The following is a 72,089-nucleotide window of genomic DNA, read 5'->3' on the forward strand; positions in this document are numbered from 1 at the left end:
AGCCGAGCTAAGCCGGAGTTTCAGACACCTTGTCCTCTTGAGCTGTCTTTCTTTCGCGTTTCGCTGCTTCCTTGTGACCATTCCGTGGCCTTTCTTTCGGCTTCGCACGGCTTTCTACTTCAGTGCCCGTCCCTACCTGCGAAAACGTGTTTTCTTCCTCAGAGCCTTCATCCGCGGGACTCTTCCGTTCTTCATGCTTGACTGTCTGCTTCACTGCTCCTTTGCTTGGGCTAGCACGCTCGCGCTTCCTTCGCCACTTATTTTTCGCTTGGCGTTCCCTGCGCCGTTCCGAAGAGCAGGATTCGGACTTCTTTGTCTCGTGGCTACTTTCTGGGCCCTTTGAAAATTTTGCCCCCTTTACGTTGCCCAATATGAGGTCGTATATGGGCCGCTCTGTGCACAGTGCAGTTAGTTTCCCGCTGTCGTCGGGTGTCTGCACATATACTTCAGCTTCCGGCAAGCGCAGAAACAAGCCGTCCACTAGCCGCACAAGGTTCATCGTTCCAGTGAGATCCTTATCTCTCACTGTTCTTCGTTTTATGATTACAGCGCTGCTGCCCGTGTCTTGCAACACTGTAATTGTTTTCTCTCCTACCTTCCTTTTCAGGACAGGCATTCTGTTCATTTCGGATCCCGGTAGCGCGTTCACTACGGCGTTCACGACTGCTATCTTCTTGCCGTTCTTCAGTTCTACAAAGCCATTTTCATCTTCTTCCTCCAGGTGGTGACTTGAGGAGGCCCGTACGCACGATACCTAGGGAATGAACTTGCTTGGGTTCGGATAAGCCGCAGCTGTGTGCCCCTTCTGACAGCACTTAAAACAAGCTGTTGAGCTACTGTTCGTAGCGCTGTTGCGGCAATTAGACGCGTAGTGGCCTGACTTGTTACACAGGTAGCACTTTGGTGGAGCCTTTGGGCTAACTCGGGAATCGCGGCTGTCGGGTTTCCCCGCGCTCCCCGAATTCGTATTCTTAATCGTTTGCAGTCACTGCCGGAAGAAGTTTATCTTTTTGTTTTCTTAACATGCGCTTCGAGTCTTTCTACCTCATTCCATCCTCACGCTTGTATTCAGTTCGACATAGTGTGAGAGTGCTGAATAAGAACCCTCAGAAGAATTCCTACTTGGAACACGCGAGTGAAACTCGCCCCTCATGTGGTTTATACTATTTATTTAGTAAATTCATTAACCTTGCCGAAATTGAGCGCTTCCTCCAGGACGATGATTTGCGCCTAGAATTGAAGCAGCATGCATCTTAATCGACGGACACGCACTATCGTCTAACCTCTGGTCGTCAGAAATGTAGATCTCGCTCTGCTTGTGCATCGTTATCTTTTATAAGTGAAATTTGTGTATTATTATCATAACAGCTTTCTTATTGATTATAGTTTTTCGTCTGAAAAAGAACTGTAAGCACACGTGGCCGGTTGTAACGCCCTCGTAATTCGTGCACTGTGAATTTCACCCCAAGAAAATGATCTGAACAGTGGTAATTCGGATCTGCATCAGCGAGCTTTGTCCCTGCCCACTGTTGATAAATGATTAGCGGAAGACTCTTAGGAGGTTGCTCATCTGCATTTAAGTTGAATTATGCACACATTTTTTATTAGATCTCTTCGCTTACATTTTAAAACTAATTTGTATAACACCACTTCGGAGAAAGGTAAAAAAACTTAACCTGTTAGCTTTCTCCTGAGATCAACCCGCCGCCTGTCTGAGATTTTAAAATCTCCACAAAGTCAGTACCTCGGAGATATTAACAATGAAAAACGAGAGCCTCAATAAAATTCGCACAAAATCCGACGTTTCAGTGATTTACAGCAGTGCGCCCAACAGACTGCTTTTGTTATGAGATGTAGACAGGAATTTTCACACGCTAGACCCAAAATGCGTCCTTTCATCACAACGCCTACAATTTTGTGTGCACGGCATGAAAAACCTGGCTAGGGCGCGATTTTTAATAATATTCAACTCCCCGCAGGAGGCGTCTGCAGCTTGCAGGCGTTGGTGATTGGCGACACCACGGGTTCCCGAGCATCCGCAGGGACATCCCCGCATGGGGATTATGGTGAACAATTCATCACCACAGACCCGAGCACCCGCGCTTCGCCGTGCGTGGCCTCGCCGTGTTCGGGGAAAAGGGATCCTGGTGGCTGACCAGATGCCGAGCGTTTGGACCATTAAGGCCCCTCAGCGGAGGCAACACACCACTTTGGCCCCAGCTTATTGTAGACGGCACCTCCGGCCTGACCCGACCGAGGGAAATCGGCAGTCGCCTTTTCCTGTCCCCCCTCTATCTTTCACTTTCCTATCTTCTTTCTCACAAACCTCCTGTCTTCTCCTCTCTTAATTATTTTTTCCTTCTTACTGGCGGCGAGGGTTAACCTTGTGTGACCAACTACCCTGAGTTGGGTTATATTTGGGTTATAGGGTTATATTGGGTTATAATAGGTGTGTACAGCTGGAGTGGGCAGGACTTGCTTGCAAGTTCCTGCCCTGTCCCCAAGTTGGGCTCAATGGTGGGTGGCTGGCGCCGTAGCCGAAAAACACACATACTATATTGCTAACCTTATCTTATCAAATGATCGCCCTCATAAACGAGGGTGGACCGATGTCTCTACGCAGTTTCTGCAAAAAAAAAAAATCTTCCCCAGATACCACGTCGTGCACAGTGAGGTACCTGAAAAACAAACAAGCCAGAATCATCTCCCCTTTTCTAGTTTCAAATACTTTCACGGAATCATTAGGCCCTGGCTATAAGGTGACGAAGCTGGCCAGTGGCGAGCTACTCCTTCAGATGAGAGAGAAAGCACAGCATTCTAAGCTCTCAAACATAGCGACCTTTGGAGAAATACCTGTTTCTATCCGTGCACATAGATCCCTCAACACTGTCATACGGGTGATTTCAGAACAATATTGCCTCATTCAGACAGAAGCAGAAATGCTAGATGGTCACAAGGACCAGAATGTCACTGCAGTACACAGCATAAAAATCAGAAAAGAAAACAAGGAAATTCCCAAAAAGCACTTAGTTCTGACTTTTGCCTCCAGCTAACTCCCTGATACCACTCAAGTAGGTTACATGAAAATAGCAGTCAGACCATACATCCCAAATCCTCGCTGGTGTTTCAAGTGCCAAAGGTTTGGCCATGGATCGCAGAGTTGTCGTGGCCGCAAAACCAGTGCCAAATGTGCATCTAATGAGCACGAATCTGATATCTGCAATGCAGCACCTAAGTGCGCTAACTGTGAAGGGGACCACCCCGCATATTATAGGTCTTGCCCATCCTGGAAGAAAGAAAAGGAAATTATTACTATCAGAACAAATAAAAATATTTCATTCCCGGAGGCACGGAAAAGAATTAAACAAACTCAGGGAATTTTCTTGTTCACGGCAAAAACAAATTTCGCCGATGTGGTGCGACGGGGCGGGCCAGTACACCATACTTCGGCATCTGCCCAGGCCACACACACAGAGCCGAAGGCAGGGCCATCCGCACCCCAGGCAGACGCAGCGAAGGCTGTCCTGCCAGCCCCTAAAAAGGGCCCGGTGGCCTCTGGGTCAGCCGCCCGCAAGGCTTCTCCTAGTAGGGAGAGGCCTAAAAACAGTACTCCCGTGGGCTCTCCGCGGCGTGCCACAACCTCTAGCGATATGATGGACGTAGCCCCGAGCTCACCACCGCTGCAGCGGCGGCAGATCTCTCTCTTGAGAAAAAAAAGCAAGAATCGAAATAACTAGCGCCATAGAAATAGTGACCTAATTTTTCAAAATACATCCCCCAAAAAATCAGCATGACATTCCTAATACACTGGAATTTTAGGGGATTATTTAACTTAAGCGATATAAAAGACTTATTAGCCACATTCACACCCGTGGCCGTATTTAATCAAGAGACAAATTTAGGCCCTAATATCACAAATATACTCAAGAAACAAAGTATTGCGCCACGACCAATAGAACGCAAGCTGGCTCTCAAGTGGCGTTGCTATCATAGTGAGAAATGATGTCCCGGCTCGTGAGCTTATATTAAAAACAAATTGAAGCTGTTGCAGCTACTCTGCTCACACACAAAACGCTAACATTGGTTCTATTTATCTGGACGCCTATCTCATAGTAACAATACATGAATTAGAAAATCTTGTAGAGCAGCTACCAGAGCCGTATCTGGTAGTTGGTGATTTTAACGCACATTCCTCGTTCTGAGGGAGTGAGAAAACAGACGCCCGAGGACAAGTTATACAGGATTCTATTCCGAGCATTATTATTTTTCTGAAGAACTCCGATAAAACCACCGACTGCTCTGGAGCGTCAGGGAAAATGAGCTGTTTAGGTCTCTCTTTTAGTTCGCCGTCTGTTTCTGGCGATTTTAAATTGGATGTCATAGACAACCCATATGGCAGTGATCAGCCCCCCCCCCCCCCCCCCCCTTAATAATCAGTCTAGCATTTGCACCTGAAATAACCCCGACAAAACAGCGACGCTGGATGCTCTATTTAGCTGACTGAGAACTTTTAAAATCAGAAGCCAGGTTAGCAAAAATAGTTTCAGAAAATATTGACATCGATAAAATAAATGTGAAGTTCACTGATTGTATCTTAACTGCCGCACATTTGGTTATTCCAATGTCTTCAGGAACGGTGCGGCGAAATGAAAAAGTTTGGTAGACACAAGATTGTAAAGATGCAAAAACACGACTAAGTAGAGCTTGGTGTATTTTTCGCCGGTACCCCACGCACGAGAACCTAGTATACTTTAAAAGGGCAAGTACGTCCGTTGTAGTGTCGAGAAAGCGTCATGGCAGAGCTATGTGTCATCCATAAACAGTCAAATCACATAAAAAAATGTGAGCAGGTAAGAAAATTAAATGGAAACTTGTCACCATACACAATGCCGCTTTTGACACCACATGGTACACAAACAAATATAAGGCAATTGGCAGATGCACTAGGTGAGCAGTTCGCGGCCGTTTATAGCTAGTCACATTACACCCTGTCATTTATAGAATAGAAAAACATGGTCGAAAAACAAATACTCCCAACGAGTGGAGGTGCTAATGAACAATACAATACTTTAATTACTCTCCAGTAAATCAATAGAGTACTATCTTCCGGAAAAAAAAGCCCCAGGACCCGACCAGATGCACTATGGAATGCTGGTCCACCTTTCCCAGTCTGCAGTACGTAGAAGCACTTATAAGATTCTTTAACAAAATTTGGATATCAGGCAAACTACCCGCGGCCCGGAGAAAAGCTCATATTGTACCGCTTCTTAAACCCGGGAAAGAACCAACCTCCCCCAGCAGTTATAGACCCATAGCTCTTACCAGTTGCTTCGCAAAATCGTTTAAAAGTGTCCTGAACATCAGATTAACTTTTTTCCTTCAATCTTGTGACCTTGATATCAATTAGAGTGGTTTTAAAAAGATATGTTTCACTACAGATCACTTAGTTTGTCTAGAAAATACTGTCAGAGAAGCTTTTATACACAAACAACACTGTCTTGCAGTCTTTCTTTACTTGGAAAAGGTAGCCGCCGCGGTGGCTGAGTGGTTATGGCGCTCGGCTGCCGGCCCGAAAGACGCGGGCTCGACCACGGCCGCGGCGGTCGAATTTTGATGGAGGCGAAATTCTAGAGGCCCATGTGCTGGGCAATGTCGGTGCACGTAAAAGAACCCCAGGTGGTCGAAATTTCCGGAGCCCTTCACTACGGCGCCCCTCATAGCCTGAGTCGCTTTGGGACATTAAATCCCCCATAAACCATAAAAACTTAGAAAAGGCATAAGAAACGACCTGGAGGTTCGGGATTCTTCAAGATCTTGCCGACCTTGGAATCTGAGGCAGAATGTTGAATTGCTTAAAAGACTTCTTATCCAACCGTTCCTTCTATGTGCGCCTGGGCTCAACCCTCTACAATAATTTTATTCAAGATAATGGAGCACCTTAAGGATGTATCGTAAGTACAGCACTCTTTGTAGTAAAAATGAATTCTATTCGAAAAATAATCCCGAGGTCTATTATGTATTCTCTCTATATTGACGGTCTTCAGATAGCATGCACATCCTCCAACATATCTACATGCGAAAGGCAAATACAGCTTACAATAAATAAGCTGGAAACATGGGCAGACAAGAACGGTTTCCAGTTCTCTCCACAGAAAACAGTGGCCTTACTTTTTTTCACTCAAACAGGGCGTACAGACAGATAAACATAGAAATACCTACATATAAACAAAACCCAGTTACGTTTTAAGAATGAGCACAAATTCCTAGGCATAACTTTCGATAAAAAACTTACCTTCCTGCCCCACATAAACGTTTTGAAAACGAAAGCATCGCAGTCTTTTAACATACTGAAAGTCCTTTCACGTAAACACTGGGGTTCTGATCGGGTATGCCTTCTACAGATTTATTGCTCTATAGTACGTTCCATTTTAGACTGGTTGCATAGTGTATGGCTCAGCAAGGCCATCGTACTTGAAACGACTCGATTCAGTGCAGAACTTAGGTTTACGTCTCTCAACTGGTGTTTACAGATCGTCGACCATAAATGGTCTTTAGGTTGAAACTAACTAACCATCACTCACACACAGAAGAACTACGCTAACATGCTCAACATTCTTAAAATTCGTTCCATGCCAAAACACATATGCTAACGAATAGTTAGAAAGTGCCCATCTCGGCCACTGTTTACCAACAAACCTCTGGCAAACAGACCACTTCTTCTTCACTTTGAAGAGAAATGCCAAGAAATAGATGTAATGGACACATTACCTAACATTGCCCATAAACCTGATTCACTCCCGCTTTGGCACAGCCTGCCGTCTATGTGCGACTTCACATTAACACAGTTTCAGAAAAAACAAACCGCATGAGCTTATCTTATAAGAATATTTAACCCTAAACAAAAAATACATAGAATAAACAGCATTTTATACAAAACAATACGGCTGCATGAATGCGCATTCATTTTAGCAGCAGAATGTTCCGCAGTCTCTGTGGCTGCAGAATAAATTATAAATGAGTACGTTGTGAATGGTATCATTTACAGTGATTCTCTGAGCGTGCTCACCTCACTTCACCATAGCAATACATTTACAGCACTAATCAGTGACACCATAACAGAAGAGCCAGAACACAGGGACAAGAAAAAATTTGGCTGGATGCCAAGCCACATCGGAAGCACAGGCAATGAGAAGGCAGATGCATGTGCTGCAAAAGCTCGGAACAAAGAAATAAAGAAAGTGAACATTCTATACAAAGATTACATGAAGCTGGTACAGTGTAAAATCATATATAAATGGCAGTCCCAATGGAACACTGAAAGAAACAATAAGCTACACTTAGTAAAACCTATAATTGAAGAATGGGAGTCATGCTCACACCAAAAACGTTTCATCGAAGTTATTTTATGCTGTCCCCGTATTGGACACACACACCTAACACATAACTTCCTAATGAAAAAACAAGACAGACCTTTATTTGAGAAATGTGGAGATGAGCTGAGAGTAAATAACATTCTATTCTCGTGCACACAACTCGAAACGGCTAAGGAAAAAATATTTTACTGTATTTTACAGTGAACGTATTCCCTTCCACCTCAATTTACTTTTAGGAGATAATACACTTGTAAGAACTTCATCTATTTTTAGTTTTCTGAAAGACGCAGCGATTTTATACAAAATATAATATCACAGAACTATTATTTCTAAAAATTCTTACCTTGTGCTTTGACGCATTTTGTGATACACCTCATCCATTTTCTCAGGCCTGAGAAGAAGGCTGAGGTCTACATTTAATTTGTTCGGCTCCTCGGAGTCCTCGTCCGTACAAAGACTTTCACTGAGGACACCCAATTCTTGAAATAAATTATACCACGTGTTTGGCGCATGGTAGCCTGAGTTGCTTATGCGCCATAAAACCTCATACAATACAATACAATAATTGTATTCAAATGCCTTCCGGACAATAAAAAATTAGTTTTTAGATAATGGACAGAAAACGTGGTTTGGGCCATTAAACGGATTTACCGCGATTTAGAACTTAAGTGTTTTTCAAATGCATATCTGTCATAACTATGTCTGACCAACTCGCCCACCAGTTCATGTTGTATATCTGTCATTGTTTTATCCGGTAATTAAAAAGCCCTTGAAATGCGATCTCGTTCTGATTCGCAAGTACTGAATGATGTGCTTGTTTTGTGGAAAATAAAGGTGTGCGATGATGTTGCTTTTTCCGTTAAGAATAATGACTGCTCTGATAAAGATAAACAAAAATTTCATTTTGGTTGGCCCTAAACAAGAAAGCGACAAACTTTACTGTATGTGGCGTATTGCTCTAAACCCAGCGAGAAATGGGCTGCACGTGCGCACTGTTCAGATGTCTTTTTTTTTTGTGACTTCTCATGATATCTGCTCTAAGCACTCTGCACATGCACGACACCCACGTGAGCTCTCGAGCCCTACGCACCACGGCAGTGTCGTGTGGATCGTTCTCACGTTCATGCCCTGAAGGGAAAGAACTGCCTTTTGCGCCGCATCGCTGCTAAAGCCGTGTCCTGCCAGGATTCTACACACACAACACCCACATGCTTGCCGTTCACTCTACAAGTGTTCGCGATCAGAACGCAAAATCAGGTCAGGCTCCTCAACCTCTCCTTCTCCTCTAAGCTTTCATTGTGCTTTCTCTCACCCTCTATGTACTTTGAGAGCTGAGAGCAACGGCGCACAGAGTTGCCGTCCTCTTGGCATCTGCAGTGGCGCTGTGGTTATGGCGCTCAGCTGTTCAGCCTCAAAAGTTTTGGAGATACTTGGCAGTACCAAAGAAAAAAGTCGCGGAGATAAGCTCAGAGAGCGGACCTATAAGTTAAAAGACTGAAATGTGCGATCTTTTCAATAGATACTTCGCAAGTGTTTTCAGTGAAGACGATAACAAGCCAGCGGATACTAGGTTCGCTGCTGAAACACGCGCAATTGACGACATAAGCTTATCGATAGAAGGCGTACTGAATTCATTGTTGAGCCCAAAAACATCAAAATCAATGGGTCCTGATGATATTCCTAACCTGTTTTTGAAGCGATACGCAGAATGGTCAGCTAGATACCTCGTACTAGTGTTTAGGAAGTCACTATCAACAAGCCCCGTTCCCGATGATTGGAAAACTAGCAAAATAGTTCCTATTCTCAAGACTGGAGATTCAAAAACGGTCAGTAATTATCGTCCCATCGCACTAACGTCAACCTGCTGTAAGCTTCTAGAGCACATTGTCTCAAAGCACATTCGACAATACTTAACAGATATTGAATTCTTGAATAGGTGTCAGCATGGTTTTCGACAGGGAATATCAACGGTTACACAATTAATAGAAACTTTGCATGATTTTAGCGAAATCATTGACCAGAAAGGGCAAATTGACATAATATTCCTAGACTTTAGGAAAGCCTTCGATCAGGTAAATGATAGAAAACTTTTAAGCAAATTTCAATCAGTACTCAAAAACTCAAATATAGTTCGTTGGCTGGAAAGTTTTCTTGTGGGCCGCAGGCAATTTGTAAGTATTGACGGGAGCGCATCCCAAGTGTGTGACGTGACATCGGGAGTGCCACAGGGCTCGGTACTCGGACCGTTATTGTTTCTTGTTTACATAAACGACCTCATTGAAGATTCAGAAATCAAGGCCAGATTATTTGCAGACGATTGCATTATTTATACTAATGTTAATTCAGTTGAAGATCAAGTTAAGCTTAATGGTTACCTGCTCAACATTAGCGAATGGTGTAGAAAGTGGCAAATGTCTTTAAACCCCAGTAAAACAGTATGTATGACAATCACACACAAACATCAGCCACTCGAATTTGACTACTCATTACAAGAAAACAAACTTAATCGAGTAACAGAATATACATACCTGGGAGTGACAATTACTTCAGACCTGCGTTGGAACACTCACGTACATAACATTGTTGCTAAAGCAAATAAAAGATTAGGATTCATTAGGCGGTCACTTAAGCATGCTACACAGGATACTAAACTTACGGCTTATAAGATGCTCGTACGCCCGATAATGGAATATGCGTGTGAGGTGTGGGATCCCTACACTCAAACACTTGCAGCTGAACTGGAGCGAGTGCAGCGACGTGCACTTCGCTTTATCTATCCTCGCTTCCGAAGACAAGATCAGGTAAGCCCACTTTACACTTTAGCGAACTTGCGCCCTCTTCAATGTCGCCGGAAACAAAAAAGACTCATTCTTTTCTATAAGATTATGAACAACATGGTACATATCGATAAGCAGCAATACATAAGCGAAACTACTTCACGTATCACTCGAAGTAAACATTGCAGACACGTAAAAGAACAAAAGTTTTCTAAGCACTGCTACAAGCATTCCTTCTTCCTGTCCACAGCGAGAGAATGGAACAGACTGCCAGAGAATGTGGTGCTCGCATCGGGTGTGGATGTGTTCTCTGCCGGAGTTCGTGATTTGTTGGTATAGTGCCTGATATAATGCGCCTTGCATTTGTGTTGGGCATGGTGTTTTCACAAAGTTTTTTGTTTCGTTGCAGCGATATTTTTGCGCATTTTTATTTGTTGCTTAGAGGTCAGTTCCATTTTTTGATATGTTAAAACTTGGCACCGACTTGATGGTGCTGGTGTTTTGTTTGTCGTGTTCCACCTTCGTAATCTGTACCCTGTATCGCTCCTATCTTGGTCCTGACTGGACTGATAGTATCTCTAATAAATAAATAAAAATGAAGTGCGGATCGAATCCCTGGCATGTTGGCTGCATTTGGTTGGAGGTGGAGTGCGAAAATGGCCTGAGTGTTGTGCGTTATCTTCTCAATTTAAGAACGCCGAGTGGTCTAAATTAATTAGACACCTCCACTACCGCGTTTCTCGTGGGCCGCATGCTGCTTTGGGCTGTTGAATCCCACAAGATACACATCAGCAGATCGCCTCATATCCCAACGACCACGTTCACGCTCACCGCATAACAGACCTTGATTTTATCGGTGGCGTGAGGTTCCTCTTAACAAGTATCGTTCTGTGAACGAGCCATGTGTTACCTGTGGCATCTCGTATGGTTAACGATAGCGAGAGGTTCATAAATGCGCTCGCAATCATTGTTTGATGCGGCCTAAAAATTTGTGTTCGCCAAATATGCTCTTGGAGGTCCATTCCTCTTAGCGCTCAACGCGTTCTGCCAATGTGGCGATGCTAAACAATTTGCGTCGTCTTCCGCAGGACCACTGTGGAAATTGGGAAACGACATAGATTTTCCTGAGCGCTTATGTGTGCATACGTTTATTGTGGATGCCTGTTCGGCCTGATGCTTTGCAGTCGCTAAACTAGAGCGTGATGGTCCTTTACCGCGCGACTCTAAGGTCTACACAAAGATGGGACCAAAGCACGTGCGCCCTTGCCATTCCATCCCTGCATCCTACCCGCAGCTTCTCTTTAGACTAGATGCGCGGACATTACTGCATGAAGGCACACATAGATTGCAATGCGATTCTGGGGATGGACACTTCTAAGACGGGTGGTCTCTCCACTCGCGATGGCGTGGAGAGCATTGCCTCATAGCTCCGCGCATTGCGTCGTTCACACGCTCTTGATTCTCCTGGAAAAAAAATTTAAGCCGCATTTACTATCAGTGCTAGGTAATGCTAGTGAATACGATAATGCCGCATATTGATGTGTATGACACCAGTATCATGTATCATTTTAAGGGGACCGGTCTCGTAGTGTGTATTTTGTGCATGTGAGAGCTTGAATAGAATACATGGGGTGCTATGTTAGCTGAAGCACGGGCTTAAGAAGCCTTACGTCTTGTGGGAAACTACCTATCATGATAACTGAGCAGTAGCACTTGGGCGCACGTGCTCGCAAGGTTTCATCATTGCGAGGAGGCGCGGCACCTACGAGCAAGAGAAACCCGCGTTAGTTGTGGCCCCAAGTAGTTTACTGCGCAGGCACTGGATGCCCTGCTAGTGAAAAAACTGTCCTGCCAGCAGATGAAGCAAGCTGCATCCAATTAGATGTAGCTCGTGTGAGCTCGGATGAGAGTCGCGTCAGCTGCAACAAACTGGACGAGGGCGAAAGATGCGAAGCACAAGAAGCACAAGGTGCAGGCGAAGCGTGAGTCGTCGTTGTTGTTTCCCCCTGTTGGAGTGGCACATACCCAAAGTAGGCGATTGGCCAGGACGCCTTGTACAATCAAACAATTGTGAAACATTGACTCATTTAATGTAGTGGAAGCTGAATTTCGGGCTAGAAATATAGTAAATTGCAACTAACAAATGCGTCTCCCTGACGCAGTGATGAAATTATGGAGGTAATCACACACTGGTTTTAGGGCATATCCCCTGGCGCTTGCCCCAAAGGACAGAAGAACCAGAATAGAAAGAGGAGGTTCTAATCGAGCAAGGGGAATGCAGACAAGTTTTCGCAGAGAAGCAAACCTCCGTAGAAGAATAGAAAGTGATGTAGTGTTTCGATTTCACCACATGCTTCACAAAGGTTCGACAGAGATCTGATCGAAGAAAATATAGATTTAGTCGTGGAATTCTGCACCGCAAGAGGGTCATAGCCACCTCGCATTGGGGGAATGCGAACTGTTGAAAATCCGCTGCAGCAAGGAGATACTCATGACTCAAGGAATGCGGTTACAGGATCCATTGGAAGCGAGCTGTTATAAATTGCACAGCGTTTGGAGTAATTGGTATTACAGGTCCGCAAAAGGTAAACTGTGCTAAAAAATCAGCCATCACATTAGCATCAATGACGCAATGTCCAGGTGCCCAGAAAAAGCACACTTAATTAACATGTAGTGGAATAAAAAAATGCGAAGAAACGGACAAGGAGAGCGTGCCTCGACCCTTCGAGTGCAGTCACGACAGAACGGCTGTCAGCAAGTATAATGACCTCGCTAACGTCGCAAGGAACCTTATGTAAGGCCAACTGAATCGCTAGAAATTCAGCACCGAATGTACCTAGATGTATAATTAAGGACTCGAAAGGCATAACTCCCAGAGCATTTTCAAATTTATTGAGATCAAAAATTTATTTCGGGAGCCCTCAGTAGTGCGCGGAAAAAAAAAAGCTATATTTCAGCGCGTTGGTTTTTGGCGAGCCTGAATGAATTGCAGTATTAAGTGTCCTTGTATCTGCGAACATACGCACCTTCTTGCGAGAATATTCCGTATTTATGGGCTCTGCACGAAAACATCCCTCATTTCAGAGTAAGCGCTAGTTCATTTTATTTTCCTCACTATGCCTTTGGCGCTGCTATCTGCAAACACATTTTGGCTGAACGAATTGAACTGTTTATCACTATATGTGAATATAAATTCAAAAATGTGTGTTCTAGCCACAAGCAATTTTTCGATTTTATTCCGGCCTCACAGTACATGCACTCGAGTGTCGATTATGCTAAATCAGAACGTGACTACAGTTCATAAGGTGAAGGCACAGAGTGACTAAAAGAGGAGGAATGAAGTAGAGAGAGACAGCCTTCGTCCTGTCTCTATCGCGTTGTGCCTTTGCCTGGTGGACAAATACCGACTAGCTCAAGAAAGCGCCCTTTTGGGACAACAGTGTGCGCCGTTACTGGTACATTTGAATGTTTTAGTGTCTCTCGTGAGAAAGAGCTTTATTGAAAAAATTGCAGCTGAGGAAGGAAGGAGCACACAATGGGTGAAGTTTGTTTTGTACAGGATAAGAATTCTACGACTCCCAGCGAAACTTCTTTAGGTATTAACAGTCTGTAGTTGGGCTTGTTGATGACTAGTGACATAGAAGAAAGCGCATAGATGCAGCAAGAACGAGACGACTCATACACACGCACACACACAAAGCCACTCACGAATTACAGTTGCCCAATGCTTCCTGTTTATGTCAACCGGCTATTCTTCCCGTTAACCTCCCGGCCTTTCCTCTTGCTCCTCCTCATCCTCACCATCCTGTTCTATACAAATAGGTGCGCCTGCAGACATACCATCAACCACTAACGTAAGTGTGCTTCGAACTTAAACTCCGTCGTCCAGCGCTGGTGTTCGTGATGAGGTATATAGGGAAACCTGCCCCATCTGTGCTTCCGGAGCGGTTCCTCTGCAAAAGATTGCAAAAGCAGTATGAGACGCTAACCTGAGCGCTTATCTTGAGGGCACTCTTCGTGCCGTCCTCTTATTTTTTATTTCTTTTACCTAAACTGGCTACACTCTGCCCTAAAAACGCCACAGCCATATCATCGCACGCTTACATACTTTGCTACAAAGAATAAGTGAACGTCTGGGTTTTAGTCTGGATATCAAAACGAAACATATTGGCCCGAGCGAGAATAAGAGAAAGTGGGAGAAAGGTAATTTTATGTTCTGCTACCAATCCGTGGTGATCCAAGCCACGTGTCTACAGTTCTGTTACCTACACGTTTTACACTTGCTGGATTAAAAGCACTGAGAGCAGAACAACGCAGGAAGGAGCGTGGCGTCATTCGATTGGCCTTGGCAAGCTAGGCACTTTGGAAGCCCTTTCCTTTTGAAGCCCTACAATTTTTCCTCGCCAACTGCTTGCCGCAGAATAGTCTGTCGGGAAGGCAGAGCAAACATGTCATTCATTTTTGCGACTCTTCATACTGCTCCTGGCAACGTACTCGGATTGGTTGATTACTGTGCGTATTTTGTTACATGACAAGGAAACCAACACACTCAAGGTATTCCGCTTACTTCCTACTCCGCAGTCGTGTCTCATTGATGCTCGTATCGCAAGTCTTATTTATCTTGGAGATTCACGTATGCTTCCTCAGTGCTTTCGCTCTGCTGTTCCTGCACAACTGGGGGGTTTCTTCTTAAGTAATATGGCTTCTGTAATACAGGTATGTGCATGTTCTCTGCAAAAATTAAATCCAGCGGTTTCCTATTCTTACTAGACAATTTGGCAGCAAATATATCGCACAAAATAGTTGTTAGTTGATAAAGGTATACTTTGCATACCTTCGAGCTTACCGTTTTGTTTGGCCCCGTTTGAGAAAACCAGCTAAGATTGTTCTTTCGGTGACGTTGTTTGCGATGTAGCTCCGTAGCTGCGGTGTGGAGATGCAAGGTGCGCACTGTAATGAAAGCGTGTGAAATCATTCCGTGTAGCCTCCAAGAAAATATTTCTTACTGCTTCTGGACTTATACTTTGGAGTGGAAAAATCAAGCTCATTTTATATGTCGCTTTTCTTTGACAGGAAACTGGTGTACAAGGCTGAAAAAAACTTTGGGAAATTTCCTTGACTCACCGCACAGTTATTCAGTGCACATAAAAAGTGTGCTGCATCTGAACTTGCGCGTTTGTACAATGATCGATGCATGTTGTGCGGGTGTGGTTTTCCTGCTCGTTCATATAAAAAGGACTGCAGTACGGTTCAACTTTGCGCGTCTGCTGCTTTCATACTTTCATAGCAGGTTTCAAAGCAATAATGTGTGGAAAACTTCATTAATAATCCTAAGCCAAATGTAAACAATGCCTTCTTTCATTCCGCTTTTATTTTGGAGTTGCACAACGAGCGGCTCGTATGAAAGAAATTTATTGAAATCATGGATCAGTGATGTAGCGTGGCATTTTGAGGGCTTGTAAACTAAAAAAACTGCAATACCCAACAATTCTGGACAAAAGAATTTTTGACCGAAAAAAGAGTTAACACAATTTTTTCATGTATTGTAAGATTTCACTATACCAATCTGTATATCCGCAGATATCCCATTGGCAGGCTTGCATTTTTTTGCTACTAAGTGTTTTGATATCGTGAACGGCGTTCACTATTAGTTTTACTACGGCAGTCTTAACTGCGCGATGCGAGCGATGGAAACACTCCAAAAGAAAGATTTCGCTACACAGCGGAAGAATGGACTATAGCTCTAATGTTGCCATATCTGTGCCTAACAATTTTTCAATATTTAAATTTTTTTCCGAGAATGCTGAATATGTATTAAGTAATACTCTTGTTTGGGCGAGTTGGTTCATCTTTCAACGATTTTATCTGCCTTCTACGAAAATAAACTATTATTAAGTTGGCTCTGTACATGTCGTGTGTGTTCCTTTGTTGTGTCCCGTCTTCTTCGCGCAAGTACATACCCATTCAATAAATATGTATTGAAGCAAAGCCTCGTATAGGTACAGGTGCTCAAAAACGACTCTTCACGGCTGGTTTTCAAGTCCTGCGAAATATCTCGCGCATACAGCAAAACGTACTGTACTATGGCGAAATTTTCGCTACTCATTAGAGCACTCTACGATCACACGCGAACGTGACCTTTTCCTGTGCGTATTTCGGCCAGCGTACGCCATGGCTGGTCACCGGAGTCACTGCGTGAGTAATGGTTTTTGCAGTTGAATATAATGTTGGAAAAATGCGGTACTGCATTTGCGTGCGTAGAGGGTGCATGCGCATTTGCTTGATCCTAGAGGTAAACGTTGCACCTAACTTCACCCCGGAGTAAAGGCTGTCCCTCCATAGTGGTGGTGTTCTGCCTGCACTGGAAATCTGACTTGGGAGCTTCGCAGCGAACCCGGTGGGATGGCAATGCGCTTCACGTCGACGAGACTACGTGAGGTCGCTTTTTTTTGTGAGAGTATCAAGTCGGAAGCGCTGTGAAGTTTCTTGAATGCCAAATGAGCTGAAGAACACTCACGAGTACGATGAAGTGCCTTTCCAATCTTGTGGCCAACTGCAGTAGCTCACTGCCTGCCGTTCTGCCTAGATACCCTCAGAGTGCTTTAGAAAGATACTTTGTTACCGGTATGACATTCCCATCTCTTGTACAAAGTTTAGTTTCGCGTACCACAATGTTAGATAATACTATGCTCATTTTGGTTTATATTTTCCCCATTAAAGAGACTGCAACAGCTTGGGTGTCGGTTCAACTCCACTTGCCAATGATACTATAGGATAACACTACTTTTTCCTATTGCCACCATGTTTTGTCTAAATTATGGCCAAATGGGGTGGTCAAATGCATTTTACCAGCCTTTGAGCGCTACGGTCATACGGGCCTTGGGAAAGCTTTTACCCATCGGAAAACCGGTGAAAGGTTGGCGGCCATGGGGATAGAAGCCAGTGCCTCCCAGAACTCAGACGTATACTAAAGCTATTATAGCCGGATACAGGTCAAGAACGCAGTGGCTTTTCCGGCAAACTATCAATGGCGTCGGTCGATTCTCATGACCATTCTAGCGTGACAATGCAAGCAGTGGCGCCACAATCGAGAGAGGGGTCTATCCCCTGCCATATAGGGAAGGGATTATCCCTTTTTATTGCGAAAGCAATACTACGCCAGGTCTAACTGCCCGTCGCGTATGCCGTACGCCAGAGCCGGCCTGGCGCCTGGCAGGGGGTGTAACGTCAGCTCTCTCCGTTGTTATGACGCACGTGACGTCACCTTGCTCCCCGCCGCAGCAGGAAGGAAGCCGCTCGTCGCCTGTGCCGTCGCCCCCGAGCCGGTGCCGTCGCCCCCGAGCCGGTGCCGCGCCTAGCAGGTGGTCTCTCCGTCCATATGACGACCTCCTCGCCTTGCGCTCGCTCCGTGGCGCCTTCACTGGGATATATAGCGGTGCGCTACGCGTCGGTTGATCAGTCTCGCCATGGAAGTTACCGACGAAGAGTCTATATCTGAATCTAGTTGCTCTACTGCTTAGGAAAAGTTAAATTCTAAGCTTGCTCCCCACCACAGCTAGAAGGGAGCCGCTCGTCGCCTGTGCCGTGGCCCCCGAGCCGGTACCGCGCCCAACAGGTGGTCTCTCCGTCGATATGACGACCTCCTCGCCTTGCGCTCGCTCCGTGGCGGATTCACTGGGATATATAGCGGCGCGCTACGCGTTTGTTGATCAGTCTCGCCATGGATGTTTCCGACGAAGAGTCTATATCTGAATCTAGTTGCTCTACTGCTTCGGAACAGTGAAGTTCTAAGGCGAAAGCTAAGCAAGATATCGCAATTCAACCTGGTTTAACCAGAGCTAAACCACTGCCAATTTTTCTTCTACCGCTGCCTTCTTTATCACACTATCAAGGTGAAGAAAATCAGCCGACGCCATTGACTCGAAGAAATTCCTTTGACGGGGAAAAGCCGCTTCGTTCTTAAGTTGTATCCGACTATAGACTACCGCTGCAGTTTTCACAGCGAGCGGAAAGAGATGCAGGCTCTCTCGCGAGGCTTTCTTACTTTGCAGCGCCCTGATGCCTAGCGAAGTAGTCATCGAGCGGCTTCTCGTAGCTCTCCGGTATGAGAAGGGAGAATCCAGCGCCGGCCCCACAGAGCCCTGCCGCCATTGCATTCGGCACCCACGTCTGCGTGGCGTGGCCCTGCATATATAGAAGGCGCGGTATCACCCCAGTTATCGTCAACGAAATTCTGGGAACAAGGCTACAATGTGGGAGTTTGGAAAGCATGGTCAGGTCACCTAAGGGAGCGGCAAGCGGGGATCCTGCTTTTGTGCTTTATGTGACATTTGTTTCCTTTTGCGCATAAGGCCTACACTTGATGTTGTATCAGATTAACATGAAAATTATTTTTGTTTTAAAGCCTCGCCGACTGGTTAATTAGGTAGCACGCGCTTATCCGGCATTGATTGAAGTGATTCGTCAGTGAGCTTTGGGATGGCCAATACTTTGCAGATGTGATGGCCTATAACGTCGTTTGTTTTATTTATCTCTGTCACGTGCCTGTGCGGAACCGACTAATACAGTGTGTTATGATGGCTTCAGCCCCATATAAGCGGAATAATATTACCTTGTGTCACAGACTCGTTTCGCCATTTTCTCCTACGCGCACTAATTCCAATAGCTGCAGCGGCCTAAGGGACAGTTTTCCATCGCCGGCATTTTATCTCTCTCTTGTTTAAATTATACCCTTATCGGTTACGTTGGAAGTCTGGGTTAGCGTTCGTGCTTTACCGTGGGTTTTCTCCCATCAGCAGAGGGTTAAGCTGCATGCATAACTCTGCCTTCATCCTATCAGGGTCGAAACTACAACTGTGCCAAATCAAGTCGTCGCATAGCACCTCGCTTTCCATACACAATTCGACTGGCATCTCCAGCGGCTTCGACATCCTCAACCTTCGGCATACTTAAGTGCGCCTGTCTCCTATACACAAGGTGCAAAGAAACGCCTGTTCACGGAAGTGCAAAAACGAACACAGTGCACCACTGGTTTAACTTATGCAGTAACGGCTACCGTCGCATACATGAAATCCTGCAACAGTTGTCAGGATACCTGTATGTTTATGTGCTCTTCATACTCTTCCTAATGCACAGCCTTTGTAAAACGTATGGAGTCCATACTTTTTTTCTTCTCGGCCCTGAGCCAATCTGGGCGGCCGAGTTTTGTATATCGCCAGCTGTCTACAAGTTTTGAGGCGCTATTGTCTTCATCTCTGCGACACTTAGGGCTCCAAGGTGTGTTAGTGAGATCGACTACATGACATTTGCCCTAACTCTCGGGACGAAACAATACACTATTTACTCTGTGACCGCCCTCGGTTTCAGCGTAAGCGTGTCCTCCTGGTGGAACTCTCCGCCGCTTAGGTATTCGTCTGCTTACAGGAGCCAAAATTCTGGGTCCTTGTACTTAACGTTCACCGCAGAGGACAGCTGTGAAAGCGGTTTTCAAATTCTTGAAGGACTCAGGATTGAGTTCAAAGTACCGCAGAGGACAGCTGTGAAAGCGGTTTTCAAATTCTTGAAGGACTCAGGATTGAGTTCAAAGTGATAAACTTTCAGTGTGTGCCTTGTGTACCATGTTAGTAGTAACCTAAGGATACATGAAAAAATTATCTCCTTTCCTCTCTCTCTTTTCTACTTTTCCTCCGTTCCACTTCCCACGTGTAGGCTAACTTGCTAGGCGCCACCTGGTTGACCTTCCTGTTTCTCCGATCATCTTTCTCTCTTTCTTTCTCTTGAGATGTATATTTTTGACATAGTCTGTGCTAGCATCGATCTCGTCAGCAATCGAATGTCTTCGTAGATTCCATTTGAACATACAGGTAGTCATACAGCCGCCAAGTCTTGCATGTCGTGCTAAGACGCCACGGTATCGAAGTAAGAACCGTACCAGGTCATCGAAGAAAGGTACCACGACTGGGCACAGCCATCCGGCGGTGTTGCAGAAGCCCATGGCGACGGAACGCACCACAGTCGGATACCACTCGCTCTGCTGGACCCGCAGCACAGTGCCGCTCACTGGCGTGCCCACCTTGCCCGCCATCAGCAGGCCCAGTCGCACCGACGAGTATTCTGCGAACCGCAAGTTTTAGTTCTCCACGGTGCGGTTCTTCATTGGGCGGATTTCGGTGATACACGTACGTTTAAATTATTCGTGGAGGGGAATGAATTCGGCTCATCGGACGCAGCTTCGGTACATGCCTTTCGTTTTTACACAATATTCTGGCTTAGCCGCACTATGATCCCCATAAAAATAAATACTTAATTTCTTGGCGCACTATGCTTTGATCTCACCTAGCCGAAATCTCCAGAGACCTCATTTTTGCCTCCATCGAAATGTAGCAGCCCTAGTTGGGAAAAAAAAATGTGTTGACTTAGAGAGCAGCACCAAAATACTCTGGCCGCTCAGACATGTGCCATTTATTAGGCAATGTAAATTCGCTATCGGTTCTCTGAGTTAGACAAGCTCCGTTACTTAGCACTTAATTCGATCAGCTGATCTGAAACTAAGGTAACTTTGCTCCACTGGCGCGTAACATTAACAGATTCAGTTTTCCGAGGACTTGTATAGTGTGATAGGCTCTTAGGACTCTACACTGCCTCGCTGCGCCCCTGGGGACATGCACAGTCAAAAGCACACACCAGGCACAACAAAGATTCGTCAGTATCAGATCGAACTTTCATTTTTTCTTTCTAACTTTATCAATCTTCTGCACATATTGGTTCACCAAGCCGTGTACTCGGACACCCAAACAAATAAATATAGTCGGTGGTCTAAGAGAAGAAGTCATAAGAGAATGAGTGTAATGAATTAAGCGCGACAGCGGTGCCAGTGGCTTGCGACAAGTTCAGGTTGCTGGAGTGAGTTCAATAACATGCAGATCTGGCAGTCAATGTGCGACAAAGCAATGCTGCCTGCGTAGCCTACGCGCCTATACGGGGACGAAAACATGGAACTGTTACACCGCCCTAAACATGCTATATCATGCGCCGAGTTTGCTAAATTTGCTCTTCTAGCTGGTAGCGCCGCAGCATTATAATAGTGTGAGGAAATACTAACAATGGCGGCGACTGTTTGATTAGCAAAAAAAAAACGAGTTTTGCTAAGCACACCACTGGAAAAAAAAACCGAGCACATTGTCAGCTGAAGGAGTTAGTTACTACACGACCACTGAAGACCTGAAGACGCAAGAAGTATTTTGGGAAAAGTGTCAGGTTGCTCGGTCCATCTAACATAATTAGGCGTAGACTCTCTATTGAAATAAATAGTTTAAAACTTCAATGCTTAGTATATTCTCAGCGCTGGCCACCTGCAGATGTCATGATTTGACGTCAGTTGCCGAGAACACGCTAAAAAACCTGAAAGTACCAGCAAGCGAGCTGAATAAGGCTTAGAAAGAGAGCAGAGAGAAGGTTGCCGTCATCCGGTATTTGCACGGGATATGGCAAAAATTGAAAAAAATCGGCAAAAGATCTGGCGCTCATGCTCTTTTTACGGCACCTCAGAAGCTGTACGGAATCTGCGGTAGGGTTAACGCTTAGGGCACGGCCATCGCTTGCTCTAAGCGAAACCAGCAGTGCTTTGTAGCCTGCAAGAAAGAAGTGGTCTTTTTCGTCCCTCTGGCTTGCGGTAGACGGTACATAGGCCAGACGAGAAGGTGGCTCAATGAGAGGCTGAGGAAGCATGTCAGAGACGTGGAAGAAAAAGCGGGCAACAACGTGGTTGAGCCTATTCTGGAACGCCATAACTGCAGGCCAGTGCTTGAAAACACAACATTTCTGGTCAGATATTGAACGCAGATTGGAGTGTGAATAATTGAAGCTAAAGAAATTGAAATTTCCGGGAACGCATGTGTAAGCGAACCATGAATATAGCTCAAAGAAAAAGAGATCAGATATTAAGACTTAAGTAAACTCAATACACCCAGTTTAATGTCTACGGCAGATCAGATTGTCATGGCGATTCGTAAGCTTTCTTGGTGTGTTTTTTTGTTTTTAGAACGATTACAATATATAATCTTTGCTCTTTCAATAAAAAGCGGATTTGTTAGTAGCGCTGCATTCTGTCTATTTCGTTTCTTGTGTCTTCGTCTTCTTGCGCTAGAAATTCGGAAGAAGTTATGCGCTGCCTGCCGTAGTTATGCGAGTGCAAGCTAATTTCACTTAACGTGGAGCGCAGCTCACCAGGGGGCAGGAGCCAGAGGGCGACTAAGACAAGCGCAGAGAAGCAGAAGCTTCCGCAGACGGTGCGACGTCGGCGGCAGTACTTGACGAGCACCGCATTGAAGAACCTAACCGGGTACTCGGAAGAGGCTCCGAGAGTGAAGCTCACGTACGGGTCGTCGCCCACGACAGCCGTTGACACGCTCATGTGGTACCACGCCAGGTTGTAGACTAGTCTGTCGGTGGACAGGCGAAAGTCACTACGCACAATCTGCCACGGCGCAAGGCCGCCGCTGGATTATTTTTATAAAATGTTTCCTGTTAAAAGCGGCCCAGAAACACTAGGTATTTAAGTTACTAACAAGGGCACAGAATGACTGGTGATACAAAATTCCACAGGACATAGAGAAGCGGAGGGGAACAGAAACAACAGGTCAGGCCGGGACGAGAAGTATCTTACTTCACGAATCTTAAGCCCTTCCGTCCCCACACTTGCCCAAAAAGGATGCATGACATTCTTTATTTATTAAATTAATTATTTTATTTATTGCCTCCTGCGCTATATCTTTCCTTCCCATATCGCTAACACTCTGGGAGGTACTGTGTGGCACTGAAAAAGCACCCACTTATCTGCTAATGCTGCTGCTTTTTGAAGACGCTCGCAAGAGCTGATTTTTCATTCTCTCATTTCGTTGCTGCTCTTTCTTTCCTTTCATTTTCCCTTTGTTCTCCTCTCCACATGTAGCGCAGCCTACCGGGCATCGCCTGGTTAACCTCTCGGCCTTTCCGTCCTTCTGTTTCTCTCTCTCTTCAATCTATGGTGCAAGACGTTGGCCTGTTATGCGTGGAGCAATAAAGTGTTAACATCTTGCTCATTGGGTAAGCGGTTGTGCGGCAGTTTAACACGATGTTGCACAAATAGTTCTATGTGTGCCTAGAAGGCCCCCAGATATATGTGTAGGGTTGAGAGAGAAAATCAGCCTCAAAGTTAGGTTACTTTTCTCCGTTCTGTTTCAGAGTAAACCATCTTGACGAAAAATAAAACACTTCGCCGTGAGCGCTGCGCTAGTACCAACAAGCAGAACTCTAAAGGAAAGACTCTGCTAAGGCGAACCCTCCCTTGTAGTTATGTTGACAAAACATGTGCTTGCTGAGTGAATGTACATTTACTCCTCACATATCGATGTCCTACTAGACTTGAAGCATAGGAGGCGTCAGTGTCTTAGCCCGTTCTGTTATTGCGTGGTTCCTACAGCACCGAGCAAGTACTGAAGAAGTTCGACCGTCCAGACTCAGTGCGCTAGGTCACACTTATTAACAGCCCTGAACAAACAAGGAAAGTGTGCTTTTCAAAGACGTATATGCAGTGGCTAACCGTACAAACGGTACTACGTTCTTAAAATATAGGTCTGAAGGAAAAAAACGGCCTTCTGGGCTTTTGTCCCTGAGCGAAATGTGTAAACTCACTGCTGGAAGCTGAACAGAGCCGTCAATGCGGCCCAAGATTTAGTAGAGGACAGGTCAGCGACGCTTGCTTCGTGCACGTCTTGAGCCTGAAAAACAATTCAAGCCAAAAGAGCAGAACTGAGCACTTTATACAACGCTTCAGGCCCATCGAGTTCCACTTCGCCGCTCTGAAACAGCCATACGACGGAAGGGAAGAGATAAAACTCGAGTCATATGCATTCTTTTCATATCCTCCTTCCCGGTCGCCATATTTGGTCGACATGCAGTGCGGAACACTCGAGGTACTTTGCACATTCACATGCGGACATTTATACAGGAACTACCGGCACCACCGAAAGGACATGAGTGGGAAATAACTAGAAGGATAAGACTGGCCTGGGAATAACAGCGCAGAGACGAGGGACAAAGAAAGAAGAAGACAACAGGACCGGCGCTGACTAACAACTGAAAGTTTATTATAGAAAAACACGCAAAATATACTCCTTTGACAACCAGGATGCGCGTGTGCAACACCAAAAGCCACAGTGATACAACAGTCAGTTGAACCAAGGTACATTAGTTCACAGTCACGAACAGTTACAGAGGGGGCGCTCACGCACGAGTCAGCCACGAGTAACGCACAAAATGCAGGATCTCTGTGGGGGCCTTTTGGTGATTTGGTCGTTTTATCTTCAGTCCACCTTTACTGAATGGGAAGGAAGTTTGTGCACTCAAAACAGGGGGTGTGCATTGGTTCAAAAGTGGCTCCTGTATTAAGTAACATCTTTATCAACTATGTAGATAAAGCTATCAAAAGTAATTTTGGTGCCAGTACCAAAGGCATCTTCGGATATGTGGATGATTATCTCGTTTTTGTGGAACACGATGACTTCATTAGGCAGGTCCATGTGGTGTTAAAGATGTTTGAAGAAAGCGGGCATGGCCTAACTTTCACCTTGGAAAAACCTCAAGAGAATGAGCTACAATTTTTAGATATAAGGTTGGCAACGAAGCCAGATCACGTGTGCTTGTCCTTCCTACAGAGATCAGCGAAGTCTTTGCTCAGTTTTAGTTCGGTACATTCTAAGGTTGTTAAATGTGGCATAGCAGTTTCTTGCCTAGGTGCTGCTATTGCCAAGTCCTGCATGCATGCTATCAGTACAAGTTTTAATCAGCAGGTTCCAAGGCTAAGAACTGCGGGCCTTCCAGATGATGTCTTGCTACTTGCATGCAGTAAGGTACTTAAAAAGGTCAAAAGGCAAGAATCACAGGAACCTTCAAAATAGATAAAAAGAAAATTGCTGTTCTACCGTACATTCACCAAACGTCACACCGTTTGAAGCAAGTAGGCAGAAGATATGGCATTGATGTTCCATTTTCTGCAACAAACAAGCTTGACAAATTATGTGCCATTATAGATAGAAGGGCCAGAGAAGAGGAAAAGGAACGAAGAAAAACAAAAAGAGGGTGCCAGATCACGCATGGCCCGAGGATTGTCCCTTGCGCTGAAGAGGCTGTGCATGAAGTGTCATTCACGTGCGGGAAGACCTATATAAATCAAACAGAAACGTGCATGAGTACCCGCTTACGAGACCACAACACATCTTTGAAAGGGGCTCCGTCCTCAAACCTAGCTTACCATTACAGGAACCTTATTCTTTTGAAAAATCATGTACCTCATTTTTAATAAAATTAGGATTCTCTACGAACACAAAGAGAAACTGACAAGGGAAATCAGTGAAGCGTCTCATATTCATAAAAACACTGACTCGTGCGTGAGCACAACCTCTGTAATAGTTCACGACTGTGAACTAATGTATCTTGATTCAAGCGATTGATGTATCACTGTGGCTTTTGGTGTTGCGCACGCGCTCCTGGTTGTCAAAGTAGTATATTTTTCGAGTTTTTTTACTAATAATCTTTACGTTCTTAGTCAGCGCCGGTCCTGTTGTCTTCTTCTTTCTTTGTCCGTCGTCTCTGCGCTGTTATTCCCAGCAGTATGTACATGCCAACCGTTTTATTGAAGATAAGAATGGGGTGGAGCGCATATGATAGGTTGTCTCAGATCATGCATGGCTGGTTACTAATATCCCCCAGGAGAAAGGTGTACAACAGTTGTAGCTTACCGCTACTCACTTACGGGGCAGAAACGTGGAGACTAACGAAAAGTGTTGAACTTAAGTTAAGGACAACACAGCGAGCTATGGAAAGGAAAATGATAGGTTTAACGTTAAGAGACCGGAAGCGGGCAGAGTAGGTAAGGGAACAAACGCGTGTTAATGACATCCTAGTCGAAATCAAGAGGAAGAAATGGGCTTGTGCAGGGCATGTACTGCGAAGGCAAGATAACCGCTGGTCCTTAAGGGTAACGGAGTAGATTCCAAGAGAAGGCACGCGTAGTAGGGGCGGCAGCAGTTTAGGTGGGCGGTGAGATTAGGACGTCGGCAGGCATAGGTTGGGCGCAGCTGGCAAAGGACAGGGTTAATTGGAGAGACATGGGAGAGGCATTTGCCCTGCAGTGGGTGTAGTCAGGCTGATGATGATGATGATGACCGAATTACGCTCAATATTATAACGATAACAGTTGCTCAGAGCTAAACATTCACTAGGCTAAGTGTGCAGGCTTTAAATACTGGCAGTCTAAACATTCGAGTGTTTCAGAGTGGTGGCCGTATCATGTCTTTGAATACACATACTAGAAACATCTATAATGGCGCCATCTGAATGTTGGTGTAGTGCGATGCGGAAAGACGGGGCATAGAGAGCAGAATCAATCCCTATTGCATCCACACGGCGCACTGCCTTAGCACAAGAAAGCAGCTGGCCGCCATTAGCTCTTGCATACTGATTTCATTGACGTACGTTCTCTTGTATGTCATTCCTATCCATCATCTGGGCATGTGTACCATTTGTAAAACATACACAGACCAAGAGGTTTGCTTCTAAGTCGTGCACTGGGTTTGGCTTCAGTGAGGTGATCGCTGCAGATAGTCTTGCGCTCAATAAGACTGCGAAGCTGGTGAAATGAAACGCACCGCATTGAATAGTCAAATAACATACACTGCGGCCTCCTTGTGTTTGGTGAAGATCGTACCTTTAGGGAGAGGCAAAACAACCTATATACTTATCAGGAGTCATACATGGCGCGTGTTGTACTTTCTAAACAAGCTGCATCACAGGGATGGGCCCTTGACTTCCTTCGAATCATTATTATGATCGCTATAAGGAACTCTATTTGAAGACAGTGAAATAATAAATTATATCATAACAATCATTCGCATGGGTTCAGTGGCTAGCACTCACCGCAGCTTTCCTCCGCTTCGCCTCTTCAACAATTTCGTCAACAAGGTCCACCGAACCGCGGCCATTCTTTGCAAACTTGGTGACCACTTTTTTGGCCTCCTGAAACCTCCCCGTGGCCATCAGCCATCTGGGAGACTCTGGCAAAAAACTGGGCAGAAGTGTTTATGCATAATCCCCGCCAGATTCGCATCTTGCCTTTTGCTTACAGTACGTAGTTGTAACTTTGCAATGCCTGCTACTACTCGCGTAGTACACGTTCCAAAAAGTGAGATGTCCCAGCACTGCTTCAAATGGGACCAATTTTAACTATACAGGGCGGCCAAAATAACTTGTGCTTAAGAAAATTTTGAAAATAAATGTGGTCGGAGACGCAGTGTGGCGACACTTTTTGCGGTCGGTACTGCAATGCCAGTCTAACAACCAATTTTGAGTCGCACTTAAACGTCGCTGCGATTACGACCTAATTGCACGATATGTCTTTGCTTACTCCTATATATTCTTATGTCCTTGTTTATTGTGTACAGCTTACGTACGATGTTATTTTTGCGATATGATGTCATTAAGATTGTTCATTCTTGTGAATTTCTTTTTCATTCACAATGTTACAATTGCTGGCATGTTAAGCTTTGAAGTGTGCTTTATCTTTGGTTGAGCATTATGTCTTCAGTTCTAGAGTCATTTCTTACCCAATGGTAAAAGAGTGTCCGGCATCACAATCAGGCACCTACCTCTCGTTCCATGTACATTCTAATAAAAAAGACCGGGCAACCCTTTAGCACGCACACCGTATTATATATTTAATAACTACACAACTTTGAAGCTGTTGGAGAAGCACGCACAAATTCCTATGGCACATTATAAAGTATGGTACCACAAATGGCGAAATTTTCGTATTTACTAGAGAATGAAAGGGAAAGAAGGTAGAAATCTATTCAATGAAAAGCAGAACTTTACCAGCCTTCATGGTAATTCACCAGCCTTCATGCTAATTTGCCAGCCTTTATGCACAGCGTAAGGAACGATATAGAGACCGATGTGAGTGAAAGCAGGTTGCTTATCTGGGCTATGCCGGATTGCGGCGGAAACTACTGATGTTCTCGCAGAGAAAGGTTCTAAAATTTGCCGAGCATGCCAATGTCTTCGTGGTAGGGCAAAAATAACGTATATTTGAAACCGCACCATCGTTGAGCAGAGTAAGCAGTTCGGAATTCTTATGTACATTTTACTGTGGGGGCAATGTGCGCAGCTGGCCTCTATTTCAAACTGATTAGATGTTTTTTTTAGCAAAACTACTCTCGATATTTCAGAAGCTTCAAATGCGCCACAGTTGTCAGAGTATTGGCTTACGTCCCTAGTCGGCACCGAGGACAGTTCTAAAATGCGGCATTCAGAGTCAGTAGGTGATGAAAATTTTCTAGGTTAATAAGAAAATGGTTGAATGCCCTTAAATTATGGTGTGAATCATTTAAATTTAGGTGCCCAAGCTAACACGACTGTAAAATCTAGACGTGGCATTTTTTTTCCATTAGGTTACGTATTCGCCATTTGGAAGACTCTTACCATTATAATACTATTTCCTCTAATTGCAGCGCTGCGGACCTTTGTCGGCCTTGTCTTCCATCTTTCCCTTTCACAAAATATTGCAACATGTTGAGGTCCATAAGAATAATCGGTTTTACTCGGCAACGTTGGCCAAATTATGGTTATGTAACATATCACTGCAGAGTGGTTCGAAGTTAGACGTTTTGAATGTGTTAGAAAAGGCTAAGTAGCTGGGCTAGCTTGTTTTTAGATATCATGGCATAGACAATCCTGGCAGAAGAGGACGAGTTCTGTCTCATTTTACCTTCACTGTCTTCGTATTCAGGAGCTGCTTATCGCATGGTGTATTAGATATTTTCTCTAAAGCTCACTAAGAGCACTGCAGTGCAACCTAAAATGTGGTTCCCTGCCTCAGTATTGCAAACTTGCGAGTGTTCTAGTCTAAGTCAGAGACTGTGGGTATATTGAGGTACGTGGACAACAGGCAATGCTGTCAGGTGAAGAGCTACTCTTATCATTTGGCTCCTTATAAACTTAACTGCCACATGCAAAGCCCATCCTACTTTTACTATGGCCTGTTTCCCTCATCTCGTACACAAATTCCGGCGCAAGGCTCACTTAATTCTCTTTCCTGCCTTAAACACAGCGAACACAAGTTACACTGTATGGGAGTGAATAGGCCTCTAAACGAATTCGTAATATATACACGATATGTTTTGGAACCCCTTAGGTAGATTTGCGCCTCTGGAAGACGAAAAGAACTCCGTACGTCACGAGACGGAAATCTGCTCCCATTGGAAAAAGCTAGCATCCAGTATTTTACGGGTGAAACCTCTCTGCGTTCCGGCCGGAACATATTACGCATGGAGTGGGCTATAGGACCGTTCACTTTAACGTAAAGCGTTTGCTGTCTAGCTTTTAAATCGCCGAGACGCACATGCGCCCTCTAGTTTCTGCCGCCGTCACCACCACATTTATCGCCTCCTTATTCGCTAATTGCTGGAACCACCTGGACACCTGAACAAGAAGGAACTTTTTCAAAATTTGTCAGTTTTTTTTAATTATTATACCTTCCCTTCTGTTTCGGCGGACGATCTTGTTTATCGTTCAGGTGTACGCATCTTCACACCCAGCCATTCTGGGCAAAAGCATGTTTTAACTGGAAACTATTTATGAACGTAATTTTTTTATACGAAGTAAGATTTCGCTATAACAGTCACTATACCTACAGATCACCCGATGGCAGTCGTGAATTTTTTTCTCTGTTAACATTTGTGCTATCGTCAAAAGCGTTCCCCATTGGTTTTTTTATGCAGTCTTAACTCCTCGATGCGACCGATGGCAACACTTGAAAGTAAATGTTTTTCTGCATATCATAAATACGAACCATTACCTTCAATATTGACATAAAAGTATCTTACAATTTTCCAATTTTCAAAATTTCTGACCGAAATTGTTTGACATGACTGCAGACTGCATATTATTATGCGGCGGCAGGTTTAATTACAATACGACATGAGCGATTTGATGAGACTTTTTATTGCCTTCAAGCCTGGTACCTTCATCCTTCGCTAGTTCCCATTTCATTACTTACCGTAACTAAGCTTGGGCTAGTAATTCGCATTCCATAGCAATATTCTGTCGGTCAGTCTTACGCTAACCTAAACTGCTATGGGCCGTCTATTGTAACATGCTTCCTTTGATTTTGTTCCTCGGACACTGGTGTCAACCGCCACGGCCTACGTCACTGTGAGGCTGCGACCGATGACAGCGAAGCAAAAGAAAGTTGGCAGTGGCTTAGCTCGCTATGCCAGGATATACGTAGCGAACGCTAGGGCATAGCTTGGTTAGCCTTGGTTTACCTTGATTGCAAGTCCAGGTTAGTCTGGTTGTCTGGCTAGCTGTTGTCACGTGGTTCGTCACGCGGTTGGTCACGTGACCAGTCACGTGTTTGGTCACGTGGTGCGGTGCGACCACGGAGGGAATGCGAGTACGGGGGGAAGGCGAGCGCAGCGAAACGGCGAGTTCATGGCCAATGTAGCTTCCGCTGCAAAAGTAAAAGCAAACAAGGCTTGTTGCAAATTACGACCCAAGAACAACCTGCACGAGCAATGAAAAGTCTCCCCACGCGAGGTATGGAAAAGTGATGTTCTGCGCACACACCTACCAGCTGAGAGCCAACAGCGGAGCGAGCGTTAACGCAGTGTAGAGCTGGATGGTGCGCCACTCCCTGGTCAGGTAGTGGAGCCACGGAAGCAGGAGCATGCCCGTTGTCCAGCCCATGCCTATCGTCATGGTTGGCATGTACCGGTATCGAGGGGACACCGTCTCCATCGCTGGAGTGACCGGGAGAGAGTGCAGACGCCATTCAGTCACCTCTGGGCATTTTTAACGCGTTGACCGTCAGCGTCATTGCTGAAAAAGGCCTAATCGACAGAGTCGTGACATCACAACCACGTGAACTCGCGCAGGTAATCCAAACAACTCAGTGCGATCGCACTATTGCTGCCCGTATATTTATGCTTCTCCGTCAATGCGTGGAATGGGCGTGTTAAAGTACATATTGGTGCTAGCGTGCTTGCTTGCGAATAACTACGAATGATCGCAATACTTAGAAAAAATTCAGTGAGTTGTCTACGTAGCATATATGGAGCTTGGGAAGATTAAACCTCATATACTACGTTCCGCATCACCAAACATTGATGCCCTTTTTTTCTGCACCTCAGCTTTGAACAGAGTGCAAGTACAGTGAAATTTCCACCGAAGACGCGTGCCTAAAGGCCAACGTCTGATTAATATGACCAAGTCAATAATTAGAACGCAGAAAACATCACTTGTTCAACACAGACATGACATGGGTTCTTATAAACAGGCTAGGTTTAGAAGAATAGAATCATACATTCAGGCCTGGTAGGTTCACAGTAATAGCAGGAATAGAGAACCTTGCGTTGACTAAGAAAATCAGGTGGTCTAATACCGCGCTCCGTTTGTTGGCAGTTGTTTTTATTTTCGCCGTTCATTATGTTCATTTTGTACGCATCCAGCACTAGTTATCGAAGTCTGTGTTTTGGCTCTGCTTGCTAGAGGTAGTCCCTTAGAGCTGCTGCTTTATATATACGGGTGAAAGAAAGAATAGGAAGCACTAGAAAAAACAGGCAGATGAACACGAATATGAAATAACACAGAATACGGTGCCTATTCATGGTATTGTGCTTCCTGTAGCACTAGACAGGTGAAAGGAAAAATCTCCGCCGGAGCAACACTTCCCTTTGAGCACCCAGTGAACGTATTAAAGGAAAGGCTAAATTTTAGGGCCGGTTTGAGCATCTTTATTCGGAACTCTGAGGTGACGCGGAAAGAGACCAAGGAGCACAAGAAGAGGAACCAGTCCATCTTTATCTGTGTGTTATCGAAATTTTCTCTGGTTTGCGTGCTCTTTTTCATCACCTCAGCAAGGCTAAGAAAAGTCGCACTTTTGCCGATAGACTGGAATTTGGGCAGCGAAGAAATGGCAATTTTTATTTCGTTCCATAGCTAAGAACGCTGCACGCTGCAGAGAGCGTGCGAGCGGCGGTGCCTGGGACGGTACCCTTTGCTGCTCCTATAGAGACTCACCGAATTTCGGCATCAATTGGAGTAGGGCGTTTTACATTGAGAGAATTTCTTGGGTAACCCACCCTTAGTCATTCTTCGCCTTGAGCCCGTTGTAGTCTCTGACACCGATCCAAGGAGGTCGATGTCGAGCAAAAGTCAGGAAGAGACAAAAGAGAGAGAAGATAATAAAAAAGAGCGAAAGAAAACGAAGAAGCGAGACGCGCCGAAGAGAGTAAAAAGGGAACAAGAATGAAGAGAAAATGAAGGGATGTCGTCGGTGAGAGGCAAATAGCAAGACAAGAAAACACAACTGGCTAAGCAAGGTGCGGGCTTGTTAAAACCTGAAGGCTCTTGCCGAACGTTTCCATTAGGCAGTAGCCTTATGTAGAATTCTTTTTATCTCTTTTTTTTCTTCTCTATACGTTTTACAGCGTGCTTAGAAAATTCCCGGGCCATTGCGACTGCTTTCGAGCAGTGTAGAGTGACATGTCGTCGAAAGTCGAAACCTCTGTAGGAGGTGGCTGTAATAATATGCTCACAGCTGAGGACCTTGGTATCGTCAGTGTCGAAACATACTGCTCAAAAGCAGACCACGTGGAGTGGAGACTTCTGACGCACGCTGGACCTAACAGACATCTGCAGTTTGACTGGTTGCATGCAGGGCTCTTACTGAATGTGTAAATGACGTCCGCGAATCCGGATATTCCCAGGGCTAAGAAGAAGCGCGACGCATAGTACATGGCGGCCGTAGTGGAGAAGGCGGTCATGGCACTCGCGCCGACTGGCAGCAGGAGGCCTCCCATCATCGTCCACTTGCAGCCAAACCTGCGTGAAAAGTTTACTCATGGCGCTTGGGCAAAATATGCAAGGACTCATAGGAATGAAGTGTAAAATAAGTCAGACAAGAAGAAAACGTAATAAGGGAGTAATTACTCATTGACATCCACCAAGCGCAGCCATGTGGCTAAAAAAAGAAAGCTGAACAGCTTTCTCAGAAATTTCGCAGTTAAAGAAAAATTCTTCCTGATCCAGGGTTTGAACCTGGAACTGCCGCTTCCCTGGAGCAGTCGGTCTACAAACTGAGCTAACCGGGACGGCGAACTTATGGTAGGGCGAGTGCGAATTGACCAATAACTCGAAGTTTGAACAGCGGGAAAGCTGTTCCTACTTCCGGGCACCAGAAAAAAAAAACGAGGCATGCAAGCAGGTGCAAAAGTGTTCAAAAAGTCAAATTTTTTCTCCATGTTTTTTGTAATTTCAAAGGAGGGCCCTTGCTTAACCACAGTACTTCTTTCAGCACCGTATGGAGCACACTCATTAGTTCTACTCTGTTCAAAACTTTTTGAATTGCGATTTAACGGAAGAAATTAGATATGCCCTCCGTAAAATACATTCCCCGATTGCACCCCTCTCCCCCACCCTGCAGTTTGAGAGGAAACAAAGTTTCACGACTCAGTTAATGATTACAGCATAGTTTTCACTAAGAAGCGCAGTTTTTTTCTTTCGTAACTACACTTCCTCTTAGTGTATAATAGTTCACAGCCATTTTCTACTTTAGTAGAGCAATAACCAGAAAATTCGCGCTTTTATGGAAACTGGTTATTACCGTTGACATTGAAAACGTGTGTGAAATTAATCTTAATTAAAACACAATGAAGGCATTTTCTGTCTAACGTTCACAGAGAAGTTTGAATTCAAAGTGACGTGCCTAAGTTTCAAATTCAAAAATATTTAAATGTCGACTTCAAGTGACGTGCAGTTTTATGCGTTATTAATTCACAGATCCTGAACGTTCCTTCTTTGGAAGGAAATCTATGATTCACTCTTTTACGCTTCTGTAGCCCTTCACGGTATCTATATATAAATAAACAACCAAGACAAGAATCGAATCAAACGAAGTGAACATAAACAGCGGCCTAGTGTACTCACCAGTCCGAAATTTTGGACGAGCCCACCGTTCCGACGACCATTCCAGCCAGATAGATACTTTGGACCAAAGAAATCATCCACCTGCTCCCGCATACCATGTTCCACTAAGAAGGATAGGATCATCAAAACGTTAGTTGTTGGAATTCCAATTCCAATTCAATTCTAATTCCAGTTACGTAAAAGAGCAATAAAATTTCTAGCGTAGGCACTCGGCAATACCTGGAAAGCATATATGACTCACAAAACCATTGGGCTATATGAGGCTTAGCTAATGTGCCATGTTGCTTTGAGTAATTTTGCGTGGAAGTATGTAGGCCGCATACCTCTTCCGTAACAGTTTTGCCGTATAAATGCTGTGGTCGTAGAGCCAAGACGTGCAGGGTTCCAAAACGGTAACGTTGCTTTGCAGGCCGTTTTCAATGGTGACCGGGCGGAAACACTCTTCCGTGCTATTGCCAGTAGTGCCGATGCTATAGTTAACCCTCAGTTGGCTCTCGAGGGAAGAATCCCAGTTGGAAGCCGTCTCCAGGTCGTCAGCGCCGCGGAAATTGATGGCTGACGGAGCAACGAACACGGGCATCATCATGTTCCACGTGGCAGGCAAGCCTCGTAATAAGGCGAACACAAATATGATGGAATGAGTAGAGGACAGCTTATCCAGCACTGCATCCACGTTAGTCGAATCCATGTCGCAGACTCTTTCAAGAACGCAGGTCGGGGAAGACGACGTGCATCTACCTGTCAAAGAAATGTACTTGGTTGAATGCTGGAGAAAGCACTGAATTTAAGGTAGTAAAGGTGTCCAACGCTCTTAGTAACGTCCTGGTTAAGGTCACTGATATAAGCGGCATATCTCGGCGGGTTCCTTAGAGCCCTGCTTAGAAGAGGGTCCGATTTGAAGTTTCGAATAGACTCCACTCCTCCTGTTAGTGACCGTTCCGTCGATGTGCCATGATTACCTCCTACGAAAGAACGCCACACGGTTCAATGCCACCTATAAAGACAAGACATGCACATTTGCTCCTCTCCTCATGACTGGCGTAACAGCGGCCGTCAGCGTCTCCGATGCGTTCGTTGCACCCTGAGCAAAAGTCTAACTTGCAAACATTTGCTTCCGCAGACCGTTATTGTATCTCAGAACGTAAGTTTAACGTCAGCCACTTTCTTCATCTCGGCATGTAAAAGAAAGGGGGCCTTTAATCTCGCGGATTTTTCTCACAGTTTACAATAAGAAAAAAATTGAATCCACGCTTGTTTTACCCTAGATTCAGAATAAAAAAGTGGTCGCTCCTTCAGCGAAACATCTGTGACTCTCGCCGACGACAAAAAGTTTCCTTTGACACCCATTTCTTCCTGGCATGCTGAACACCTCGAAGAAGCTGAACGACAACGAAAAATGTGAAGCTGTGTTCTTATTAGGCGAATTACCCTGACGGCAAGAAAGCGAAAACTTTTTTTGTGTGTGGTGAAACAAGACAGCGAGACACGAAGAAAGGATGAAACACGGCATTCACTTATAAATGAGAGTTTATTCGATTCAACAATTGTATAATGACCCGTCAGTATCTTCTAAAAAATAAAAACTACGCAGATGGTGGCTATTTCGAAGCGGTAGTGGCCATGCATCATATTTTGTCGACCATGCCAATATGAAAGCGGAGTTTTTTGATGTTGAGGGCATCTTAGTTGTTCTTCTCTATTGAGGTCAAATGGACGGTGCATGGCACTTCCAATTTCAAGGAAAAGTGAGACCTTGCGACGCTGTCGAACGGTCGGAATTTTACCAGATAAAACTGCGCCTATTGTGAGGAGCCTTCTACTGTACCGTCAGGCTCGTGAGCGGATTTTTTTTGTAGTGTTTCGAATTTTTTCTTTCAAGCACGAACTTGTGTTTTAAGGAGCCAAAACGCGTACATAGAAAACTGCGTCTGGGAGTCACAGGCGCCAGTGAAATTCAAACAATAGCGCTTCTGTTTTGCGGAAAGTCGCGTTTAGTTTCCGTGATCTGTCGGGACGGCCAGCTGTCGGTATGACAGTGGGTCAGTTCACAGAAAGTGAGGAGCCTATAGAAGAACTACGTGTTATTGCGGTTTCATTTTTACCACGATAAGAAAGACAATTTTTTGTTATTTGTTATAAACAGATAAATGTGGGGCAGATAGTAAGTTTCATGTTTCTATAGTCGTCATTATGTCCTTGAAGGTATTGGCGAGCGCTACCAAAATACGGAAAGGGACGAACACACAAGACAAGCGCTTATTATGTCCTCGCACAATTGTACTTTCACGACACGTCCTTCATGCACTACGGGGCTCTAAAGATACGTTGCAAGCTTGTCCTTGTTTTTCTGGTACAAAATTTCGGAGCGTGGGCATCGTGTTTGAATAAACCCATACCTGCCATCATGCTAAGAGAGTGAGCTCATAGTGGATAAACGTGTATTCAGTAATACTGGTTTACATTTTTTCCCTTAAGGAGAGGATATTCAATATTATAAGTTTATGCTTCTGGCTTATTTTGGCAATGCAAGCGAGGGATATTTCCTGATAATGCGCTTATATTTATTTATTTATTATTTATTACAAACACCTGCAGCGCCCGGAGGCATTATTGCAGGGGTGGGGGGGGGGGGACACAATGACTTCTGCTCGTTTGGCCGAAAGTAAAGAGGATAAGAAAAATACAATACAAATAGAACTACAAAAATACAAATACAAAAAATACAAAATACAGGTAATAATAGATGAGGAAAAGCATGCACTGAAGGAGAACAACCGCGCTCCAAAAAAAGAACGCTAATTAAGTGAAAAGACGCGCAAAAGAACTGCGCCCCACGTCACACATCAGATAAGAATGCTCGGAATTGACCTTCCGTGCAGCACTCAGTGACGCTGGCCGGCAGCTTGTTCCACTCATTGATCGTCCGTGGAAAGTACGAGGCTTTGTAAATATCTGTCTTACATTTAATCTCTCGGATCTTCCACTGATGATCAAGTCGTCTAAAAAAAAGCGAGGTTGATTCAGGTACCGGTCTTTGTCAATGCTCAGCCTTCCAAAATACTTTTGATGCATGATTTTCAACCGCAAACGTTTCCTAAGGTTAGCTATAGATCCCCAACCAAGGTTGTTTTTAAGAGACGTGACACTAGTTGCAAAGCCGTAATTATTGGACACAAATCTCGCAGCATTATTCTGGACGCGCTCGAGCATGCCACATAAATAAGCAAACTGGGGTCCCATACAGGGCAGGCATAATCAAGAATTGGTCGTATGTACGTGAAATACAGGAGTTGTTTGACATTAGACGGCGCTTTATGAAAATCTGGTTTTAAGAAATTAAGCATTCTGCAGGCCTTGGATGTGATATACTAAACATGCCTCGTCAACGTTAGGTTAGATGTAAAATAAACACCGAGATACTTATATTCAAGTACATTTTGCAAGGAGACATTATGTAAAGAGTAAATTGTTTGTAAATGGGAACGCTTTCGAGTGAAGGAAATAAATTGTCATTTTTTAGCATTCAAAGACATTTGCCATATTGAGCACCAGCATTGGATGGAATACAAGTTTTGCTGAAGATTTAACGCATCAGAGTAACTTTCCACAACACGGTAAATGACACAGACGTCAGCATATAGCCGGGGTTTTCAGGTAAGATCCAAGACAATATCATTGATATAAATCGGAAACGGAAAGGTCCAAGAACGAGGAAACATTTACATAATTGAGCGCGAACCATTAATCAAAACACGCTGCATGCGGCCCTGAAGATACGAATGAAGCCAAAAGATGACAGTGGGATGGAGCCCAAGACAACTTATGCAGTAATAGTTAATGAGGTACAGGGTGAAAGGCATTCTTAAAATCTAGAAATACGCAATATATTTGAGAGCCACGGTCATAGGAAGAAATCAGATCATTACTAAACTCAAGCAACCGAGTAGTACAGGAAAAACCGGCCCTAAAGCCATGCTGAACGTCTGCAAAATACTCATGAGAGTCAAGGTGTTTTATGACTGTGCTATATGATACGTGCTCCAACGTTTTGCAGCCCACACTGGTTAAAGAAATCGGTCGATTAACAACAGAGCTTTTTAGCAGTTCTTTTTTAGCAGTTCAGCTAGAAAATATCTGTCGTCCGCAGGCCTCTAAAGAAGCTACAGAGATCGAAATTTCAGTCAGATGCAGCGCCTGGCCAGGATTTATTTATAACCGATATAATGTATCGTGTGCGTTTTAGCTTTCCCAGCGTTGCACTACGAGGGACTTTCTCCGAGTTTTCACGGCGTCGTAATACGTTGGGAGTGCGATATTTATCATTTACCGGCTGACCGTAGATAATATTTGCATGCAGAACCGACAATTAGCGCCATGTGGTTGCAATGGCTGGCGCTTTCGAGTATATTGCTACGGACGCTGGGAGGACGACGAAGTGGTTGGTAACGAAGACGACGCTGAGGTGCGCGCTTGTGTGCTGAGAGTCTACTCCAAGCCATCGGTTCCTTGCGTAGCAGGTTACCTCTGCTCTTTCTACTGCTGCTTCTAGCCGCCACGTATCATTTGGTGGAGGTTGCTAAATTCGATCCCCGACCTCAAGCTGGCTCTCCGTCGTGGCCGCCGTCTCGCCAACATGTCTACCGAGTCCGAGCCATCTCGCTCTCCGTCAACACCGCCAAGGGTCGTCGTCGCCCACCACCGCGAACCGGGCACGTTCTGCGGCACAGACGACGTTGATGTGGACGACTGGCTGGCCCTTTACGAACGCGTCAGCACGCACAACAGGTGGGATCCAACGCTGATGCTCGCTGATGTGATATTTTACCTGACCGGCACCGCGAGACTGTGGTTCGAAACCCACGAAGATGACTTGACCTCATGGGACATATGTAAGCAGAAGCTCCGCGACCTGTTCGGAAAACCCATCGGCCGCCGACTCGCCGCCAAGAAGGCACTCGCGTCCCGCGCCCAAACTTCCTCCCAGCCATACATAGCCTACATACACGACGTCCTCGTCTTGTGCCGTAAAGTTGATAAACACATGTCCGAAGCAGATCGAGTTGGCCACATACTGAAAGGCATTGCCGACAATGCCTTTAATCTGCTTCTATGCAAAGACTGTTCCACGGTCGCTTCTGTTCTTGAGGTGTGCCGCCGTTTCGAGCAAGCCAAACACCGGCGCATTTCTCACCGTTTTGACCAGCTGCCGAACACTGCTGCTAGCTCCTCCTGTGAAGATCTGCCAACATTGCGGCAGCCTTCCGACCCGGCTAACTTAGCCCGTATCGTGCGCCGCGAACTGGAGGCGATGACGCCCGCTGTTTCTTCCTTGCCACTGCCGGACAACACCTTGGCCCTCATCCAAGCCGTCGTTCACCAGGACGTTGTGAACTTGGCCGTCCCTTCTCCTCACGTCGTGGACAACGCTCATGCCAGCCCGGACCCTCCAGTGATCGCAGCTGCCACTTATATTCGTAGCTTCTCGCCTCGGTACCGATATCGCAATCCTGCCGAATGGCGTACCTCTGATGACAGGCCGATCTGTTTTACCTGCTCTCGCGTCGGACACATCTCCCGTCACTGCCGCAGCCGTTGGTCCCCGCCACCTCGCCCCTACTCCTTCGTCGACCGCCGCAACGACTACGGCCCGCACCGCTTCACACCACAACCCGATCCGCTCCCTGACGAGCCCGCTCCGCACGCTCGTGGGTCCAGCCGCTCACCTTCCCCATTAGGCCGCCGCTCCCGTTCTCCTCCCACACGCCGCAGCCCTTCTCCTTCGACCTCCCGCCATTTCTTGAAAAACTAGCCGATGCAGCCCCCGGAGGTGGCGCTGCATCATTGACCCGGCCTGAGAATCCTCTCTTGACCCTCGCTGCCCAACGTAATCTCTTGAATGTTCTCGTGGATGGTGTCCCGGTCCTTGCCCTCATTGTTACTGGCGCCCAAGTGTCTGTCCTGAGCTCTTCTTTGCGCCGCCGTCTGAAGAAAGTTTTAACGCCTGCCGCCATGTCCACGGTTCGCGTCGCCGATGGCAGCCCCGCTGCCGTGATTGGAATGTACACTGCGAGAGTCAGCATTGCCGGGCGTCATATACCCGTTCTGTTCACCGTCCTGACCCGGTGCCCTCAGGACATAATCCTTGGCCTTGACTTTTTAACCACCCATTCAGATCTTATTGACTGTTCCTTACGCCTTCTTCGATTGGATCTGCCCCTGTGCAATGACGACTCCACCAGCTCCCCTCGCCTTCAATCCACCGAGTTTGCTCGTCTCCCGCCACAAACTGCTGTCTACATCCCTCTGTCGCCTTCTCCTCCCGTCCCTGATGGAGACTACGTCGCCTGCCCTATCACCGCTGTGATTCTGAATCGTAATGTCCTCTTTCCCCACACCATTGTCCACATCATCAACAACTGCACCTGCCTCCCTGTCGTCAACTTCAGCCTGTCCCCTCAGGTACTTCCGACCGGCATTTCTCTTGCTGATCTGTCCCCATTGACCGATTGCACAGTTTCTGTCCTGGCTCCTGACCCAACGACTGCCGTCTCCAATGTCCCTACATCGCAACCCTCCCATGAGGACTCTATTTCCCGGATGATCGCGGCCGATCTGCCCTCTGCTGATTCTACAGCTCTTCACGGCTTTTCGTCCTCCTACAGTGATATTTTTGACTTTGGGGACCGTCCCTTGGGTCAAACCTCTGTTGTCGCCCACCACATTGACACCGGCGAAGCCCGCCCTATTCACGGACGGCCCTATAGGGTCTCCCTCGCAGAGCGCCGTGTTATTCAGGCAGACAAGATGCTGGCCCGCAACATCATCGAGCCTTCGAGTAGTCCTTGGGCGTCCCCTGTCGTGCTTGTTAAAAAGAAAGATCAAACCTGGCGATTCTGCGTCGATTACCGCCATCTGAATGCCGTCACAAAGAAAGACGTCTACCCTTTGCCCCGAATTGACGACGCTCTCGACTGCTTGCACGGCGCCAGTTACTTTTCCTCCATCGATCTTCCCTCAGTGTACTGGCAGATCGCTGTCGATGAACGGGATCGGGAGAAAACCGCCCTTGTCACCCCGCACGGCCTGTACCAATTTAAATTTATGCCTTTCGGCCTGTGCAATGCCCCTGCGACCTTCGAGCGCATGATGGACTCCCTCCTGCGCTGTCTTAAGTGAACGACATGCCTCTGCTACTTAGATGACGTGATTGTTTTTTCGTCCACATTCCAAAGCCACCTGCATCGCCTTTCAGCCATCCTTGCCGTCTTCCTCCGCGCTGGTCTTCAGCTGAACTCGAAGAAATGTACCTTCAGCCGCCGTCAGGTCAAGGTCCTTGGCCACTTGGTCGATTCTGCCGGGATCCAACCCGACCCCGACAAAGTCCGCGCCGTGCGTTCATTTCCTACTCCCCGCTCCTCCGGTGATGGGCGGAGCTTTCTCAGTCTATGTTCCTATTTCCTCTTGCTCATCCAGAACTTTGTGGAAATAGCCCGACCTCTTACCACGCTCCTCAAGAAGGACATCCCGTTCTCTTGGGGACCGCCCCAAGCTGACGCCTTCAGAGCCCTTATCAGTGCCCTCACTGCTCCACCTGTGTTGGCGCACTTTGATCCTTCAGCCCCTACGGAACTTCGGTCCGATGCAAGCGGCCATGGCATTGGTGCCCTACTTGCTCAGCGGCAACGCAACAAGCTTCGCGTTATTGCGTACGCCAGCCGTCTCCTTTCTGTGTCAGAGCGCAACTATTCTATCACCGAGCGGGAATGCCTCGCTCTGGTTTGGGCTATTGCAAAATTCCGCCCTTACTTGTTTGGGCACCCTTTCTCTGTTATCACGGATCACCACGCCTTATGCTGGCTTTCTTCGCTCAAAGACCCTACTGGCCGGCTGGGGCGCTGGGCTCTTCGCCTTCAAGAGTACACATTTTGTGTCATCCACAAGTCCGGCCGCTTGCACCAGGACGCGGATTGCTTGTCCCGTTACCCTGTCGATCCGCCTTCCTCCAACGAATGCGAGGCTGACGCCTGCGTCTTATCCATCTCGGCCTTCCGCAACATTGCGCAAGAACAGCGCTTGGATTCGTCGCTACGTTCCCTCATCGACCGCCTCACTGCCAACCGCTTTGATGCGTCCCTCGCCCCGTTTGTGCTCCATGAGAACGTCCTCTACCGGCGCAATATGCGGCCTGACGGCGCTGACCTCTTGCTCGTGGTCCCTCAACACCTGCGCAGCAGCGTCCTTGAACAGCTTCATGACGTTCCCACGGTCGGTCATCTTGGAGTCTCCCGCACCTACGACAGCGTGCGCCGCCGCTTCTTTTGGCCCGGTCTATACCGTTCTGTCCGCCGTTATGTGGCCGCTTGCGAACTGTGCCAACGGCGGAAGACGCCCTCGGTTCTCCCTCCCGTGCACCTTCAGCCGATTCCCATCCCCGTAGACCAGTTTTCCCGTATCGGCCTCGACCTGCTCGGCCCTTTTCCGGTGTCTGCTATGGGAAACAAATGGATCGCGGTCGCGACGGACTACTCCACGCGCTACGCTATTACTCGAGCGATCCCAACCAGCTGCGCAACTGATGTCGCTGACTTTCTCCTGCACGACGTCATACTCCACCACGGTGCTCCCCGTCATCTGCTCACCGATCGCGGTCGCTGCTTTCTTTCCAAAGTGGTCGCCGAACTCCTCCGCTCCTGCTCCGTCCGTCATCAATTCGCCACGGCCTACCATCCGCAGATGAACGGCCTCACTGTACGTCTGAACCGTACCCTCGCCTACATGATTTCCATGTACGTCTCCGACCATCACCGCGACTGGGATATTAGCCTCCCATTTGTTACATTCGCCTACAATTCTACGCGTCACGATACAGCCGGTTTCTCCCCTTTTTACCTTCTCTTTGGCCGCGATCCTTTGCTGCCCTTCGACAGTGTACTGCCCACCACCGCCTCTAGGAGTCCTTACGCTCTGGACGCCATCGCTCGCGCCGACGCTGCCCGTCTTGTCGCCCGCTAGCGGCTGTCGGCCTCCCAAGTCAATCAGAAACGACGTCATGACTGTCGCCGTCGTGAGGTCACCTACTCTCCTGGCTCTCTTGTGTTACTCGGGATCCCTTCCCGCCGTGTGGGCCTTTGTGAAAAACTGCTCCCCCGATATACCGACCCTTATCGGGTCGTACGTCCGGTGACCGCGGTGACGTACGAGATCACCCCACTACATCCGCCATCTCCGGCCGCTGCACCCCCACCGACATCGTCCATGTGTCCCGCCTCAAACCTTACAACTCGCCGTCTAGCTGGCCTGTGTACTGCGCACCGGGACGGTGCTTTTGCCGCGAGGGGGGTCATGCTACGGACGCTGGGAGGACGACGAAGTGGTTGGTAACGAAGACGACGCTGAGGTGCGCGCTTGTGTGCTGAGAGTCTACTCCAAGCCATCGGTTCCTTGCGTAGCAGGTTACCTCTGCTCTTTCTACTGCTGCTTCTAGCCGCCACGTATCAATATGCACCACCGTGTTTCATGCTGAGCCTTGGAGCGCCGCAGTCACGTGGGCGGGTGGCGGGATGCGGTAAAGCTGCAGTCGCGTATTACCTGACAACTTCCGCATTGTTCTTCTGTATACGTATTATTTTCTTTTTTCTTGCATGCGAATAGAAACGATGCGAACGCATGGCTGAAAGATATGGTGTAATAGATATATATGGCCATCTATTTCTTAATGCTAGTTGTGTTTTCATGGCTTGAGCCTCTGCTGCACTGCTGACATAATTTAGTGATTTGTATTTTTATTTGTCAGACTGAATAAATTGAAGCATCAAAGGGGCTTGATGGGCAACATCTAGATGGCGCTCGTGTGTCACTTCTTGACATAGTTCACGGCAGCAGCGAACAGCTGACATCACAGTATTCACTTATACATCTACACAAAAATTGCTGTTCTTTCTTGCCATTATTTCCAAGTCTGTTAGCTGAATGAAGAAGCAAACATGAAAGAAATTCTCAAGTTTGTGCCTCTCCGAAGGAAACAAGCTGGCACAGATTTTATTAAATAATAAAAATCTTACGATAATTTACAGTGCAGTTGTGTCTGTATTTTATGTGTGTATTTCTATGGCTGCGAGAGATCCGCTAGTATTATTTCAGGTATATGGAGAATGTTTCTATGGGAAGACGAAGCATGAACATTAAGTGGTAGCCTTACAGGGAGCATTAGTGCTTGATTATTTCTTCACGGGTATGCTGTTCGAGCTATCGGTGTGTTTTACATCTGGATGACGCTCTGTTTTATTGTGTTGCTTTTGTGCTTTTGAGCGTCACATGCTTTGAAGCCCCTGCTGGTAGAGTATAATAATCTTTTTATTGAAGTGCCCTGTCGTAGGCCATGCAGAAAGTGTCAGGAATCTACTGTTCAGGTTTTTTTCTTATTTTCATTTTTTTAAAGTTTCCATCGTTACTCGGCAGGCAGTGGATCTGGTAAATTGAAAAAAATTCTTTTATTTTTGTTTGTTGCCTTTTTGGTTTTATGCTCATCAGAGAAGAAAAGTGTGTGAAATGCTGTCAATCACCCCCTTTCTTCCAAGCGTCCCTTGAAGTAAACTGTGACATCCCCTTAAACTGTCTTCGCCATGAACTCGTTAATATATTTCTTGAAGCTTACAGTGCTGTTCAATAAATGAAAAATGTACTTGCATCCCTGTACGAATTTTCTTAATGTGACGGAATTAACATTTGACTTGAACTCTATGCAGTGTTCTCTGAAATAGTGAAACCCATAAAACAGGTTTTGAAATGAAGATCCAGCGTTAAAGAACTTACAGTAAGAGACAAATTATACATGCGCCCGCCATAATATAAAGATCTATGCCAGCAGTAGCAGAAAAGGTATGCGTTTCGACATTACTGGGATTCCTTAACTTACCACAGGCGACCAGATACTAAGATTTATTGTCTTACGCATCTAAATAAGTCCTGTGTTATACTGCGTAAAAAGTGGGATATGTGTATATATAGTTGAAGGGACTGATTCCGTATGATAACAATGTGATCGAATGCAATTTTTGTATGTAGTTCTGACCCTCAAGGGAATAAAATGTGTAACATACTGCAGTCAGGAAATAAAAGCAGCCGCACAACAGTACATGCATGTCGTGCTAGATATGCATGGTTTTGTCCATGTAGGGTGGACTTGTTGATCATCATAGTGGTTTTGTAATATTAGCTCGCTGAAAATTGGGCAACATTCATATGCTATCTCCTGTATTTCATGTCATCCCCCATTATGTTACTTGCTACGGACAATAATGGTGCAGTAAGTTAGGACGATGGTCAAGATGATAAGGTGCTAATGTGAATACACGTTAATCTTTCACGATGAAAGCACGCCAGCCAATTGCCAATGATGGTCACACTCAATGCCCTCTACCTGACGCCCAATTCCAAACGCTAGCGCCACACTACGTCCAAATTATGCAGTTGATGAGGCTCTCTCATAGTATGGCTAAGCTTTGCGACAAAAGACAAAAAGTACTGAAGGACTCTGGTTAACCATAGGCTTATCGCTGTCCTTTTCAGGATCCGCATTGGCAGCTACAGAGTGGCAGGCTTGAACAAAACATGCGATGAGTCGTTTTGTTAAAACGGACGTACGAGATCCGTTTGCGTTGCGTGTCCCACAACGGCAGAAGCAACCTCCACATGCCCTTGAGAAACAACCCTTTGGCACGAAACGCTGTCACGAAACAGTGTAGCGAGAACCACGTACTTTACGCAATGGCGGAGTAATCAGCCCTCGATAAGATCCAGCCATTTCATGCCCCTGTGTCGTCATTGTATCTCTTGAAGAGCGTCACAATCAGCTGCGATCACAATGCAACGTACTATCACGATGGAAAGAAACGTGAACAGCGGAAAGCGTGCTTTTCCGCACAATCAGCGCAGCCTAGCGCCGGCCCGCTGGCCCGAGGATTGGTGTCCAACTCCGATATGCTTGGCTGTCGCTAGGCAGGTCGGCGATTTCAGTCCGCGCCGCCGTAGCGCTAGAATCTTGTTCCGGCCGTCATTATCACACCGCGTGTGTTTGAGCTCAGACACGACCAGCTGTCGATAAGCTTCGCTTGCTGCTATGCTGGAAAATAAAAACCGCGTGCTTTAATACTGTCATGATGACTGTGTGCTTGTAAGAACTCAATCGTAAATGTCTTCCCGGCAATTGCAGATTAATTGGTCTAAGAAAGATGTGAATTCCTAGAACAAAAAACTCAAGCTGGCGCAGATCCTGAACCCGTCACAGAATGCTCGACGAAAACATACTTTGCATTAATTAGTATTTGGTAACGTCCCCTTCGGTAAGAATGGCAGATTCCATGCGCCTTGGCATAGAGGCGAACAGTTCTGTGGCTAGTTCAGTGCCGCGAAGCCTGTCGCACTCGGCATGATCAGCCGCACAAAGGAAGTCTGTTCATTTTATTGAGCTGCAGTCGGGACAAGCTTGATTTCATAATTCCCCAGACGTTTTCAATTGGATTTATGTCCGCTCCTTTTGCTGGCCATGGAAGTTTACGGATGGCAAGGTTCTCTAGCAAGCTTTCCACAGAGCGTGAAGTATGGATTGGAGAAAGGTCATGCTGATAATAAAACAGTCCATCCTTCAATGGTCCATCCAAAGCATGAAGCTGGACAACCTGCTCGATTACATTACAGTATTCTGCTGCGGTGAACCGTTGATCTGGCCATATAAGGGGGCCCAAGCCATCGGCTGTGATGGCTCCTCACAAATTCACGTAGCAGCGCCCGCTGAGGCTTGTTCGCTTGAAGCAGATGGGATCAAAGCTGCATAAATTTTTAAAAAATCTACTTTGTGTTGCGCGCTTCAAAATGATATAACGTGTCTAGCAGAATCGCTGCTGTAACTACACCCACTTGTACATTTTTTAAAGCAGGCACACAGCACTAAAGCAGGGACCGCGCTGTGACTGTAATATGGTTTATATTAGTTCGCTCAGAATGCACCTTGAGCCGTTAATTCAAGACGTGCAGCAGCCGAAAAGTAGCCAAGGTAACTGCAAAACATGTTACTGACTTGAACACACTGAAATTATATATATTATCAAGGGTGCAAAAAAGGGCCACAAAGCGCTGGCTCGCAAGTAGTCCACGCGCACGCTCGACACAATTCTTCTTGCTCGACTTCCTACGAAGGAGCAACACGGATGCCACCTACGCAGTTCGCAAAGTGCATACGGCAATATTATGTCCTCTGAGCACTCGCACTCTCACGTAACAATTGTCGGCGGATTATATTTGTTACATTTTGATATTTCATTTACCACACTGGCACTAAATGAACGAATTCATGACCACTCCTTTATAAACAGCATAGGAATTCAAGAACTCGGGGATACAAAGGCTTACCGATGAGTGCCTTGACGCCGCGCTTTCAGTCTGTCGTTACACTTTGTGGTAAATGTGCTCTCATTTGTGAACATCACCTGACACCAATTCTCCATTGCCCAATCCTCATGCGATTGTGCGGACAGTAGACGGGCGGCTTTGTGGTGATCCAAAAGCAAAGGTTTTCTTGCAACTGTCCTGCTTCAAAGGCCCGCTTCGTGAAGGCCCTGTCGAACCACTTGGACATCCACGTTTAGTCCGAGCTCGTTTTTGATCTCCTCTGCTGGGGAAAAAAAAAGTTGTTTATGGAGGCTGCAACGATCAGTAGTTCTTCCTCCGTGGTTGTGTAACCTGGCCGCGAACTGCGAGGAAGGTCCAAGAGTCTACCTTCAGTTTTGTAGGCTTTCAAAACTCTGTAGACTGTCGAAAGCGCTTTTCCGGTAATCTCCGCGATCCTTCTCTGGGGAATGTCTTGGCGGTATAAAGCGATCATTTCGATCCTCTCGGCAAAAGACACTCGCGGCATGGTTTTCTTTTCAATCTGATGGAACTCGGGCCGCGGCTCAGCTCCTATGGCGTTGGATAGAACACGCATGTGCAGCATCACTTCCAGTCATCGTTCTTATTTCTTGAAGCTTTTATTTTTTTGATGCAGATCTACGAACCTGATATGATCTGGCTACACTCAACACTTCTTCTATTCGCACATGCGCCCAATCATAGTGACAGTATTAAAGCACGCGGTTTTTACTTTCCAGCATAGCAGCAAGCGAAGCTTATCGACCACTGGTCGTGTCTGAGCTCAAACACACGCGGTGCGATAACGACGGCCGGAACAAGATTCTAGCGCTAAGGCGGCGGGGACTGAAAGCGCCGATCCGCCTAGCGACAGCCAAGCATATCGGAGTTGGACACGAATCCTCGGGCCAGCGGGCCGACTCTAGGCTGCGCTGATCGTGCTGCGGAAAGCCACGCTTTCCGCTGTTCGCGTTTCTTTCCATCGTGATAGAACGTGAAAATCAAAACTTCTGCTTTGAAGTCTATTGACATGAATTTGCTTAAGTTTATCTGTGCTTCTTTTCATGGGTTTCCCTTTCTGCAATCAGCTTCACTGAGAAAGTTTCTTCCAATTCTTTACGCAAGGGGTCAGAGTGGTTCATTTTATTTATCACATTTGAACAATAAAACGGTACCGAGAAGCATTGAGTTTTTATGCAGTTGCGAAAAGATTTAATCAGTCTCCTGTGAATCTGAGTCCAGGAGTGATAAACTATTTCGGCAATCAATGAAACCATATGATTCAGCTTAATGTTAATAAATTATATTGCGTGATCTCGGGTTCATTATACGTTTACATTTGCGTACAATAACATTTCAAGAGTACAAGTCCTTTTTCTAGCGTCCATGCAAAAAATAAAAATAATATTTCGAGAGCACGCATTTACTACTTTCGCAAGCTATGTGTGCGCCGCGCTGTCTCAGCCTGTTACAGAAATATGTGGGCTCGCAATATATGTGGGCTCGCTGCTTTATTTCTAGTGCGAGTTGTTATTTAGTTGAAAGCTTAAGCATAATATATATAAAAGCTTCGAAACTAAGCTCTTAAAAGGCACAAATTCTTATTGCAGTTCTTGGAATATTTCAGTGAAAATTTATGCTGGTCATGTCCAGCTTTGAAACGGCCAAATGGCTATTTTCTCTGCGCATTGAATATCTGTGAATTTGAGAACGTATGAAAGGGAATGAAGGAGCAGGAGAAAGCAATAATAGTATGTTGCCGTCACCGAGACGCTGTTTTCTGTGCCACTCTACAGAGCCTACTCTTGGCAAGAAAATAATAAACACTTGCTGCCGCTACCGCTATTATTAAATAAGTAAGACAACAATTGTAACCACGGCGATTCTTCTGGAATGCCAAAAAAGAATCTCTCAAAGACATCTCCTTCGCGCTTTATTCAATACATTCAGTGCTGGGCACTGATTCTTATAAGATACACTGAAATATTAGCGTCGTGGCAGCTTCCGCTGGATCCTTTCTGAAAACGGGACACGCAGTGGCCGCCCACTCACCGTGCCTGGTTGCTGCTTTGCTCGTGGTCACGCGCGAGCCAATGCACCTCGGAAGCTGGCGCGACACATCATGGACGAGGCGCCGGTACAAACCAGTGCTGATTGTTAGCCTGCTGCCCGATGCCCGATTACCGTTATCTCGACACACTACTGGATCGGAACAAGGGAAGCCTTCGGGATTTTCTGTCCAACTGCTACCTGATTTCCACGGCAACGTCGACTGCCTTTACCTTTTCTGCGAGTTGCATGGTTATGTTTTGTCACGAGCTATGCAAAATTTTGTATTCAGGCCTTCGTCAGCTTAACGTTAGAATAAGATGTGAGCATTAAGTAGATTACAAAAGGCGCGATCCGCAGTCGGGAGAAAAATATTCCCAGGCGGCCATCAAAAATGCTAAAAAACATCAGCGGTAGCAAATCGCTTGAGCTCGTCTCACTCTGGCGTTATTGATAAATGACGTGGTTGGCCGTACAGCTGCCGCTGAACTTTTCTTCGTCTTGGTCAGCCTGTCGTGGGCTGAACACGCAATGTCCAACGAGTTCAACTGAACCTCTAACGCTCGATCATATGGCATCGCTGTCGTTTCTCTGCATCTAGAGTGTGACGGAGCTTCGAGAAAGCCCAAATCTTTATCTCCTCCTCCGGGAATTGCGAGCTTACAGGCCACAATCTTTTCGCCTCGGACGCATTTGGTGCGCTTGAAAGGCGCAGCTTTGCATTCCTGCTAGTCGTCACTTGCGCTCACGTACGCCGTTACTTTCGAGAATTTCTTATGTGTGCTCTTCGGGTGACTCTTGTTCTGTGTCACGGCAGTGAACCATTGAATTCGCTCCGGCTGACGAGCCACTTGTCACGCAAGCGGTGATTCTATGGCGTCAGAGTAAATAGAACATCCAAAGCTCCCAAAAAATTATCGCCTTCGCTTCTGTACATAGCGCTTTAAAAATGCTGATGTGAGAAGGCTTTGCTGTGCGAGGAAAGGAACTGTTCGTGACTGATCGCACTATCAATGGTGATTAGCTTATATATTTTTTAGCACACACTGGAGGCGGAGCAGTACATCGCAGTCCTAGAGGGTCGCAACTAACTTCGACTTTCCTGCGTCCTTAGAAGTACGCCGAAATACTTACTAGACGCACATGTCTGCGTTCCGAACGTTGTGAATGACAGCCAGCTCCACCAAAATGAAATGCAGAACTACTGATATGAAGCCCAACTCTGCAGATACATAGTGATGTGTTGATAAGGAATCTTAAGATAATAGGTTGAGCGAGTTATGTGTAAACGCATCGCATCCGAAGATTTAAAATAAACAATGCTTCAGAAGGTAAGATGTGTGCTACTCTCGACTGATTGTTATGTGAGCTCTGCCTTTGAGGTGCAAGGGAAAAGTAAAAAAAAACAATTTAAAATCTTCTGCAGGCGCAGAACTCATGAAAACCTCAAACCGTAATAAATTCAACCATGAGGAAGACGTAACAAAGGAAACTTTTCACGTGATCGCAAAGGCTAATAATAATTTCCAAATCTGAGAGCAATATATATGGACATCTGACCAAACATTCGTAATACTTATGGCAAACTAAGTTTCATCATGTTTAAAATATGAAACGGACTTCTTGTATTAAATCCGAACTTCTTGTATTAAACGAACTTTTGTACTAAGTCTTTGCGTTCTCGGTCATGTTTTAGGAAATCATTCAGGCAATGCATTTTCAATCATCCTATAGTTTTAATGCATTCAATAATAATGCTCCTTGTTTAGTGCCTATTTTTTGCGTATAGCGCTCCTGTTAAAACTTCTCCCGTCCTCTCCATTAATCATGTACTGTATGTTTAACCGTGTCTTCATTAGCTTAACTAACATAATTTTCTGCTACGATAGTTGAGCCCCTTCCTCATACATGTCATTTTCCTTCTTGACAATTTCAGTTAACGAGTTATTTTAAATGTACGCTTTGTTACTGACAAATGATTTTGCTCATTCTACGACTGCCTCTATTTTACATTTCCTATGCATACGCGATAAGAGGTCCAATTCAGTGCTCGCTTCGGTACTTTTTCGTGTATAATATTGCCTCATAATTTACACAATCATCGGTGAAAATAAACTTAAACTTCGTCATGTGCCGCCAGACTTCACAACGTCAAAGACCACAGGGTCCAAACAGGGTAGCACCATCTGCTGCGTAGCTACGTGAAACGTGATCGTTGAAATACCGTCTTCTAAAGTTGTTTTTCATGAACTGCTCAAAAGTAATAAATTAAGGCCTGGGAAAACTTGCGCAGCAACCAGGAACCGGGCATACACATATGAGTTTATTATTCCACACGCAGTGGTGTCCTCCTGAGGTCATAAAATCCGATGAAATTTAAATTTATTTTTCTGCAAAAGTGGGATACGACTGCTCTTTCCAAACTCCGCAGATAGGATCACAACTTTGTAAGCAAGCAAACAGTTAATTCAAAATTTGTGAACCTCAAAACAACCCTTTGTTGATCTTTGAGGACGTACAGCATTGGTCGGAAGTAAAGAGTCCAATTAAGTTGCCGTTATGCCATGGGATGGGGCTCTTGCTGTATCTGCAGAGGTCCTTATCTTCGGAGGGGTAAGGAGCAGAGCTGCCTTTAGCGTCAAAAAATTTTGAACGTGGGCGATTGGTAAAGAAGTATGGTGCACTACCCAGGCGGATGTCATTTGAACTCTACAAATTTGATAAAAGCTGTACATGCCTTTGCGATTGTAAAGACTGTGTGCCAGAGTGCGCCCACGTCAAATGTAGGCAACTACTTTCCGCGTTCTTTGCCACTAAGACTCAAGAAATCTGCTACGAAAAAAAAAACATAGCAAGGTAATGTCTCTAGCCATATCGAAACTGACTAGTCACACAATAGCCTTACAAAAATGGGTTGGCTTGGGTTATGGGGGTTTAGCGTCCCAAAGCCACTCAGGCTATGAGGGACGCCGTAGTGACGGGCGCCGCAAATTTTGACCACCTGGGGTTCTTTACCATGCACTGACATCGCACAGTACTCGGCCCTCTAGAATTTTGCCTCCATGGAAATTAGATCGCGGCAGCCGGGATTGAAACGCGTCTTTCGGATCAGAAGCCAGGCACCATAATCACTGAGCCACTGCGGCGGCCTTAGAAAAATGTTGCTTGGAAAAATAGCAACGTAATGCATGCAACCGTAGAAACCGTCTTGGGGTCCTGCTTTGCTGTTTCTCACAACAGTCCCAGAAAAATGTTGCTTCACTTTACCGCAGCCACCATTTAACGCTCTTTATGCAGTATAAAAACTGCCTTCAGTATGAAAATACGCCTGGTCGCCTCATAAAACCTAGGGTTTAAACAGTTTGCGGTAAAAATGGATATTATGAGTAAAGCCTTACTTAAAGAAACAGGCTTGAAGAATTTAGCTAACTTGGAGAGATCTTCCAAATCTGCGATAGGAATGTGCCCTGGGACACTGAAACTGCCAGAAAGCATTTGCCAGTGATTAAGAAGCCAGCTCTCCTTTCTGGCAGTTTGTTTTTACAGAATGTATGGTGCCGAATAGCTGTTTCGTCACTCGGTAGAAGTGTTAATTTACAAAAATTTATTTCGTCAGTTCTATCCACGATGTTTCTAACGCCACGTCATGCGCAATGTCCCAGGGCTTCTGTGCTTTCTCAAAGAAACAAAGAGCGTTGAGACCTATAAATACCAAGTGCAGCGATTATGATTTCTTGATACTGTAAACCACTAAGCTACGTGGCATTACTAAGGCATTTGTACAAGCAATTGGTGCACAATTATGACAGTGTCCGTTGTTACAGCCTTAAGTGCAGTAATAAAATCGACAAGACAGAAGGGACGGAAAAATTATGAAATTCATTTATATCTTCTCAGTGTAAATTATATAATATCAGCACACGTTTCATCTTTGCGATGTAGGCTAAGGGTGCAAAATGTCACCTCGCTCTTAAGTTGAGTGGAGCCATAGCAACCTTATCAGTACTATTTCTCGCAGAAGGCGGCGTCTTTACTTAAACTTACTTCTTATCTTATAAAAACAAATGCTTTCTTTTTATGTCCAACTAATACAATTAATTCCGTTTTCATCTTTATGGTGCCTGTTGCCCTGCTGAAATAAACCGAACCTCACCAGCTGCAGCAACTTTTTTACAGGCTCGCTCCACACCAGTCGTTTTCCTACGCAAGGCAAGTCGAGATTTGCAGGCCTGTCTTTATTATTTACGAGTTATGCTTCTTTTCAAAGTGAATTCACTTCGGCTCTTGTTACCAGCAGCCGCAGTCATGTCGCTTTTTGAACGGTATTATTTGGTGCCCGATAATTCGCTCCACAATAAATGGTAAGCCTTTAACAAAGTATTCGGTCCATCGTTCCTGCTGTTTTGTACATATTATGTCAAAGTATAGCAAGATTTGCGGCTGAGTTCAACAGTTAGGAGTCATATGTTGTGTAGCTGCGCGTTTTACGATGACAAAATTCACTATGAGGCAATGCCAGTTCATTTACTTCGACATGAACGCCAGCAAGCCTTACCTTTCTGGAGTCTCTTGTAGTCACGGGCATAATACTTTCGATCAATTACATTGCGCAGTCTTCGTAACACAGATGACAAGACTGCAGACCACAGTACCGCGCTGAGAGCTCCTTAAACGGGTAGGCACTCTGGAAGATATGCGAGCTCTGGTGTCTAAAGAATCACACTCGCATGGTGTCCCACTCTACATTCAGGTGTCCCCAATATGCCAAAGCACATGGACCATCAAATGCACACAGGCAACCACCAGGCCAAGGTTCGGCACTTGCGCAAAATTCTTGAGACACCTAATCAGCGTATGTCGACGTGGCAGCTTACTTGGGCACTGACGCGCTCGCGGAAGCAACCCTGTACCACAGTTTTAACCAGGTTCTAACGGTCTCTCTACGAGCCGAGAGCCCAGCTACCGCACACACTTCGCTAACGTCGGTGCTCCTCCTCTTATCTTCACCGACTTTAATCAAGCATGGCACGATTACACGCCTCCCATCTTATTGAACATTATCGCAATACGTGAACTCCAGGCCATGAGGGCTGCCTACCCTCCACCGCGTCTACCTACCTCTCACTTATTCCAAACGTCTTGAGACCCAGTGGCTCGACCTCCTGATTTATCCACCACCACACAGGTGCCTCGATTTAAAGAAAGCCTTCGCCTGGCGTCAAATTTAAACGAATACATTTTTAATCCTTTCTATGTTCCAGAATATATATCCCACCCAATATCAAAATGCCTGCCCTTGGTGCAGCTCTAGTCAGACACTCTCCTTTGTATCTTGGTGGTCTCAAGCTAAACTGCAAACATTTACAGACCCCGAACACGAGACGCGAGCCGTGGAAGGCACAACTGGGCAGATACACCTTGGAGAGTGAACGAGCACTCATCGAAGTGGTGCGACCGTCGGCTAAGGCCACTGGGGTTCCTGCACTGTGGACTCCACCCACCAGCTCAGCGGAGCCCTTTTCTTGGGCCAATAAATGTTTTTCCTTCTCCAGCCTTCAACCATCGAGCCTCTCCTGCCTATAAACCTTGTTTTGTTCGCAAAATAATTTTTGTTAGGGCAAGTGACTGCACCTGAGTGGGCCTCTTCGTTCTTGATGTGGGCGGTCTTGATATTCATAAGCAGCGCTTACAGAAACGTGACAGGAAACAGCAACCATAAGCCATAAGCAGCCAACTTGGACACGATCGCAAGTGCCGCTAACGTCTGAGAGCAGACAGAAAGGCAGCCGGTTGTATCCCGACATGCTGGAAGGTATGGAAAGAAAGAACCGTAGGGCTCATAGTCGAATAGCGTTTTTCTGAACTACATTTTTACTTATCGTCATTGCCGCTGCATGGTTTCTTTCTGTTTGTATGCTAAAAGGCATATCTGCGAGTGGTAAAGCCATTGTTAACACAGACTGGATTAGATTAGAAGTTTGTTGTTTTTGTTACAAAGGTGATACATCTACAGGATTGAAAACACTTTCAACAGCTTGACGAGAGACCCCGCCTTCTTCTGTCATTTTATGCATAAAAACTGAAGCAGGGCACCGCTTACAGTTTCAAATGTATGAAAAAAAAGATTTTTACACTAAATACAAAATAATAAAACCGAAGATAGCAATTATAGAATTGGTATAATCAAAGAATGTATTTAACGAACAGTCAAAAAATTGTTTTATCGTGTGGCGCACTATATGATAATAAGATTACACCGTGTAGATATATTGGGGGGGGGGGGGCAACTAAAATGTCGAAAATTCCCATTCCAGCATGTGAACAGGCGTACTACTATAGGGTAATGAGAGGAAGTGACATGTGTTCACCGTAAAGGAAACTAACAAGGGAATTTACATGTGAAGGAAGCTAAGAGTCACCGAAACCAAGAAGCATGCGGGAATGTTTCAATTTGTATTTTAGTTTATCGTGTTGACCAAAGAGTCGCTGAAGTCGTTGAAAGAGACTTCATTTGAAATTAGAAGAAAATAGTTGACATAGAATTGCTATAGTTGATAATACGAACTTTGAGCGCAGCTCTTCATACGCCACCTGCCACCACTGGAAGGTGGCGTGTTACGCTTCTAGCCACCCTTTGGGCCGCGGCAGCCACCACCACCACCATCATCATCATCATCATCATAATCAGCCTGACTACACCCACTGCAGGGCAAATGCCTCTCCCATGTCTCTCCAATTAACCCTGTCCTTTGCCAGCTGCGCCCCATCTATGCGTGCGAGCTACTTAATCTCATCCGCCTACCTAATCTTCTCCCGCCTCCTGCTACGCTTGCCTTCTCTTGGAATTTCACTCCGTTAGCCTTAGTGACCAGCGGTTATTTTTGCCTTCGCATTGCATGCCCTGCCCAAGCCCATTTCTTCCGCTTGATTTCGACTAGAAAGTTATAACCGTCGTCTGTTCCCTCACCCACTCTGCCCGCTTACGGTCTCTTAACGTTACACCTATCAATTTTTCCGTTCCATGGCTGGTTGCGTTGTCCTTAACTTCCTGCGTTCTCACCGTGGTAGGTGGCGTTTCACTCTGCTAATACCTGTCACGATTGTCAGGTGGCTTGCTGCGCCGACTGCGCCGACAACGCCGACGACAACGAAGCGGAATCCACGAACAGGGCGCCGAAGATCTGCGCTCTAAAACAACCACATGTCGCCTGTGGTATCCAAACCCGCGACCTCCGAATTTCGCTTCCGGTGCGCTAACCAATTGAGCTAGTACTGGGCAGCTGTCCAGTTTTCTGCTTTCAGGAGTATTTGTGTTTCCTGTAACACAACCCTGAGAGTGTCCACAAGCACCACCCTCATCCATGGCGGCGGACCGTAGTACGTCCTGTAACACCGCGAGTGTCACATAGCAACGTGATCGAACGGTGAAGGTGGCAGCTTCGCGAGAACCCTGTTATGCTTGCCTGTGGCATCAAGACTGCCAGAACCTAGGGTTTCGTTAAAAAAGCTATTGCGCAGAGGAGACGAGGGAAACGAGGGGCTTGTTTCGACATACATGTGGAAGAAGCCAACAGTCACCGAAACCGACGAGCATAGGGAAATGTGTCTATGCGAATAGAAATAATTGAAACATAGAATGAAACATTCCATATGCTCCCTTGGTTTCGATGAATGTTAAAACGCGTGTAAAAACGCGTCCTTTGTTTACCTTGCTTTGTCCGCTCAAGCGAATTTTACCTCACAGAGGTGAAAGGCAGAAAGTTCATTATGCTTTAAACGATCTCTTACACTTGTGTGTATTGCTTCTTTCCCATTACTCATATTGTCATAATTGCGGTCGTTTACCCTGTTAAAGAAGAAAAATCAGATTAAGCAAGGACTGACTCAACTTAAGAGCCCTCAATGTAAGCCACATTTCTCTACGCCTTGATTTTGTTTCTTTGAATTTCGCCAAGAGAAATTATGATGTGAGTGCGGTGTTTAGTTAAGCTTTTATGGTAAAATAAATTTCTGAAAAAATGCAAAAACATCTGAAAAATATAATCATCCTCCAAATATTCCAGATAGAAAAAGGAACCGGAATTTCGTGAGGGTGTGCGAATGTTAAAAATTTCCAAATATTAATCGAGTACGGCGTGTCCAAAATTATCCGGTACGAATTGAATCCTTTCTCAAGTTTTCAAATGCAGTTCAAATGATTGGCGTGAAGTTGAATAGGACACATCTTTTTTCGACGACTGTTTCAATAAGACGGGCCCACTTCGACGCCACACAGCACGCTGCCGCGTTTCTTCTTCGCCGGAGAGGCAGTTCAGCTCCGCGCTGCGTTCATATTGTTCATACACATGGCTCTCAAGATCTGACGACGCTTATCTTGAAAATATAATTGCTGCGCTAGACAACATGGACAGCAGAAAAAAACAGTAGTCAGAACGCGCGCAGGCTCATGTGAAATTTATTGGCTTATGGTAGCTAAACGTCCCAAAGCAACTCAGGCTACGAGGGGGCGCCGCAGTGAAGGGCTCCGGAAATTTAGAACACCTGGGGCTCTTCAACGAGCACTGACATCGCACGGTACACAGGCCCTCTAGCATTTCGCCTCCATCGAAAAGCCACCGCAGCAGCTGGGATCGGGCCCGCGAGAAATTTACTCAACGAAGGCTGACATATATACTGTGAACAAAAACCACGTGCTCAAGGCTATACTGTGAACAAAAACCACGTGCTCAAGGCTATCAATTCACTGCCGTCACAACCTCGCGTCCGCAAACGAGAGCTCACAGTCAGGAAGTACAACGGAAGGATCGCAAACACAGATGTTAGTTTTTTTTTCTTTATAATGTATGCCTCAAACAACCCTCGTGTACGACGGTCCCTATGCCTGTATAAAATCTTAGCTTTATCTAGAAGCGGAAAGCACGCCTGGTTTGTCTTTTCTGTTGGCTGTGATTTATAGAGCAGTAACCCGATATTCAAGATGAACACCCGCCAACTAGCCCAGCTAGCGGCTATTCTGCAGTATTTGACGATGCCGCTATGTTCAGCAAGCCCTTCCTTCGAGCTAGATATCAGAGGCGATGGTTCAATTCCGGTTCTTCTCACCAGCTGAGATTTGGCGCTAGTTTGCTGTTGTGATCAGCCGCAAAAGGCAATTTTAAGCCGAAAGCGTTTGTTGGCTTTTGAATGGCGTGCACGGAAATTTTAGACGGAAGTTGTAGATGAAAGTTGTAGACCGAAGCCGTGGACGGAGCTGTACACGAAAGTTGTCCGCACAAACTGTTTATTCAAAAGTTCTGCGGTAAATAAAACAAAAATTTAAAAGCTTAATTGATTGAGCAACAGTTCTTAAGCAACATGTTATGAAATAGAAAACAAGAAATTAAAACAACAAATATAACAACAATATAATATAACAATATAACAACAATATAACAACAAATTTCAAAACAAATATCTAAAAAATAAATGAAAAAGAAAAACAAACAGAAGAAGAAAACGAAAAAAAAGGAAAATACCGCAGGTAGAATAAAATGAAAAATGAAGGCAAAAATAGGACAGGGAAAAGCTTTCGCACTTGCTATCATACGCAGACCCAAGTACAATCCTGTAATTTTTGGCACGAGCATACATTTCGCGCGTATAGCTTTTGTACTGATTTCATTTGGTATGTCCCCTAGTGAAGTTCAGTGTTGTGTCTCTCGGCGCAATTACGAGGCATATTAGTTCCGCCGCCGGCGCTATGAAGTATCGTATTGATTATCGTTTTATATGAATCGCACAAATAGCGAATAACCACATTAATCTTCGATTCCTGTTCGATACGGTTTTTAAAGACACTGTACGTTATCTAATTAGGCAGCGAAACTAGCCTCTTAGTGTTCGATTCAGTGTCCAAAAAGTGCGATTTGTACACTCCTATTTTGCACTTCACAATTTCACTTTTCTCACATTTAATCGGTTGCTGGACTTGGCCAGCCACGCGCCACTGTCCGTACTTATTCTTGTCCCGTCACAACCCACGCTTTAAGAGCAGTAACAATATAATGACGTACCCATTGCCCCCCCCCCCCCCCCCCAAAACTTCCTTGTTGGTTCAGTTAAGTATAGTTTTGCACTGCCCAATGTCCAAGGCACCTATCAACAACTCGCTTTTAAGACATATTTCTTCCAGCCAGTTTGACGAATCAAGTGGCCACTTTGAACTTCATCAATGTTTTCGAAGTCAAAAAAGCTCTACCACCGTCGCTAAACCGTTCCCAAGAGGACGGTAATAATACGACGAAATATTAATCACAAAAAATGTTTTTTTTAAACACTTTCTCTTTTCAACCCTCCATTTGTACACCACGTAAAACAATTATTAACAATATAGCAGAGCAGTTCATGCCCCTTCAAAAAAAAAAAAAAGCTGCAGAATGGAAACCATTTTTTTTTTCGAAGAGAAAATAAGAATATTCAACTTTCTGTTCAATAACCCCGATTGTGACAAAATTGGAAATGAAAAAAATTCGCCACAGGTTTACTCACCCAATTCCCGGAAAATTCAACTAAAAAAAGAATGTCCTAAAGTATACCGGTAAAAATGACAGAACACTAGGAAGAGGGACATTTTCACAGGTTCTCGAAAACGCAACAGCACAAATATCGGTCAACCTTGTAACTAAATTGGCATCTTCATGTTCAAATATGCATACTACTATTGAGTCTACTTTCGGAAAACATTCCATTCTGCAAGTATAATTTTCAATGAAGTAAAAACCCGACACAATATACAAACTGAGGGCTTGCTTCGCGTCCTTTCTTTGATTACCGTTCGGGTCTTCTACTTTGCTTTTGTTTGCACGCTATTTACGGAAAAAAAAACTACATCGTCAGGAGAAAGAACAGAATGAGCAGTTTTCTATTCAGAACGAAGAATTAAATTCCATGCCGTACCAGACAAATGTTGGGAGTAAATCATTACTTAATTTAGCTACCTTCAGTGCTCTTTGACATCCTGCACAGATCCTTGTATAATAATCACTAGTCTGATATCGACATATAGAGCAAGGATTCCGGCATTCCTTGTTTAGGCACACTCCCGTTCAGACTCTTCCCCTCAGCAATGGCGGCGCAAACGAGTTGCTTCATTGTTTCTTTGATGGGCACGAGTGCTCATGCACAAGAATATTGTTACTTGATTTTGGATAAGTGTGAGGTTGCGTTTATTTTTTTTTCGTAGAAACTCCGTGTGTTCAGTCCTGCATGCGAGCTATAAAAATTTAATCTACTGATAAAGCACAACCGAAAGCCGATTATTAACCAAGTTTTTGTCGCATACATGGCGAGACAATGGTTTCATGATTTCTCTAATAAAATTGACGTGAACAAAAGCATTTATATATTTTAAGCTGCGCTAAATCTCCCAATGTACACAACGTTTAACGCCCGCTCAGTTGGTCTTTACAAAACAGGTGGAGACTTTAAAACGGCATCTCTCGCTTAAGCCCAGGAGAACAATAAAAAACTTGAGAGCCCGAGTTCAGAAATCAGTATTATTAGGCAGAGCCTTTAAAAGGGATGCAGCCTGTCTTCTTGCGAAAACATGTGCCTTCCTTTCTTGTCTGGTTTAAACCAATAAAATTCGTTTCCTTCGTTGTAGCGACTGTTGCATTCCAGGGCCACGCCATGAAAAGAACCAACCAGACCTCAACACGAGCACAACGTCCTAGCCTTTATTATTTTAAGGTTCCGGTTCTTGTCAACATGATTCTACTTTGTATCTTGCTGCCCACCGTGCTTGCATATATTGACGAGTCATATTATGAATCCAATGACTCCTTGGAGAACAAGTGGCGAACTTTCAAGAAAGAATACAGTAAGTCACGACATTTCGTTCGAGTGTTTGTTTCTCACCAGTGCAACAAGCTTTCCAGCATGACACGCTGTTAGAGCTTGCAGTTCCATATGTTGCGCAAACCTCGATGATACACGTCAGATAAAAGCATGCAGCTGAAAAGATGATGTCCCGAATAATTACGGCTAGGCAAACGTCTGAACCTAGCCTTTAGAGAGTATTTTTTTGTGGCATTCTAAAAATTGCAGAGGAGAACGCTCGCGCAAATACAAAAAACATTGGAAACCAGCTAGGTACACATATACACATTAATTGCACACTAAACATCAACAGACGCTGGAACACAAGACCTAAGATCACTATGTAAAATTAACACTGCGTTAAAAAATAGAATAGACGCAACTAAGCAAACCGCCCGCCTTATTGAGGCCTTTGCATGGGTGGTGGTAAAGGCGAAGACTATCTTGATGGTATGTTATAATATATTTTACTGTATATACCGGCATAAAATCCGGTTCCTGATCGGGTAGGGAGTAGTAAACAGCCCGGTGAGAGAGCACGTGGGCGGCTGCGTCTGCTGCCTCGCTTCCTGCCAACCCCTGATGAGCAGGGGAAGATACAAGGTCGAGGTGTGCGGGGTCCGTAGTAGAATGCGCCTTTTCTACAACTCGACTGTTTTCCTCAAATGAATTTCATGCTTACGCCTCTTCTCAGTCCAAGGAAACTACGCAGTTATTTAGTCCGCTGGCGACGAACAAAGTTCAGGAACGTGTCAGGCTCGAATTGAATGTCCTCTCGGCTGACGAGGTGGCCCAAGACTGTGATGCTCTTCATGGCGAAATCAAACTGATTGGTATTGATTTGAAGACCAGTAAAAGCGATGTACGTGAGTACTTCATCGAGGCGGCGTAAGAAGGCACACCGTGGAGGACTGTATCAATCATGCGCTAAAACGTAATGGGAGTATTACACAGCGCAAACGGGGTAACATTAAGTTTGTAAAGCCCGTCGGCAGCAACGATCGCGGTTTTTTCTTTGTCTGCATGAATGGGAATCAGCCAGTAACGAGAAAGAAGATCTAAGGTGTATAAACATTCATCTTCATGGCGGGAGTCGAGAAAGTCATCAATCCGGGGCATAGAGTAAACGTCTTTGAGGATCATTTTGTTAAGGGCATGGTAATCAGCAGAAAACCGCACTGACCCATCCTTCTTCCTCACCAAAACCACCAGGAAAGACCAGAGACAGGCTGAAGGGCAGATAATATCACGGCGGAGCATATCAATTCAATTATTGAATTTTATTTCGTATTTTTGACAAAAATAATAACAATGCTAGGCAAGCAACAAAAAGCTGCTGTTTAGCAGCTTCAGAAATATTGATGTCCCTATATTTGACAGGTTGACGGGCGGTAACATACAGCTTTTCCTAAAAATTATTAAATGTGTATAGATTAAAAGCAGAGAACTTCACTCACATTGCCCTCTATGACTTTCAGTTCAGATAAAGTACGGGCTACGGCCAACAACCGAGGAACCGTAACGCTGCGGTGCTCAGCAACACTAGTCTTTCCCAGAGAAGAAAAACTCACAACAAAAGAGCCTTCATGCTTGCGAAGGAAGTCCAGTAGCTCTTGGCGTTGCGAAAGGGGGAGGCCCGGATTGATGGTGGTGGAGAGGTCCGAGACAGAGACTTCCCATGCAGGCGACGACTGGGAGTAAGCTGCTTTAAGCATGACGTTGGAAAACAGGGTTAATGTCCAACATGCACGAAAGAGTTTCCTTTGGACATCAGAAGAAGTCCACGGGAGGTGGTCAAACAGCGGCGACGGCTGGCCCATTTTAAATCCAAACAAGGCTAGAGGGGAAGGAAAGACCTCCGGCGAGGCACCGATCAGAAGGCTCGATGATCTCATCCCCACGAACAATTGCATCAGAAATAAGAGTCACAAGTCCTTGACACTCAGCAAGGAAAACCGAATCAGGAGCGGCAATAAGGCTATGACATGGCTCTGGAGCATCAGAGGAAGGGTCATTCTCGGTCATGTGGATGATGCGGTCACGTTATGCAATAAAAGCTCTTGCGGAAGACAGTAATAGCGAGCCAAAAATTGGAAGATCAGTGCAAAGAGAGGGCACAGCAAATTGTATGAGGTGACGAACTCCATCAATAGAAACCCGCCCAATGCACTTTGCTGATGGGCGATTGAGGTCGTGGTTCGCTCTATGCAGCTCAGATTCATCGTACTGCATTTCCACCTTCCCCAGACGGGAACACATGTTTGCATGAATTACAGAAATAGCAGAAGTATCAATCAAGGCCCTTGTATTAACGGAATAATTCGATCGACGATATCAGTTGCTCACCACGCACATTTTTTTTCTACAACACAACATCCACGATTTATTCCTCGGAGAAGAAACGCAGCACGCTACATCACCGACCACGGCAAATCAAAACTACCACTTACCTCGTCTCCCAACCCCCTCCCCGACCGTCCCAGGTGTTCCCTCTCTCCTTCCTCTTCGAGAGAGGAAGACTCCACCCTTCGGCGAGGTTAGTTAGTCAGTTATATTGATTTTAATGGCGCAAAAGCAACTGAGGCTATGATGCGCCAAACACACGAGGGATGCACTTTTAACACAAATACACCAATATAGGAGTAAAAATAAAGTAATCTCTCCTGTAGCGCATTACCTTTTATAGAAGAGAGTGCGCCAGAGGACTGCTTACCCCCTTTTTATTGCTGTTTGTTTTCAGCGTACAATCCCCTCCAAGTTCGTCGTGCCGGGAGGTCCGGCGCGTCCGGCACCCATTTGTCGCAAGGTAAAGGGGCAATGCCAGGACCGGCTACCACCTCCCGTTTTAACACCCGACCCCCCCCCCCCCCCCCTTTCTAAATTCGTGGGAGCGTAATCTACAACTCTGCCAACTCCAGCGGATAAACGATCTGAACCGGCCTTCGGAGGACTGGGCTGCGAGGCATTCTTCTGTCGCAAGAACGTTTCTTAGGGCCGTCGTACGATCGTTTTTAAGCGGCTTCCGCCAGCGAGCGGGTGAGCGGATCCACCTCGTCCGGTGAACGGTTGGAAAGTTAGTCAGCTTCAATTTTCGAGTGGACGAGCAGGTCCTTCCGGCGAACTAATTGCAGCTATTGGCTGCTTTTTTCGTGACGTCTCGAGCCCCTCCACCTCGCTTCTGCCGGTGCAAGATGGCCGTCCGTCGATTGAACTGGGGAGCGAGGCCTTGGCAGTGGCAGCTATGCCGAGAATCATAATATATTGGCCACAAGTAGATATTACTAGTGTTCAGACCGACTGCGAACTTCGGCACGTGCAGCTGTGGCGAGCGACAGTTCTACTAGTGTAGTTCTGTAATCATCTGCGCTTACGGAGTTGACAGAGCGCCTCTACAAACCGATCGACGCAAGACCTGTGCAGTGGCGGTGTCACGAAGTGTTTATTTGAACTTTTTGTGGTTTTTGCCAGCGTTTGTAATCCCTGCTGCGAGTTATTTTCTTGTGCGTGCGCAAGTTTCATAACATAGCGACGAGTGTCCACGTAGTGAGATTATGGTCGGTGCGAGTGCTTTCCCCTCAAGTCAACGATATGTTTAACTTCGACAAACTCGCGACGCACGCCGTTTTCCGAATGGTGGAATGAACCCTGGGCTGTGCAGCTGGTCGTGTCCGTTGCGATTGTTGCAGTGATCGCGACCGAGGCGAGCACACGTTGTTTCTACTACATAGAAAAAACTGCGGTGTGTGCGACTTGACACAATACACGATCCAGGCTGTACGGCCCCTGCACTGTTTTCTGCTGCGACAACAGCAGCGTCGCCAGTCTAGTGCGCTTGGTGCACCATATTAGTACTTTTAATCATCATGGGTGCACGGGTTGCGACAGTGTGCCAGCCGCATTGTGTAGCCTGTGTGAAAAAAATCGGAGCGCAGTGCAAATGTCAGTTCGGGGCCGTCATCATTTTGTATGCGTGTGTGTGTGTGTGTGTGTTTGCCAGCTATTCGGACCCGTGTCTGCCATAAAGATCTGTGTGATGCAATAGCGACTGCACACAGCTTCCTGTGCATGATGGTGAGCTGAGCCAGAGTAATTGTTTTCGGTTTAGCTTGAGACACATAGTATCACCAGATGAACGAAATACTTTCAAGAATCATAGCCACTATTACGCTACGCCTGTGCAGTAGATTTTGCTTCTCAAAGCAAGCAGCCACTCGTGGCAATTTGAATGGACAGTGTAGTTCTCGGTCAGAACTAACCACACAGTGAGTGGTGGTGGAAAAGAAAATCTCAACGAAGCCCTTCAGATACCTTTTTTTCTCTAATATTCTGATTGTGGTGTGAAATAAATATTAGACAAATGCTTGAAAATATGCTCTTGATCTTTAAACATAAGTGGGATTTTGGTTTCGAGTCATCAGAAAAATGTGAACTCTAAGCTCTTCATGCGCCATGACATGTACCCCTTAGCTATGAAACAGCTACAATATAATCAGTGACTGTTGCCATGTTTGCTTTTCATGGTCTTTCTGACAGTCCCTTTACACAGGGAGATCAAAGGTACAAAACTGCATTAAGCTTTCTCTATACTTCTTGGAGACCTGTTTGCCAACTCGATTTTGTCTGTTCCGAGCAGTTGTTCATCAGCAGCGCTTAATGCTATCAGCTGCATTAGTTTGTTTGATGAGGCATTCTCGAAGGCTTCAGCAGGAGATGTAATCCATGGAAGTTTGCATGTTTATCTGCAGCTTTCATTTGCCTGTGACTGCCTAAGAACACGATTATTCGCCTGCGGAGGGCAGGACTAGTTGGCCTGCAAGAACTTATGTGTCGGCAATGTAGTATGCTTCCGAGATTTTCTTAGCCCTCCTCGCATTTCCCACTTGCCGAAATTTATTTCCTCATACGTTAATTCATAATTGTACATTCCTCAGTTATCAGATAGGTTGACTGAAACACTTATACGATCAAATTTGTTTCATGGTGATGACAGTACTATTCCTGCACATGTTCTCAAACAAAATTTACAAGGCTTTTTTAATTATTTGAAATGTTGTATAGACGGTTGCATTGTGGTTGGCTCTGCAATACCAATGCTCAGTCATTCCTGCGAGCCCTGCAGTATTGATGCAACGGTCGATCTGTCGAGTTGACGCCAGATATATTTTGAACCCATTTCTTTTTTGCTTGGATTGGCTGAAATAGTTGGTGCCATTAGCATTCACAGATACTCCACTTTGCACTGGAGCCAAGTTCTGTTCCTGCCTAACATGCACACCTGAAACCTGAGCATTGCATTCATTGTCTCGCAGCGCGCTGTGTTTAAACTTAGTGTTGTGGGTGGCTGGAAATCATCTCTGCGGTTATAAAAGTTGTAATGTGAACAAGCGGTTGTTCTTTTCTTTTTGAGGAGATTTATTTGTTTTGTAAAATGAGTAGTGTGTACTAGGTAGTGAGTGGCCAAGCCGTATTCATGATTTTAATACCAGAAAGAGAAGTGCTTTGCAACCAAAAATCGTGTGAGCAGAAGCAATCAGCGTGTCCAGCAGTTATTGGGGTTAAGGTAAGAACAGTATGAAGAACCCAGTGCAACAAATGTATATGATTTAGTCTGTGTTTGGCTTGTCTTCTCATATCCAAACATTTGTAACGCTCTTTTCGATGTACATTATTGTCTTGTTAGCAGAGTTAAGATGTTCACACTGCTGTGCAGATTAAGACAAGAAAAGAAAATACAGAGGGGGGGGGGGGCGGCACTTTGTGGACCTAAAGTGCGGTGAGGCGAAAACCTTTAGTGCGGTGTTGCTGCTTGTGTAACTGACGTGTGGTTAATATGTTGATTAAGTACATAATTGTTTGTGAATCTTAAATGCTAGAGACAATGGAGGGCGTTTGGGAGGCATCCGTCTTATTCGTCGCCTATCCGCAAACACTCTTCAGCATCCTTACGCCATACAAAAATTACTGTGGGACAATAAAAAGAAAGAAAAATAAAGTGTCCAACTGCATATGCGTTGGCAGGATGTAGCATAGTAGTCAGCAAGCTCGGCTGTGGGCCGGAAGGATGGTGGTTCGAATGCCGCCATGCGCAACAATTTTTTTTCGGTGATGATGTCAACGGTGCGATATGACTTGAGACCTGACTTGACCTGAGACCGGACAAGGTCATGGCGGCAAGTATGAGCCATATAAGGCTTTCGCCTCTATACATACAACAATGGGGTGTATGCATTTTCACCCTGTCTACTGTGTGATCAGTGAAGTTCTGTCGTAGCGAGGCGTACATGCATTGCAGGCAGTTTGGCAGCAGCGTACCGTCGGGACAACATCACGTGTCTTATCTGCCTTTTGCAGCCTGGAAAGGAGCGGAAAGAAATCCCGGAAGGAAGTGCCGCTTCAGCAACGCCAGTTGTCGACACCAGGATGACCCCGGCAGAGGGCTGCAAGTCTCAGCTACAGAGCTATAACAGGACGACAAAGCCAACACCTCTCCGCAGTTTGGCAGCAGCGTACCATCGGGACCACATCACTTATCTGCCTTTTGCACGAGAGGTATTTTTGTTAACTTCAGTGCCCGCGTATTATATGGAAATTGTGCGCTGCTGCCAAACTATATTGACTGAAGGGTTGCATGTCATGTATTTAAAAAAAAGAGAAAAAACTGTAAAAAAAGGAAAAGACGACCGCGACACTGCAAAAGCAATCGAAGACTTGCGACGTGAGCTAAGATCTGAATTGAGAGCTATAAAAAATAGCCTACAAGGAATGACAGAACTTAAAGATGAAATTAAGCAAGTACTGAAAGAGAACTGCTAACTGAAAGCAGAAAATGACCAACTCACACGCAGGCTTGATGAGCTCAAGCAGTATCAGCGCTCCACCAACCTTGAGATCAAAGGCATTCCACTGGAGGGTGAACCGTTATCTATTGTGCAAAAAAATTGGTGTCATTGTTGGAGAGGAAATTACAGAACAGGACATTGACATATGCCATCGTGTACCCACTGCACGCCATGATGAATGAAACATTGTTGTTCGGCTTCTCTGCAGAACTAAGAAGAACGCAATACTTAACAAGGCCAAGAAAGTCAGGATGGATCCAAAAAAGCTTGGGTTTGAAACCTCCTCTCCTGTCTATGTAAATGAGCATCTGACAAGGTTTGGTAAACAGTTGCTTGGTGAGGCGATTAAGAGGAAGAAGGAGGTGCGACGGAAGTTTGTCTGGACCGCTGGATGCAAGGTTTTCGCGCGAAAAGACAAAGGCTCTTCGATCGTTAGGATCACTTGCATGGATGATCTCGAGAAGATAACAGCCGACGAAGAGTAGACAAACTGTCCTATATTTCTGCATGGCACGAATCTAAGATGGACACAGATATAAACTGCGAATACCATAATCTTGACTCTTTTAATTCATTCCTAGGCAGCCCGCAAAATCGCCTGACAGTATTGCATATAAATGCTCGCCGTATTCGTAATAAGCAAGATAAACTGCATGATATGTTGTTATCCTTTTCATTTTCAATTGATGTTCTGCTTTTCTTTGAAGCGTGGCTTTCAGTGTGCGAGCCTCCACCGCAATTTGAACAATACAGGTATAATGGGTTAGTTCGTTCGAAAAATAAGGGAGGTGGTGTGGCCGTGTACGTGCTGCAGTCACAAAAATGTGACGTCATATCACAGTTTTCAATGGTCACAAATGATGCTGAATGCCTCATGGTGCGGTTAGATGCAGCTGTGATTGTTGTAGTCTTTAGGCCGCCAGCAGAGAAAAAATTACACGTTTTTTAACACATTGAAGCTGTTCTTTACCTCAGTAGTTCAGGGCTTCCCTTTGCAATCATGGGTGACGTGAATATCGACATGCTTTCTGACAACCCACCGGCGAGGCAACTGAACGAACTGATAAATTCCTCTGCATGTGTGAACCTTATTACAAAAGCAACCCGACTCACGGCAGAATCTGCCACGTTGCTAGATATCTGTATCAGTAATATGCATCCCCCCGGCAGTATTTCTGGATTATTATCAGTAGGTATAAGCGATCACCTACCAACATTTTGTTTCATTCCACTTGAAAACTTTAAAAATAAAGAAAGAAATTAAAGAGTCACGCATTATAAACGATCGCGCTCTGGAAATATTTCGCTCTTTTATCAGTACCACTGACTGGCAACCTGCCGAGGTGAAAATTTCTAACTGGTTTCCAACTGGTTTCTAACTGGTCCCAGTCCATCTGGTTTAAGGAACAGATTTACAATTGCAACTGGGACCAGTTGCATCTGGAACCAGTTGCAATCCCAGATGCATCTGGGACCCGTTGCAATCCCATATGCATCTCGACCCGTTGCAATCCCAAATGCGGCGGGGGCCTAATGCAGACCATTCACAGAGGTCTCCACGGGAGCGTCGGGACGTCCAAGCACTTTAGCTAGCTCAAATGCGTTTGAGTAAGCGAGTGTACATGGTCGTCACGGGAGGTTAAAACACTGAAGATAAGTTTTGAGTGCGTCAATGTTTATTGCCTTTTGCACCTTCACTGAATCTTGAACCTCCTCGCTGAGCCCGTTCATCATGTTTTAAGACAGCTGCGGTGGCATTAATACTCTTCTGCCGAGCCCAATAGGTCAGGGTTTCTGCAAAACAAAACATAATAGTTCATTTTTATAGGTGAAAAACAAGAGAATCGCACACAGCAAGTACAAATAAAATTTACGCTCTTTACCCACGCAAGTCTATGAGGCGTCCAGGGGTGCTCTCTGCAGCATTAAGACGCAATCGTGCTGAGCGGAGTTCGCTTACACGCGCACTTCGGCACACGATCCGAACGCATGTGCACTTCTCGTATAGTAGAGATCAGTTGCATACATCACCTGCCTTTGTTCCAATGAGCAGCGAGTTTGGAAAAACAGCCAAACGAGTGAGTGTAAAAATATAACGTTCCACTAAATGCGTTAGAATATTTTCATTGCGAACGCAAAAATAGCATAAAATACACTTAAATGAGCGAACTGAGTACGCACCTGGAAAGGGCATGATTCCATCCGGTGAAAGCGACTTGTAGTCCTAATTGGTAATGACGGGTCCACTTCGCCGAGTAGTCAAAGCAAGCAAACTCTCTTCCTTCAGCACCATCAAGGAAAGAACTGCTGAACAATCTCGCCAACAATAGTATGCGAAAAATTAATCGTATGTCGAGGTTCTTCAAACACAACGTTCCCGCGGAACACGATGAGAAATTGCACACGCCATCCGCGCGACCATTGCCGCAATGGCTACCCTAGCACGGACGGCGTGTGCGAAACTGACGCTTGTTTCGGCAACTTTTTTTACTTACTACTCTGTTTTCACTAGCATAAAAATAATTTAATAATTCTTAAATTGTAACAAATTAATTTTCTCATAGCTGTAGTTGCAATGCATAGTTCGTGCTATTATTGACAAAATACGGTACAAACGTCAACGCGATGGCGGCAGGCGTAGACAATGACACCCGCACCCGGTCCGCTGATGGCTGCAGACACGGCATGTCGCGGAAGTCACGGTCTTGGAAGTTCGTTTTGGGATGGTTCGGCAATTATAAAAAAAGAAATAAATATAATATTACCATGTCCGAAATGCCTATGTCACAACGGGTTGAGACAGAAAGAGAACAGGCTTAATAAAACAAAATTAATCAGTAATGCGTGCACACGATATTTTCGCAGCATGTGTCGACACGTCTTGAGGGAAGTGATGTTATTCGCCAGGAGAACGCCTACGGTCGTTTTGACGTGCAGTGCACACAGTGCAATAGGAATGATGTTCGACAATAATCCAGCTTCCATCTAATTTCGCATTACGTTCACTTTTGTGCCTAATGACTGTGCAATGTGCTGAGCCGCAGCAGCATTTATTTCCTTCTCGACGTCCCTCCAAGCAGTAAAAAAACTTGCCATTTGGTTTTAACCCACGACCAGTTCTGCCCTGTTGGCCCTCAATTGGGAATTTTTGCTTCCCACTTGACGCACAATTGGAACCACTTACTTCCCATTTGGTCCCCAGTTCTGACTGCTTGGCTCTCATCTGGGAATTGATGTTTCCCAGTTGGCGGAAAACTTGACCAATTGCCTCCCACTTGGTCCCCAACAGAGACCAGTTGGGCTCCATCTGGGTTTCCAAGTGGAACCAGTTGGCTTCCAACTGGTGCCAGTTGGTCTGCAACTGGTTTCCAACTGGTACCAGTTGGTATCCAACTGGGACCAGTTACTCCCAGTTGAAACCAGTTACACCCGATTGAATTTCCCGTTGAAGATTTTCACCTGGGTGTTCTAAATGAAAAAGACCAGAACAAGCCGTATGATGTGTTTTTCGATAAGCTTATGTGGTGCTACGATCAGTCCTTTCCAGTAAAGACGCAGAAGCGGCACAGTAAAAAAATAAGAAAACCATGGATCAGCAAAGCTATATTGAAGATGATAAATAGAAAGAACAACATGTACTACGCCTTTGTTAAATGTCGTGACCCGCCAGAGTTTACTGAATACAAGAAGCAAAGAAATATGGTGAAATCGCTGGTAAAACAAGCGAAAACTCAGTATTACGAGCAGCTATTATCAAAAATAAGAAGCAATCC

The 72,089-nt window shown here is 45.5% G+C and overlaps 1 pseudogene across 1 annotated transcript; it reads right to left on the minus strand.

The window, feature by feature from the left end:
* Nucleotides 1-12,839: 12,839 nt before the first annotated feature.
* On the minus strand, nt 12,840-49,737 carry LOC144106352 (solute carrier family 22 member 4-like; annotated as a pseudogene). The gene is made up of 12 exons (XR_013308982.1): nt 49,625-49,737; nt 34,492-34,906; nt 34,169-34,272; nt 32,910-33,064; nt 30,813-30,981; nt 27,104-27,251; nt 23,822-23,907; nt 22,376-22,590; nt 20,082-20,263; nt 18,195-18,334; nt 14,997-15,100; nt 12,840-14,103 (listed from the first exon to the last, which is right to left on the minus strand). The product of XR_013308982.1 is annotated as a solute carrier family 22 member 4-like (transcript).
* Nucleotides 49,738-72,089: the final 22,352 nt, after the last annotated feature.

This window comes from Amblyomma americanum, chromosome 10 (genome assembly GCF_052857255.1).
Source record: "Amblyomma americanum isolate KBUSLIRL-KWMA chromosome 10, ASM5285725v1, whole genome shotgun sequence".
Taxonomy (NCBI): Eukaryota; Metazoa; Arthropoda; class Arachnida; order Ixodida; family Ixodidae; genus Amblyomma; species Amblyomma americanum.